The 59,078-nt window shown below is 38.4% G+C and overlaps 2 protein-coding genes across 4 annotated transcripts; both read left to right on the forward strand.

Annotated features, from left to right (window-relative positions):
* Nucleotides 1-2,991: 2,991 nt before the first annotated feature.
* Nucleotides 2,992-15,421, forward strand: myl2.L (myosin light chain 2 L homeolog). The gene is made up of 7 exons (XM_018226778.2): nt 2,992-3,089; nt 6,999-7,088; nt 9,643-9,718; nt 11,075-11,179; nt 13,738-13,816; nt 13,911-13,959; nt 15,111-15,421. The coding sequence occupies exons 1-7, from the start codon at nt 3,087-3,089 to the stop codon at nt 15,210-15,212; spliced, it is 504 nt and encodes a 167-aa protein (XP_018082267.1). The 5' UTR covers nt 2,992-3,086; the 3' UTR covers nt 15,213-15,421.
* Nucleotides 15,422-22,882: 7,461 nt separating this feature from the next.
* mapkapk5.L (mitogen-activated protein kinase-activated protein kinase 5 L homeolog) lies at nt 22,883-49,662 on the forward strand. Of its 3 annotated transcripts, XM_041567777.1 has the most exons (16): nt 22,884-23,095; nt 25,754-25,806; nt 27,221-27,294; nt 31,531-31,606; nt 33,931-34,028; nt 34,319-34,354; nt 36,622-36,730; nt 37,462-37,551; nt 37,740-37,835; nt 39,538-39,618; nt 40,113-40,300; nt 41,607-41,727; nt 42,442-42,572; nt 44,414-44,529; nt 46,067-46,171; nt 47,056-49,662. In XM_041567777.1, exons 5-16 carry the CDS (start codon nt 33,943-33,945, stop codon nt 47,151-47,153), a joined length of 1,257 nt encoding a protein of 418 aa, XP_041423711.1. In that variant the 5' UTR covers nt 22,884-23,095; nt 25,754-25,806; nt 27,221-27,294; nt 31,531-31,606; nt 33,931-33,942; the 3' UTR covers nt 47,154-49,662. The 3 variants fall into 3 exon arrangements, with proteins under 3 accessions (XP_018118989.1, XP_041423711.1, XP_018118997.1); XM_018263500.2 differs by lacking the exon at nt 25,754-25,806 and having other exon boundaries at nt 22,883-23,095; XM_018263508.2 differs by lacking the exons at nt 25,754-25,806; nt 34,319-34,354 and having other exon boundaries at nt 22,885-23,095.
* The last annotated feature ends 9,416 nt before the right edge of the window (nt 49,663-59,078 follow it).

Consider the following 59,078-nt stretch of genomic DNA (forward strand, 5'->3'; position numbering starts at 1 on the left):
ACCCCATCAAACATGAAAAAATTGTGGGTAAGTAAATATTCAATACTTAATAAAATAAATTCCCTATATAAATTCCCTGAAATTTGATATGTGAAAAATCACCCCATGTCTGCACATGATATGTTTACCAATAGCAGATGTGCGTTTATTTGAAAAAAATTTCTTCTATTTTGTCCAAATCAATGGGTATTAAATGTTCCCTTGCCCTCTCTTTCAGTGACCTGTACGTTCTGCCCACATATTGAGCACCACAACTACAGGTCGCTAGGTAAATAAGACCCCTTGAATGGCTTTCTCGCCCGCTAAACCACCTACAGGCAGATTTCTACCCCAAAAATTAATTTAATCATCTTTCAGATTACATTTATGGATGCACCGAATCCAGGATTCTGCCTTTTTCAGCAGGATTTGGATTCAGCCGAATCCTTCTGCCCGACTGAACGGAATTCGAATCCTAATTTGCATATACAAATTAGGGGCGGGGAGTGAAATCACGTGACTTTTTGTCACAAAACAAGGAAGTAAAAAATGTTTTCCCCTTCCCACCCCTAATTGGCATATGCAATTAGGATTCGGTTTGGTGTTTGGCCAAATCTTTCGCAAAGGATACAGTTGAATCCAAAATAGTGGATTTGGTGCATCTATAATTACATTCAAGTGGTTTAGGTGGGTTTCGGCTTTTTTTTGTACTAGAACAAAATTACTGCACTACAGGAACCTAGGACAAAAAAAGCAAACAGGGAAATTGTTATCTTGCATTAATATAATCTCATCAAGTATTTATAACAATGGGGGGAAGAAACCACTATATGGGACATCAGCCTAGCCTGGTCTTCCAATCTGAGCTATCAGCCATAAAGAGAATAAAACAACAGTGTAATTATAATAAATGGTCATTAGTGGGCACATGGGAGTGTTATCTAAGCTCAAATGAAAATAATGACCTGTGTGTTCAGACTTCAATTAGAAAGCAACTATGCAGGGAATATACAATTAATATTAGTACAGGTGTAGCATACGTTATTCAGAAATTACTGAAGGCCGTCTCACATAGACTCAATTTAAATCAAATAATTCTAATTTTTAAAAAGTATTTCCTTTTTCCAGTATTAAAACAGTACCTTGTACAGGTATGGGATCCATTATCCAGAAACACGTTATCCAGAAAGATCCAAATTATGAAAAGGCTGTCTCCCATAGACTCCATTTTATCCAACTAATCCAAATGTTTAAAAATGATTTCCTTTTTCTCTGTAATAATAAAACAGTAACTTGTAGTTGATCCAAACTAAGATATACAGTAATTAATTCTTATTGGAAGCAAAACCAGCCTATTGGGTTTATTTAATGTTTACATGATTTTCTAGTAGACTTAATGTATGAAGATTCAAATTACGGAAAGATCCCTTATCCGGAAAACCCCAGGTCCTGTGGATTCTGTATAATAGGTCCCATACCTGTACTTGATCATAGTTAAGATATAATGAATCCCTATTGGAAGCAAAACTAGCCTATTGGGATTAATTAAAGTCTAAATGATTTTCTAGTAGACTCAAGGTATGATGAGCAAAATTATGGAAAGATACGTTATCTATAAAACCCCAGCCCCAGAGCATTCTGGATAACAGGTCCCTTACCTGTATTTTGGATCTAAACAAAACATTGTTATAAATACTGGATGAGATTATATTAATGCAAATAAACAATTTCCTGTTTGCTGTTTTTGGTCCTAGGCTCATGCCTACCTCCTGTTGTTCCCATTAATGTGCTTTTGCCTGGAAATCGCTTGCACCTGCAATTTCTTATTATAGAATTTGTCATACTATACAATTAAAATGGCTGTCTATGGCTGTTAAAGATTCAGATAAGTTACCCTAGGTATCTGTTTGTATCACTGGAAGGCTCAGCTTTTTTTGGTTCATGCAGAGCTGGCAAGGATTGTTTGCACACAGATCAGCTACAATTCATTGCTATATTATGTATCCTGCTCGATGAAATACTGTATTGCGACACCCATATCTGTCTCAAATGAAATATACGTTACAGATGCTTTGGAGTTATATATCATTGATGTGTGACACCCCGGTTAATGTAAGAATGTCATTGTGTGGATTCTTCCCTGTAGGTATGTCATTGTGTAGCTGCTTTTCGTTCCAGAGTCATGGTTCCATATGCTAATATCTGTGCCTTCCTCTTTATGAATGAAACAAAGAATATATATATATATATATATATGTATATGTATATATAATGTGTAAAGTTATGGCACTCACAGGATTTAAACAACAGACAAAAAGTGTCAAAAAAAGAAAAAAGTTTTATTTTTTATTAGTGTGGGACTGAAACATCGAACTAATAAACCTTTTTTCTTTTTTTGACACTTTGACAAATACAAGAGGTCCTCTGCACTCAGCCCTTTATCAATATATTTAAGACAGAGACATTTTGTTCATACTGCTACTGAAAAATGCCTTACCCTTTGAACAAAACAGGGATTGTTTGTCCATATATTGCAATATATTTAAGCTGGCCAACTACGTCAAAGTCATCCCATATCTGGCCAGTCCTATGCTCAATTTTCATCTGATTCATTAAGAATTCAATTGCTTCATTATACATTTTACAAAGGGACTAAGTTTTACCTGCAACTTACTTGCTGCTTACAAAGTAAAACTCCCAAACTTGGGATCACTTGATGCACAATATGATATATTTGAATATACTGTATACTCCTGTGTGTCACAAAGGGTTAATGTCAGAAGCAATTGTCCTCCGCAAGCTTTCCAGCCATCTGCTCTGATATTGTTACTTTAAATAAAATCACAAATGGGATGGGGCAGCCCGTGAGCATAGGGTTTCTGTAACCTTCAGAACTTCTTTTGTCTCACATACCAGCAGACTGCGCAACAATGTGTCACGATCAGAGACAAGCGAAAAGCTTATTAGAGAATGGGGCTAACTTACCTTACACTGCCAAAAGTGGTCATGAGTTTATTTATAACTAGTTTAAGAGGGTATTTATTGTGTGGCTGATCAGAGTGGTCTCAGAGTTCCTCTGCCAGAACATCTCATACCACAGCGCAACAATGGTAAGTGAAGGCCAGGGTGGATCAGTAATGTCTGTTTTAGGGAGGCTAGTACTCCTGAATATATGGCCTTTCTTCTTCATTCATACAGGTCAATGGTTTAATTTCTAGGCAATTATTAAAACTCAATTCTCATTGGGCTTTACCCTAAGTTCAGGGATATATAATGAGCAATAGCCGGCTGATAAAATTCCCATATACTTAAATAATTTTCCAGAACATGCTTGTAAGTAAAAAAGTTTACTTTATTACATCAATATTATAAAAAACATTAAAGAATCCCCTTATAGCGCCTAATGCGTTTTCATGCTTACCTAGCACTTAGTCATAGGCTATGTCAGGCTAAGACCAAGTACTAGGTAAGCATGAAACACGTTAGGCGCTATAAGGGAATTCTTTAATGTTTTTTATAATATTGATGTAATAAACAAAACTTTTTTACTTTATGTTCTGGAAAATTATTTACGTATATATGGTTGTACCTCTGTTTGGCCACTGAAGGATTCCAGCATGCTACTATAATATTTACTAGACTCTACTCCAAAGTTGATTAATATAGTTGATATAATTGCTAGTCTTAATATTACCCCTTTCTCAGGGGAATGCTGGATGGTGTGCTTCTGTAACAGCTGGGGTACAACTGGAAGCCTATACTTAGCAAAGATGCTGCCTTTGTGTTCATGGCATCTTAAATTATTCACCTTTGAGATGACTTTTAGTATGATGTAGAGAGTGATATTCTGAGACAATTTGCAATTTGTTTTCATTTTTTATTATTTGTGGTTTTTGAGTTATTTAGCTTTTTATTCAGCAGCTCTTCAATTTGCATCTTAAGAAATCTTGTAACTAGGGTCCAATAAGAATAAGAGACTGGAATTTGTATAGGAGAGGCCTGAATAGAAGGATCGGTAATAAAAAGAAGCAATAACAACACATTTGTAGCCTTACAAAGCATTTGTTTTTTTAGAAGGGGGTCAGCGATGCCCATTTGAAAGCTGCAAAGAGTCAGAAGAAAAAGGCAAATAACTATATAAAAAGAAATAATGAAAATGAATTGGCCGTTCTATAACATAATAAAAGTTACCTTAAAGGTGAACCACCCCTTTAAGGGAAAGTACTGGACACACAAAATTCACAAGGCGTTTCTGATTAGTAATTCATCTAATATTTCATGCATCGAGGGCTAAAACATGCATCTAAATTACCTACTAATAAGACAAGCAGGATGTGGATTCACATGGGAAGTTCCATTTATGTCAGTAATCTAATCAGTGTAAAGGGGAGCTATTGCAAAAATTTAAATTTAATATAAGCTTTAGCTTACTGAAATACAATGTTTTCTAAATATAATAAATTAGAAATTCTGTAGCGTTTCTGAAATAATCAAGTTTTTCTTCACTATCCCTCTCTCAGCATCTGTTTCTCTTCATTCTCTCTTCATGCAGCAGTTGGGTGTCAGATATACATTGCCAGTTAGAGCCAATATAACTAATATGGGGCTCCTTTTGCCTAGAAGATGTATTAGAGCTTGCTATATTAAAATCACCAGAAATCCTGTCTCTCTACATGCAGGATTTGCGTAAAAGGCAGTCATTTTTTTAGATTTTGTATGTACTGGAGTCAGTTATTTGAGTGAGCTCTAATACATCTGCTAGGAAAGGAAGCCCCCCTATAAGATATATTGGATCTAATCTGACACCCAACTGCTGCAAGAAGACAAAATGGAGAGGAACAGATGCTGAGACAGGGATAGTGAACATAAACTTGATTATTTCAGGAAACGATGCAGAATATTTAATTGATTATGCTAAGCAAGTTTCTTATTTCAGTATGATAAAGCTTATATTAAATTGTCATTGTTGCAATAGTTCCTCTTTAAATTAGATTTTTTCTTGTAAACTGTTTTCCAATTTTGCATTTGGAAAATATGAATTCTAAGTTTATCTATAGTGATAAGTCAAATCAACTGGATTTGCTGTATTTTTTAACAGCAATTCCAGCTGATGACTTATTACTACAGATATATCATGAACTGAATGAATGAGAAACTCACAGACAAATTCTAGGTGTGTATATATGTTATGTACTTTTAACTGGTGTTGCAGCTGAGACATGCATAGCACCAGTCAGATTTGTTCAGAACACTCAAGCAAGCATTTGTGAGTGGTGGTCTATCTGTCACCTATATGTGTGCTTCAGGTTTTGTGTTTCCTGGTGGCATTTTGACTGCCACTGTTTGCCAAATGAGGACTGTGTGAGGAAAATGACCAGTGTGACTAGTTAGCCCAAAGAGAAGTAGACAAGGGCATAATAGCTATGGCTCAGCACTGACAGCATCAGTTGTTCTGCTAAAGGGCAATTGCAGCAAGTGATGCCTTATACAGTCTTGCTGGCTTTGAAATTGTTTAGGTTGATCCAGACCAGGGGGCAAATTCACGAAAGCGTGAAGCACCTAACGTTAGCGCAAATTGGCCAGCGTCATGTCATTTCGTTACTTAGCTGATTTACTTACGGGCGCTGGCGTAAATTCGCTAGCGAAGTGGACCTATTCTAGCGCTACTTCACACCTTTACGCCAGGCGAAGTTGCGCTTTGGTGAAGGGTCAATGTAACTACGCTAATTCACTAACTTGTGCATTTTACTGAACGTTACCTCTTGCGCCAGACTTGCCTTCGCCACCTCAGACCAGGCGAAATGCAATAGAGTAGATAGGGATTGCTTCAAAAATAGTTGAAATTTTTTCTAAGTCCCAAAACAACGCTGGCGTTTTTTCCTTTTTTAAAGGTGATAGGCTAAAAAAGATTGTAAATTTTTTGGGGGTACCCTCCTTCCCCCCTACATTTCCTAACATATGGCACCTAAACTATACAGTGGGCACATGTGTAGGGCAAAATAACAACTCTATTTTATTTCATGAAGCTTTCCCAGGCTTGTGTAGTGTAATGTATTTGCTGCTACATATACGTCCATTCAAATTTAACTTGGCACTGTATGCAAATTAGGCATCGCTAGCGTAACTTTGCTTTGCTTAACGAATTAACGCTTGCGCAATTTCGCTACCGTTCGCCTCCCTGAGCGCAACTTCGTATTTTAGTGAATTAGTGGCGCCCTGGCGAAAATTCGTCTGGCGAAGTGCGGCAAAGGCGTCGCTAAAGCATTTTCGCTGCTTAGTGAATATATGTAGTAAACCTACATAAAGATAATAGACCGAGGTGCTGTTCTGAGATTTGTTTCCATTAAAATACATTTATTTGATTGTATTAAGAATTGATACGGTAAAAGAAAATCGTAGACACTAGTAGGCTATGATAAATATCCAAAATCAGTGACCCTAACTACATAAAAGGAGACTGACTGTAATCAGGGTTTGGAAATCCACTTTCCCCCTCTGAAGTCCAGTACACATGCAACACGGAGCTTCCGTGACATACTGTATTCCAAAAGTGCAGGGATGTATCATCCAGCTTTAGAGCAATTTGCTTACAGTCTGATGCTCTCTGTAACATTCTTTCAGCACTTTAGGAATCTAAATCAGTATTTCAGGAGCACAGAATTATCGCAGGATTAGAGACAAATATGCTACTGGCATTCCCTGGGCTCATGTAAGGATGCACTAAAAGTCTCTGCTTCGGATTGTGAGAAATCAAAGGGAAACTACCCACTTTATATACTCATATTCTAAGTGTAGCTGTCCTACCTGGTACCTCCAATATATGTCTCTCTGCATGGTACTTTTATGGACTGGCTTCAGATAGTATTATTAAAATTCTCTTGGTTCAAGAGTGTTAATGAAAAAACAAGCATGGTTAAAGTATGGAACAAAGAGAAACTTCCACCCATATCAGGTAGTAGATATCATTATTTTGAGTAGATATCACTTGAAATGTAACAAATTACATTTTATTTCTAAAGTCACCCAAGAAAGCAAAGAAGAGGTCCGAGGGGGCCAACTCTAATGTGTTCTCCATGTTTGAGCAAACACAGATCCAGGAATTTAAAGAGGTGAGAATATGAGTTTTGTTTATAAATGAGCCAGAAAATAAAATCAAATAGTAAGTCATTGGTGTATAAATCTATGTCATATGTGATTTAACAGTTAATTTAAAAAAGAGCATGCAATGTAATATATTGTCAATCAATTAAATAATTCACAGCCTGTTATTACTATCCCCTACATCTAAAGGGGACAATACAACTTGTGATAATACACATTGCTTTCAAGACCCCCTTCCTAGTAATGAAATACAATTGCTCCATTGCAGAACCACAACAGACTGATCTACTTATATGACATACCGTATATACTCGAGTATAAGCCGACCCGAGTATAAGCCGAGGTACCTAATTTTACCTACGAAAACTGGGAAAACTTATTGACTCTAGTATAAGCCTAGACACAACTACAGCCCTGTCTCCCAGCAGCGCACATTCTGCCAAAGCGACCCCCCCAGCGATCAACCGGACTTCTTTGCAAAGTTGATGGTGACAGAAAATTGCCAAACGGATTACTGTGTGCATTGTCCCACTGTCCCACTACCATGTGCAGAGGGTGCTGTTTGATATTGCCATCACTGTTAATCTTTCGTATAACCAACAGAGGGCGCTGCGTGATATTGCAGTCACTGTTATTCTTTCTTATAACCAACAGAGGGAGCTGTGTGATATTGCAGTCACTGTTATTCTTCCATATAACCAACAGATGGCGCTGTGTGATATTGCAGTGACTGTTATTCTTTCATATAACCAACAGATGGCGCTGTGTGATATTGCAGTCACTGTTATTCTTTCTTATAACCAACAGAGGGCACTGTGTGATATTGCAGTCGCTGTTATTCTTCCATATAACCAACAGATGGCGCTGTGTGATATTGCAGTGACTGTTATTCTTTCATATAACCAACAGATGGCGCTGTGTGATATTGCAGTCACTGTTATTCTTTCATATAACCAGCAGAGGGTGCTGTGTGATATTGCAGTCACTGTTATTCTTTAATATAACCAACAGAGGGCGCTGTGTGATATTGCAGTCACTGTTAATCTTTCATATAACCAACAGAGGGCGCACTGTTATTCTTTCATACAACCAACAGATGGCGCTGTGTGATTTTGCAGTCACTGTTATTCTTTCATATAACCAACAGAGGGCGCACTGTTATTCTTTCATATAACCAACAGAGGGTGCTGTGTGATATTGCAGTCACTGTTATTCTTTCATATAACCAACAGATGGCGTTGTGTGATATTGCAATCACTGTTATTCTTTCATATAACCAACAGATGGCGCTGTGTGATATTGCAGTCACTGTTATTCTTTCATATAACCAACAGATGGCGCTGTGTGATATTGCAGTCACTGTTATTCTTTCATATAACCAACAGAGGGCGCACTGTTATTCTTTACAACAGAGGGCATTGTGGGATATTGCAGTCTCTCCCCAAGTGAACTGTTGGTATAGGAATGATTAAAAGTGACTGCAATCTCAGCTACTCGGGTCGGGTACAGCTGACCCGAGTATAAGCCGAGGTAGACTTTTTCAGCACATTTTGGATGCTGAAAAACTCGGCTTATACTCGGGTATATAATATTGCAGAATCTGCTCACTTTGTTGGGTGGTGCTCTATCTTGGATCCTTGCTGCAATCCTTGGTATCCTTAGTCCATATATTCATAGAAAATCAGATGGGACACACAAAAGCATTCGTGCTAAATAGGTTGTAGTTTTATTGAGATCCCCACAACGTTTCGGAGGCACAGCCTCCTTTCTCAAGTGCTCTCTGAGAAAGGAGGCTGTGCCTCCGAAACGTTGTGGGGAGCTCAATAAAACTACAACCTATTTAGCACGAATGCTTTTGTGTGTGCCATCTGATTTTCTATGAATATATCTACTTATATGACACCATATTCTACATATTCCTAAATGACACCCCACTGTGTTCACTTGCCAGTACCACTGGAATAAACGAATGCAATATAAACTCGAAAATATATCCAGTGTTAGGCAAATAAATGGAGCATATGAGGCATTTCCTGGATTGTAGCACTAGGTATAACAGGCTCCTAATTGGTCCAGGATCCAAAGGAATTACAACTAGAACTAGGAATGCTGTCATTTATCATCTTAATTTCAGTCCCTTTTAAGATTATTCTCCTGACAGGTACATGTTTTAGGAAATGTATATTTGTATTTTTATTGGTTGACACTTTTTTCTAGAGACCCACGAAGATTCTTTTTGAAAATCTTCTCTCTCTTCTGCATAAATCCATTCTTTGTATGATATTCCAGTACCCCCTGTACAATAGAATAGGCCGAATGGTTTCGAGTGAAACACATTAAAAAACTCCTGATTCCTGGGCTGGAAATATAACGTTTTACTGATATTCATTTGCGTATAATGGTCCTGGCACATATTACAACTGATTTTGTTTCTTTATTTTTATGAACATGAACTCTCTCTTTTTTGCCCAGTTTCACTATTCATATAATATTTAAATTCATCAAGTATGAAATGCTAAACAAACTGTCAGTATAACTAATGAACTATTGTGTTTTGTTAAGGCTTTTACTATTATGGACCAGAACCGAGATGGATTCCTTGACAAAGAAGATCTGAGAGATACTTTTGCTGCATTAGGTAATACTAATAAGTTGCTTTGTTATGTGCATCGTATTAATCCCCAACATGTTCCAGTGTGCAGAAATGAGTAATGGCAAACCCACGGGGCATAGGGCAGGCAGAGTATGACACACAGGGAGCATATGGCAGGCATAGTATGGCACACACAGGGACCATTGGGCAAGCAGAGTTTGGCACATACAGGGAACAAAGGGCAGGCATAGTATGGCACACACAGGGAGCATAGGGCAGGCAAAGTATGGCACACACAGGGAACATTGGGCTAGCAGAGTATGTCACACACAGGGAGCATAGGGAAGGCAGAGTATGGCACACGCAGGGAGTATAGAGCAAGTAGAGTATGACACACATAGAAGCATAGGGCAGGCAGAGTATTGCACACACAGTGAGCATAGGGCAGGCAGATTATGGAACACAGAGGGAAGGCAGAAAGGAGCAGGAGACAGGGAAACCTATCAGGACCACTCATACACAGGCAGATGAAAGCTGCCAATATCGGTTGTTCCCACTGGTCTCCCCAATCGATATTAGGCAAAAACATCGGCCTGATATCGATTGGGCAGGTTTGATTTTTTCCTGTGATCGAGAACTGCATTAGCGATCAAATGGTCGAATAATCAAACGATTTTTAGTTTGAAACGTTCGAATCGAAGTCGAAGGTCGTAGTAGCCTATTCGATGGTCGAAGTACCCAAAAAAATACTTCGAAATTCAAAGTTTTTTTTCATTCGAATCCTTCACTCGAGCTTAGTAAATGTGCCCCATGGTAAAAGAAATAATCAGACCACAAGACGTGCAAAGTTGCACAACACTGGCATGGAATTATGTCCATGTTTATCCGTTTCAATAACTGTGTTTGGTGCAAAAATTACCATGATCTTAAAATCACAATTCCTTGGATTTAACAGATTTGGAAAATTTAGTAAAATCAGGGCTGCTTTAAGGTACCAAGTGCACCCAGAGAAAAGATCTCATTAGTGGGCAACAACAGCTGTCCAAAGAAATGTGTAATAGGACTACTCCCAAACAGGAGCACTTTAATATAATAAGGCAGGATATAAAGATGTGTCCTGTCTATGTCCTTACTGAAATAAACGGATGGAAGTACATAAACTGTAATCGATAGAAGGTTACATTAAACAAAAAACCTGAATGCTTTAAAAAATTAAGGATCTACAATTGTAATGCTTCAGTCAAAAGTGATAGCAAATGGAAGGTCTGATGGTGGGCCCTCAGTTCTAGGGCCCTGGGCAATTGCCCCTTTGGCCTGTATATTATATTAGTCTTGTGAATTTTAAAATGTATATGGATTTATCACAGGCCAGTTGTCTGAAACATTTTGACTTCTTTAAAGGTCGACTGAATGTGAAAAATGAAGAACTGGATGAGATGCTAAAAGAAGCTCCAGGACCAATCAACTTTACAGTGTTTCTGACCATGTTTGGAGAGAAGTTAAAGGGTTTGTACTCTGAAATAATACATGGACCATATATGAAATTACATAAAATTGTCTGACTACTTTAGTTTGCAGCCCTTTCATCCTGTTTTATACAACTGGCAAATTTCCAGGTTAAAATTTGTTCACTAAGCCTTTCCATTTGTATATCACATCTGAGGCATCAAATGAAAAGCACACTAAACAAAATAAACCCAGAAATGCACACAATACAATTGTTAAAATTACATGATTTACAGTTGCAGCAGACAATCCAAAAGCACGTAATTAAAAACATTTATAATAATTTTGTATTGAGTTGGGCAGGGTTTCTGCAATAGATCTAGGATATCTGAGCTCACAGAGCAAAGGTGCTCCTCATATTTAGGTTTCTGTTTCATTAATTCATTTAGATATAGTATGTGGTGTTGAAACATTAGGTCAGTGCTTATTTACTATACAAATACGCAGACAGTTGTATCAGGTGACGATAATAGTGAGTCCTTTGGCAAAACACACCTAGACACACTTAAAAAACAGGGGGCTCATTGAACATACATGATTGGATTTCCCTGCAGTCTGCTCAAGTGATGAGTCACGAATGTTCACTTGATTATTATGACTTATGTTTTCTTGGAGCCACATACATAGAGTTCTGACTGGGTTATAAGCATGCAATTAGTCAATGTAGCTTAAAATAACCAAACTGGCACACCAAATCCTTTGCTAAAAACTGCACCGGCCCAGGGTATTTCTGTAGAAGCTCATTGTCACCATTTCTTTGTCTGATTTCCATCTTCTCTTCATTTCAATCTGGGCAGTCACAAGCACAGTAGAGTGAACGCCGAACTTTTTCACTTACTGTGCATGCACCTGTCTAGGCTCGGAGAAGTGGAAGAAGATTGTGAGACTGAGCTCCTTTAGAAATACCCCACAGTATAAGGTAAGTGATTATATATATATATATATATATATATATATATATATATATATATATATATATATATATATATATATATATATATATAACTGGGGGTGCCTACGATTTGCCCTCCTCCCAGGGAAGACAAGCCAGTGAAAAGGGCCTAGTGCTAGTTAAATCTTAACAAATGTCAAAGGGGTTGTTCACCTTAAAATTATTTTTTAGTTTTAGTATGATGTAGAGAGTGATATTCTGAAAGAATTTGCAACTGGTTTTCATTTTTTTTTATTTGTGGTTTTTGAGTTATTTTGCTTTTTAGTAAGGATGCACCGAATCCACTATTTTGTATTCGGCCGAACCCCCAAATACTTCACAAAGGATTCGGCCGAATACCGAACCAAATCCTAATTTGCATATGCAAAATAGGGGAGGGAAGTGGAAAACATTTTTTACTTCCTTGTTTTGTGACAAAAAGTCACACAATTTCCCTCTCCGTCCCTAATTTGCATATGCAAATTAGGTTTCAGATTCGGTTCGGCTGGGCAGAAGGATTCAGCCGAATCCAAATCCTGCTGAAAAAGGCCGAATCCTGGCCGAATCCTGAACTGAATTCTGGATTCGGTGCATCAATACTTTTTAGTCAGCAGCTCTCTAGTTTGCAATTTCATCTGGTTGCTAGGGTTCAAATTACCCTTGCAGCCATGCATTGATTTGGATAAGATACTGGAATATAAATAGGAGAGGCCTGAATAAAAACATGAGTAATAAAATGTAGCAATAACAATACATTTGTTGCATTACAGACATTTGATTTTAGTCAGTGACCCCCATTTGAAAGCTGGAAAGAGGCAGGAATTGGGTGTTCTATAACATACTACAAGTTACCTTGTAGGTGCAAGTTTTGACCTTGATATCCCTTGTATACCATGATCTGTTAAAGATGTCAATTTTCGAAAGCTATACAACCCTCTTTAACTGCTACAGGAAAACTGTCAATGTAACTATGCCCAAACCTTATAAACCTTAACAAAACAATATTGTTTGCCTATTGTTCAGCTTGATGGGCCATCTTCCTGTCCATACTTGCTCATATTGAGAATAATGAAATGGGTGCCCAGGGCAATATAACAAATGTTCCTGGTACTGAAGGAAAATACAGATCATGCCTCCGTCTCAGTGCACATTGGAAGCTCTAGATCAGTGATCCCCAACCAGTAGCTCGCGAGCAACATGTTGCTCCCCAACCCCCTGGATGTTGCTCCCAGTGGCCTCAAAGCAGGTTCTTATTTTTGAATTCCTGGCTTGGAGTCAACTTTTGGTTGCATAAAAACCAGGTGTTCTGCCAAACAGAGCCTCTGCAGTCTGCCAGTCCACATAGGGGTCACCAAATAGCCAATCACAGCCCTTATTGGGCACCTCAGGAACATTTTGCATGCCTGTGTTGCTCTCCAACTCTTTTTATTTTTGAATGTGGCTCACGGGTAAAAAAGGTTGGGGACCACTGCTCTAGATCAATAACAGCTTGACAGGCACATGTTTGTATACATACAAAAATAAAATCTAACTTTATTACAAAGTGGTCACTATGTTATTTTTTATCAAGGATGATTTCCGGCCTATGTTGACGTAAATAATTTATTGCCTTTACTCTGTTATCCAGGAGCTGATCCAGAAGAAACAATTTTAAATGCGTTCAAAGTATTTGACCCCGAGGGTACTGGACTTCTTAAATCAGAATAGTAAGTACATTTATCTGCAGTAGAACTTAATTCTCCAGTTCTTTGGCTTTATATTAACGCATATTTTAATGGCCTTGTTTTTCTTTCCCCCAAGCATTCGAGAAATGCTCATGACTCAGGCAGAAAGATTTACAAGCGAAGAGGTAGGACTTCATCTACTTTGTTCTTGTTTTATTGCTATTACGCAATACAGCATACAATACAATGCTAATGTATTCTGCAATGCCCTTAGTGCATGTTAACAAACAATGGGTTGAGCCATATAAAAGGGTTATAGTTATTGCAAAATTACATAAGTACCTGAATGCTGGCTCTGACTGGAAAAAAAATCCTTGTAACTCAAGGATTATCAAGTGCAAATTCATGGACGAGATTCAATTCGAATCGTTTCTCCAAATTCATTTCCATTTTTTTCCCATAGACTTCAAAAGAGTTTTTACTTGCTAAACAATAAGATGTTTTTACATGATAAACCTTTTTCTCACTGAATTGAAACATGATCAAGGGGGAAGCCTTCTTTAAAGCGTTTAAGAAATACAAATAAAAACCATATCATGTTCAGTTTCTGCTGCTTAATTAAAATATACAAAAAAATATATTTTCATGAGAAATAACGAGCAGAATCTCCCCAGCCATCGTCGGAGACTTGTGAGCATATCCAGCAGCTAAGCAGTGGGGGGGGGGGGGGGGTAAGGGGGTATGAGTGCACGTCTCAGTGAAAAAATATGTTGTGCATGTGACGTCACAAGCACAACCTCACTTGTGCAACAGGGGGAGCGTTGAGGTTCAATTTCTAGGGCGGCAATGGACCTAAATACATTGCTGGTTAAACATAAGTCGGAATTGAATTTTAGATAACCTATTCCCCCCTACTTCCAAAATCTTTTGTAAGCTCTCTTCTTTACATTGTTTGGACATATCTGATGTATAGGGCCTAGTAATTGAACAGAAGACAACTCTCTGGCCTCTCCATGTTGTTCAGTTAACATGAAAGTAGAGGCAGCCAGACATGGGCCAGAACAATTTGGCATCATATTGGCCCATGCAAAATCCAGTCAGACAAGTATTGCTCTGTGTATTAATTCAGTCCTCTCTTAATGGATAGCTAAATGTAGTATGATCTGATCAATGTGATTTGGCCTAGTGTACAGGAGGCCAAATCTGGTAAAAGCTGCATGCTTGGAAGCCTAACTAAACGAACAGATCTTCTTATGCGTGCCCAGCTTAAGTGTAATGCATCATTTGTGTATTTTCAAAATCAATAAACAATGATCTGCAATGATTTTTCTTACAGGTGGATCAGATGTTCACAGCTTTCCCCCCTGACGTGACTGGAAATTTAAACTACAAAAACCTTGTGCATATTATCACTCACGGTGAAGAGAAGGAGGAATAACATTGTTGCGTAATGGTCTTGCTCTTCTTTTACCAACCCCATGGCCCTTTCAAGAGTTTTGTTTCCCATCTACTGTATGTCTTCTTGCTGCATTCACTCTACACTTTGCCCTCCACAATCTCTTATGTTTACTGTGATCATCTGTAAAATAATAAATATTATATATTGTTGGCGATAACATTTTACAATAAAAAATTCTTTAGCAACAACATATGAATGTAAGTTTGCATACATACATTTCTGGGCAGTCCAAAAAATATAAATAGGCAGCAGACTAAAAACTTCGGGTGTTTCCACTAGCACTTCAGGCCCCACTGAGCACAGAGGGGCCAACACTTGTTGGACATGTCTCGTATAGAGGACCATATAACAAGATGGAGTGTTGTACATAGCTAAATTGAACTTTTGCTGGATAAAAAAAGAAACGTCTGAGAATTTTGAAAAACAAATAATGAGGGGACACCCCCCCCCTTGATCACCCTGGGGGCATATTAAATCACCACTCCCTCAGACGACCAGGGAAATTATAGAAAGCTGAACTAGTGGTGGTCAGGTAGAAGAGGTATATGTCTAGTCCCCCCCCCCAGTTGCACCCCTAGACAAGTGCCTCTCTAGTAGAACCAATGAAGAAATAAAGCAATATGAATCTATCTTTCAGACGCAGGGTTCAGTATGTTACCAACATCGTTTCGGATGACTCGAAGCAGAAAGAGGCTGCTTTAAAGCGCAAGTTAACCTCAAACCTCAGTGATTTTACTGCTATTTGTAAAAAAAACAAACAAAAAAACAATTGCTATTGAAAGTAGCATTCGCTTTACTCTTGGTTGTTACTTTTTAAATAATGTTGCAAAAGTCTTAGACAGGTCTGTTAATCAGCTGCCTTGTCTTACATTGTATCAACAGTCTGAGCAGTCAGGGCAGAGAATAGAGAGTAATAGCGATACATATACAAAACTTAAAAACAATAGAAAATTTGTAATGAATATATACTAGAAAATTGCTTAGAATTGTGTTTTCTTTTATTAGGCAAAACATTTTTTTTTTGGGTTGATATTCCCTTTAAGGTGCCAGTGACACAGGCAAATATCTCATTTGGCTCCCCCAAGAAATTTGTGGCAGATGAACCTGACTATAAAAAGGGAAGCAAATAATAACCAGAGATATGCAAATTTTCAGCTTTTCACAGCGCTTCTCTAGATGAGAAACCACAATCAAAACATCTCCACTAAAGTTACAACTTTTTATTAATAGGAAGGTCCTTTAGGAACATTTTTTCCATTACAAATGTAGACATGCTTATGTCATACAAATCTTAGCTGATAAAAATGACCGGTCTGCCATTTCTGGGGGATGTTTCATGCAAATATTATAACAGATGAAATGTCTGCTAGGTCCTAGTGGCCCCTGGGCAAATGCCATTTTGGGTAATTTATTAATATGGCAATGTAGTTTGTGCAGGAATTAGTTATATGGATGATAATGGAAAACAAACCAAGTAGGGCAGTGGTCTCCAACCAGTGGCTCGTGAGTAACATGTTGCTCCCAGTGGCCACAAAGCAGCTGCTTATTTTTGAATTCCTGGCTTTAATTTGCAATATATGGACAAACAATCCCTATTTTGTTTTAAGGGCAGGGCATTTTTTAGTAGCTCAATGCAAAAAATGTCTTTAATATATTGATATTGGGTGAATGCAGAGGACCTTTTGAATGTATGAAGTTGTGTTCATAGGCTTATTGCACCCCCTCCTAATGGTTTAATAATAATTTAGTGGTGAGCACAACTTTCCCTTTTTTTTGCTAAAGACAGAAATTGGATGCATTTGGGAATTTGTCTATTGTCAAAACAAAGCACTCTTCCAGCAAAACTGCACAAGCTCAATCTGGCTCATAACTTAGCCCCTTTATGATCAACTGTCAGATATAAGATCCATATTACAGAAAGATCTGTTATCCGGAAAAACCCCAGGTCCTGAGCATTCTGGATAACAGGTCCCATACCCAGGGCTGCCATTCGAAATTGCGGGGCCCCGCACAACAACTTTTTTTGGGCACCCCTCACCCCCCCTTCCCCACCCATCAGTACAAAGGCTACACAGGCACTAGTGCTAAAACATTTAAGGCCCACCTACATGTTATTAAAACATTAGTGGCTAGGACCCCTCTACAAGTTATAAAAAAACATAAGTGCCTGGGCCCCTACAAATTATTAAAAAAAAATAAAAACATAGTATAATAAAGTTATATAAATGAAATTCCTGGGCAAGCCCCCTACAAGTTATATTAGAAAAAAAGGTGGCGAGGGCCTATAAGTTATATTTAAAAAAAAATGATTGTCAGGGCCCCTACAGGTTACATAAAATTTGGTTTCCAGAACCCCTATATGTTATATAAAAAAAATTGGTGGCCAAGGCTCCAACAAGTTATATTAAAAAATTGGTGGCCAGGGCCCCTGTAAGTTATTAAAAAAATAAAAGTGTACTTACCTCATCTGCAGTGTTAAGGGAAGCTCAGGTGTCTGTGTCTTTAGCTTTCCTGTGCTCTGATTTTGCTACAATTGGTCTGTGACATGTTTAAATAAAGGCCTTTTATTTCATTACCAAGGCGCTGTTCTTTTCTACATTGAATCTTCTACAGTGTTGGGTGGCCACTACTGAACGTGCACCAGAACAGTGGAGGAGTTGTGTGCTAACGCAGAATTACAATCTGATTTGCCAGTGAAATGTAAGTCCCGGTAATGTTGTATGGTGATTGGATAAACTGGAAATTTCACCCATCCAATCACCATGCGGCTTAACCAGGACTTACAATTCACTGACAAATCAGAGCAGTTAGAGGATGCAGACTCCCGCCCACTCTCCCTTCTGAAGTTTCCAGCTCAGTGACAGCGAGCCAGCTATCTAAGCAGCACGGCCGGGCCCCCCTTAACTCCTAAAATGCTCCCCCCCCTGTCCCCTGCTGATGGCAGCCCTGCCCATACCGGTACTAATTCTGAGTAATTGACAGTAGACTTCTGAAAAAACAAAATGCTGTTCTTCGACTTTAGCTTATTCTTCTGCTTCTTCTTATTCTTAGCGACCCCATTTTCTAAACAATTCAAACTGCTGCCAATCTTACAACTTTGAAGCTACACTCACAAACTTGAATAAAATAATCGAGGGGTCATCCTGAATGACAAATGTCAAATGATGACCCGAAGTGGGAGTAGCCAACAACAGCCAATCAAATTTCACCCATTGATTTTCTGTGGGTAAATTGAAATTGCTGCCACTCTTTGAGGCTACACTCGCCAAACTTGAATCACATAATCATGTGGTCAACCTGAATGAAAATATATTTGTTAGAAAGTGGACAGAGCAACGAACAGCCAGATTTCACCCCTTGACTTTCAAAGGGGAATTGAACCTGCTGCCATTCTCGCAGTATTAACGCCATGGTCCCCAAACTCTTCACAGTTGCTCACTGGTGGACTGCAGGTCAAGGTTAGTTAAAGTAGATGGAGCCATCAACAGCTAATCAGATTTCACCCATTGAATTTCATTCTCTGATTATTTATCCCAGGGTTCCCAAACTTTGCACACTTCGTCACTAGTTTACTATGTATTTAAGGTTAGAAAAAAGTGAACAGAGCCGCCAACAGCAATCACATGTCTTTAGTTAGTCACTGGTGGATTGCAGTTCAAAGTTAGCAAAAGTGGGCGGGCCACCAGCCATCTATCCTATGTCACTCAATGACTTTCAGTGGGGAAATTGGAATTGCTGCCATTTTGACACTATTAAAACCAGGGTCCCCAAAATATGACAATACTATATGACTTTACTATATGACTGTGGTCCAAGGTTAGAAAAACTGGATGGAGTCAGCAACATCAAATTTCATTCAGTGACTTAACATGTTCTCAAACTTCCCTTTATTATTATTACTACTACTACTACATAATACACAAATACAAACAAACTGTACTGTACATTCTGGGCATGTAAATCAGTTAAATGTGTATCCTTGCAAATATGGTGGAAAACTATGTTTGCAATAACTACACACTGACACAAGTGCTGAAGCATCTCTAATGGCAGGCCAATGGAATGGTCACTTTTGCAGGGACCACAAGGAAAGTACCACACTGGCTATTACCCTTTAACTCAAGTTAATAGTAAAATGTATATATTTTTAACTACTAGCCTCTAAATATATACTGAAAGGTAAGATATAGACAGTTTTGGCATGTACTTACAGGAAAAATAGATTTTGCTGAAAAGTGCGAACTGTATTATTCTGCAAACATGCCATTTACCCTAAGGTTTGCACTGGCAACTCCAACCCATGTTGCTTTAATCCTGCCATTAGAAGAACAAGAGAAGAGGGAGAGGTTCTAGCAGCAGCTCCACTGCACTCAAAAAATAGAGTTGTTTGAGGATGAAATTGTAAGCATAAAAGAAATAAATAAAACATAATGTGATTAATCTTCTTTATCCGCACAGGAAGATTCCTGATGTTTTGCCATCTGCTAGGAAATTTTGCCAGTAGCTCCTTTATACCACTGCACTTAAGCTGACAAGTTCCTTGCATTTAAGGTAACAGTTTTTTTTGGAACTTATTGTTAATTTTGTTGACATAATCAAGTCTGCAATATAGAATCTTGCTTTTTGTCAAAAACATCTATTTAGTCATTAAATTCTACCAAATTAGAGTTAGATGTTAATTGTGTGACTTGGAATATGGTAATCATTTACAAGATTATAGATTTTGTTCAAGTTTTTATTACAAAATGCATTCTAAGTAATGTTAAACATCACTGGTTCTGTTTATTATATTTTGGGTAGCTGAGGATGAGTAGAGTATAACGATAATGCTTTATTAGCAGGCTCATGCAGGCATTACACAACAGTAACTTTCACTTTTTAAGCTGTCAGGAAGTATGCACAGTATAAGTCTGGGCACAGTGACATCTACAGGCCATTTGTATAAACACCACACTGTTAAATGTATTGTAAACATTTTCGAGATAAAGAGAAAATGTATTTCTACATTTACATAATGTAGTTTGTGATATCTCTTTTTGTGAAAACTTGATTGTTTTATACATGTTTTTCTCATATATATTTTTTATGTGTATGAAACCACAATTACATATGTACCCTGAGAGAATTTTTTTTTTTTGTTCAAAACTATATTGAAGATGTTGTTGCATATAGAATTTATTTTTTATAAACAATATGCAATTGGGACAAACTGCACCCCATAAAGATTATGCTCTGTAAACTCAAAATAAAAAGGAAATATTTCAGAATATATCACCAGAATAAACCATTTGTAACACTCTCTGAGTTTCCAAGTATGTATATTGGAGGTTGGTGGTAAGTCTGCACTATTACATCTTCAAACACTTTTCAATTTCCATTAAGGGTCTAGAGGTCCTGCACACAATCAACTCTGCCCTGCCATGACACCAGGGCTCAACTCAGTCTCGGGTATACTCAAGGCAAAGCACTCTCAAAACCCTGAAGGCGAGGGAGGATTGCCATGAGCAAGTGATGCCAGAATCCTCTCCAGGAGCAAAAAACTAGGGAATAGGGTTGCCACCTGGCCGGTATTTTACCGGTGGGCTGGTAAAAATGATGGCTGATCCCAATGTTATTAATAGGGAAAAAAGATAAATATATACAAAGGCAGGTATATTTTTCCAGAAAAGGTGGCAACCCTACTAGGGGAAGCCAGACAGAAGAGGTAAGTGCCTGGCGCCCCCCCCTCTTGCACCCTAGGCACTTGCCTTTTTGCCTACCACTGGTTTTGGCCCTACATTACAACACTCAGCCAAAGTAAAAAATGTTTGTTTATTTATGGAATCTCTGTACATAGAGGAGGCAGTGGGAAGGCATGAATAAACAGATGGAAGCACATAAACTCTTCTTAGTGAGCTAAACTGTTTATTAGATAAAAGTAGGAAAACCCACACAAGGTTTCTGGCAGGACTCTTTTGTCAGGTCTACATAGTGAGAAAAACAAACACCGAAAGCTAAGTGTTATACTTTACATAGCAATTGTGTGGCATAGAACAGCTAGCATGTTAGCCATTCCTGTACTTCCATGCAACATTGTCATGTGACCTGGGGGGCAGAGGGGTGCATTGAGGTTTTCTGCAGGTGAGTTAAACTCTATGGTAATGCTGGACTCAATATTTGACACTTCCCTTAATGAGCTTTATTAAACAGATTTCATGATATCGAGACTGTACCATTATAGCACAGAGAGCACAATACTACCTCTAAAACACCGTTTAAATGCTGAGACACGATTTCTTTCATAAAAATACTTTTGTACAGTTGGTCACTATTAAAACCCATGAACCAGGGGCAAATATATTTCCAGGAGCAGAGAGTCAAAATGAAGGATTGTTCGTTGAAATGAGGTATGAATGCATATTAAATTGGTGGTTTGCCTTTAAGATAACTTTTAGTATGTTATAGAATGGCCCATTCTAAGCTACTTTTCAGTTGGTCTTCATTTTTCCTTTTTTAATAGTTTTTTTTAAATTATTTGCCTTCTTCTTCTGACTCCAGATTTCCTATGGGGGTCACTGACGCCAACTAGAAAATAAATGCTCTGTAAGGCTACACATATTGTTATTGCTTCTTTTTATTACACATCTTTCTATCCTGGTCCTCTCCTATTCATATCTCATCTCTTATGGAAATCAGTTCATGATTGCAAAGGAAATTTGGACCCTATCATCCAGACTGCTGAAATTGCAAACTGGAGAGCTGCTGAATAAAAATCTAAATAACTCAAAACCCACAAATAATAAAAAATGAAAACCAATTGCAAATATCACTCTCTCCATCTAGGGTTGCCACCAGGCCGGTATTTTACAAACCCGGCTGGTAAAATTGATGGTTGATCCCAATGTTATTAATATGGAAAAAAGATAAATATATAGGAAGGCCGGTATTTTTTTCTGGAAAAGGTGGCAACCCTATCTCCATCATACTAACAGGAGGTGAACAACCCCTTTAAGTAATGTCCCAAAACAGCAGAAGTGTATGTGGCAATTAGGCATACTTCATAACCATATCAGTATAGTGACAATAATATACAAACTGGTTTGGATAATATAGCAAAATTTTAAAAATGATTTCAGTTTAAAAATGCACACAATGCATGTACTACAAGACCATTGACAATTGTACTAGTAACTGGACAAGAAAATCCAGGAAATGTATAACATGCTACAAAATTAAAACAATCAATTTTCAAAAAATTACCTATGACCCATAATGCTAAACTAGACAAAGTAATAACATTCTTTTTCAATTAATCTAATTTATAGTCAAAAAACAGGCAAAATAATTATACCTTGCCCACAACAAATATGTCTACCTCGATATCACTATATGCGACCTAAACAGAACGCGACGCAATCTTAAAAAGCCCCTATTCACTGGCACGCATAGAGGTCCTATATTAGCAATGCCGCGCTTCATATCGTGCCCTGGGTGCAGCCTGTTAGTTTCTCTAATAAGTTTAAGAGCAAAAAATAAACATGACACTATACTTTGTTTTAAGTATTTATTTTAGGTTCCCTAATAATCTGAATACAATAAATGCGAACCCACAGGAGGTAAGACTTAATCGTGGTTGTCCGACTGTAACAGGCGTGGACTAGGCAGCTATAGGAGGGGGTACGGTGTTGTAATTGGATGAGGCCGCTTCACATCTCGGTCTTGTCTCTTATCTCCAGTCTTTCTTCCTTGTCTCTGTGCTAGAGCTGGGGCTCGTCCGTCGGTACCTTCATGTGTCCTCCTTTCCTCTGACCCTATCGGTGACCAGTCCCAGAGCTGTCCAGAGGGGGATGTCCCAGAATAACGATATGGACAGAACAATCAAGGTAATATAATGAGATCATGTCTGTCTCTGCTGTGGTGTCTATAAGTGAGGCAGAGTTGTGTTTAGGGCAATTCAGACTATGGCAGCTGCCCTGCACCTCCCCATGTGTCCCCCGCATTGCAGCACTTTTGGAATGAATTTACAAGAGATCAATAATGTGCCTGCAATGTACATCTTGTTCGTCTATAGAAGCCTGAATAATTATGAGTAGTTACTGTGCCAGTGAGATTGTAGGGAGAGATGGTGTCTATAGTAGCAGTGGATAATAGTCTCTGGGAATGGACTGTGGATAGCAGGTATAGTAGGGAGAGATGGTGCCTATAGTAGCAGTGGGGATAATAGTCTGTGGGAAGGGAGTGTGACTGTGGGATAGCAGGTATAGTAGGGAGAGATGGTGCCTATAGTAGCAGTGGATAATAGTCTCTGGGAATGGACTGTGGATAGCAGGTATAGTAGGGAGAGATGGTGCCTATAGTAGCAGTGGGGATAATAGTCTGTGGGAAGGGAGTGTGACTGTGGGATAGCAGGTATAGTAGGGAGAGATGGTGCCTATAGTAGCAGTGGATAATAGTCTCTGGGAAGGAACTGTGAGATAGCAGGTATAGTAGGGATAGATAGTGCCTATAGTAGCAGTGGGATAATATCCTCTGGGAAGGGACTGTGTTTGTGGCACAGCAGGTAAAGTAGGCATAGATGGTACCTGTAGTAGTAGTGGAGATAATAACCTTAGGGTAGTGAGAGATGCTGCCTGTAATAGCTTTTAATATGAGTTTGTGGGTGTGGGGTCACAGGTACTGGCCCGGACTGGCAATCTGTGGGTTCTGGCAAATGGCAGAGGGCTGTTATAATGTGCCATAGAAAGTCTGTATTTATTGGACTGTTTGGGCCTCTGTGTACCTAAATGCCAGGGCCTATTTTAATTCGCAGTCCACACCTGAGCAGGTACAGCAAGGAGAAATGGTCTGTAACAATGTAATAGATTTTGAGTGGGGACAGTGGGAAAACCGGTATAGTGGTGAGGTAATATGGTGCCAGTTGTGGTGAGCTAAAGGATTGTTGTCACTTCTGTTAGTACTTGTAGAACTAACCGGTAGGGTAAAGTTGGTCAGAATGATCCCTGTAACATCCTCTGAGAAGGGTAGTGGCTGTGAAATAGCAAGTTAAATACGGAAAGACAAGCAATGTAATGTTGTGGGTAATAGCCTCTGGGAAGGGATTTTGCTTATGATATAGTGGGTGAAGCAAGTGTGAGATTACATGATGCCTCCTAGCTGTTTAATGGATTGACCAGATAAACTCTGTTTGTTATTAATAAAAGAGACAAGGGCTGGTTATTTTTGAGAACCAATGGCATTATTTAATGACATAGCTCCTGAATCAGACGGATTACATTTTTTGTTCTTCTGGCTTTGTAGTTGAAAATGTTATCCAGTTGCAAGGGTCCTACTTATCCTAGCAATGATTACATGTTAACATGACAGACTGGATGATTATTAGGATAGGGCTGGAAGTAAGAAATATGGAATAACTATAGAAATGTGCCCTCGGGGTTATAGCAGCAACTAGTACCTGTACTTGAATTTTAGATTATCAAGAGGGAATAGTAATAGTTAAATTTTCGGCACGCCATACGGCTCTTGGCCTGAGGAAAAACACACCTGGAAACATTACCTCAGCTCGAGTGCAGGCAGATGTGGAGGATTTTGGTCCTGAAACACAAGATTTTGCACCGAAATCTGCTGAGTCTGCCTGCACTAAAGCGGAGGTAATGTGGCACCCAGGGCAGCAGAAGAGGAGCAGTGGGGGATTTCTCCTAGCACACAAAAAAAGTGTATTTCCAGTTTCTTAGGTAATTGTGACACAGTGCATTTACTTTGCCATTATATTTTTGCCAGTATAGAAACTGCAATGACTGCCTCTGGGGACTCCCAATTAGTAGAGCATGAGAGTGCAGATAAAGGGTACTTTTCTGCCCCAAAAAAACTTACCACAGAGCATACCCACCCTTTTGTTCAGTTTCCTGTTGACGTCAGTGGAGGTGATCACTATGTATCAGGGTGCATTTTTGCTTTGTATGCTAATTCTGAGGCAATACATGGGAGACAGAGCCTGATTAAATGGTGTAGAATACAGCAGGAAATTGTTAGTCGTCTGAATAGAGTAGCCTGTGCCCATTTAATCCATTGCATATAGCACATTGACTTCACTTCTTTGAGGTCCCACTTTTGTTTAGGCTAATACTTTTGTTTAAGATAATTACTAGTTGCATTTTCAGTGTAAGCTGAGTTACAGTAACAGACTTAGACAGTTTGCCTATGCTCCCCTACCATTTACTCTTCAAACATGTCTTTATTTCTTTTTAATATACCACTTAATTGCACTTAGTTGGACAGTGTCATATTTTATATAGGGCAGTAACACCACTTTAAGGGGACAGTCACGCTAATTTCTAAGTTGCTGTCTAATAAAGGAACCTTTTGGAACAGTATAAACAAATGCGCGAGGAGAGATAAATCGACTTATATAAGCGTTTTAGACGAGACTGGGCAGTAATTTTGCAGCATTTATTTTCACTAGTCGTTTATAATGAGCTAGAATGTAGGAGATGACAAGAGAATATTTAGGCTAGAAGATGCTCTTTAATTCTTTGCATTCCAAGGTCTGCCACAAACCATCCCACATCTCCATGGTGGTGTCCTCCCTTAAAGCCAGGTAAAATATTTTTTGCGAAGTCTATTCATTTAGATTAAAGGGCTTGTTCACCTTTAAATTAATTTTTAGTATGATGTAGAGAGTGATATTCTGAGACAATTTTCATTTGGTTTTCATTTTTGGGTGTTTGTGTTTTTTTAGTTATTTATCTTTTTCTCCAGTTTGCGGTTTTAGCAATCTGGTTGCTAGGGGTCAAATTACCCTAGCAACCATGCATTGATTTGAATAAGAGACTGGCATATAAATAGGAGAGGCGCTGAATGGAAAGATTAGTCATAAAAAGTAGCAATAGCAATAAATGTATAGTTTTACAGTGCATTTGATTTTTAGTGACCCCATTTGAAACCTGAAAAGAATCAGAAGAAGAAGAAGGCAAATAATTTAAAAACTCAAATCTAAAAAAAAAAGTCCAATTGAATAATTACTTGAGATTAGCCATTTTATAGCATATTTAAAGTTACCTGAAAGGTGAACCACCCCTTTAATTCATATTACTAAGTAAATTCCAGACGTTTCTAACAAGATGGGAAGGGCACTTTTGTTACACTTGTGACTTTCTATAAATGCAGTAATGAAACCTCCTGGCTGACCCTGGCCTGAGAGATAAGAGGTTTGTTTGTACATCTAAAGTCATTGTGTGGGCACACAGGTGCACTGACTCAATTCGTGTGGCTTTCTCTTTGTTTCTTGCAAGGCAGACGTCCATTTATTGACTTTTAATTGCACTATTGTGTCTGATTTCCAGTTTCTTTCAGTTACTGTAACAAATCAGTAAATTCAGTCGCAGAGTGTCTGGATATATCCAACCTTGATATGTTGTGCAGTTAATTTATCATACGTATTACCCAGTTAAATATTTAACCTGTCTTGGCAGGGATCATTAAACAGACTGTTCACAGACGCAAAGATCCGATCGTACGAATCAACGTACGATTGGACTCCCCCCCCCCCCCCCATCTCCCGACCTGCCACTAACCATTCCGATCAAATAAAGTACAAAAAAACAGATCAACCGATGTTCTGCCCCTGACAGCAATCGTACAAAAGTTATGTCCGACCAAACCTAGTGACAGTCTCCCACTGAAAACCGTACGATCGGCAATACACGCAGAGATATTATCGGCAGCCGACAGAAATCTTTTAACCTATCCAATCGACCAAACGACCGATCTCCATGGATGAAAAATGTTGGGAATCTCCACACACCGTCCTAAAATGTACGATCAGGTCTTTGCGTCTATGGCCAGTTTTAGACCCCTGAATAAGGGATGTTTGTCTGTCACAGCTTTCAGGCATACAACTGCCCTCTGCTACTTCACTGATCCATGTGCATTTTATGGTAAATTGCTGCAGGTAAAATACTTAAATCACTTTAATCATGTTAAAACATATTTTTGCACTTAAATGTATGCAGGACACATCAATCTTAGAAGAGTACAACATTAACTGGACCCAGAAGCTTGGTGCTGGAATTAGTGGCCCTGTCAGGTGAGTTTTGGTAATGAGTTCGTAATAATCACTCTTAATTTCCGTGAAACGGTACCCCTGAATATTGCCTTTAGATTAAAAATATATTTCCTAACACAGTTCAAATATAGAGCAGTTTTTGCATATAAATGTGAGCTTTTTATAATATATATCTAATAATATACACCTTTGGATTATCCAAAATAAAACAACGGCATTTGAAGTAATATAGTCCATTTCTCTGGATTGTATGATCTAATGTGTTCTCACGCAAACCAAGGGCACATGAGCCAATGAATGGACACCGGCAGGTCATTTTACACCCACATTTCTCCCTGTTGCAATTTGTACCACCAATTTTTTGTAGTTGTTTCTCATTTCAGTATCCTGAAGTTTATGTAAAATCTTCATTTTTGCGATAGTTCCTCTTTAAGGATAGGTTTCAACTTTTAAATAGAAAAAAAGGAAAACAAGTAGTTTTAGCATGTCTGTCTGTTAAAGGGCAAGTAAAGACCACCTCAAAAGTGTTTCCTTTAAATTTTTTAACTTTGCACATCCAATAACCAGCAGCTCTGTCCCTGTTAGAACAACCACCCAACAATATCTTTTGGTTTCCTCCACTCCCAAGAAGCCCTGAAGATAATTTCAACTTGCATGGCACTGCTAAATGAACATCTTTACATCAGTCCTTTAGTGAATTAGTCACTGCTGTATCGACAAGGCTTACTTGTATGTATGGGGTCTATTTTCTGGAATGCTTGGGTCCCAGAGTTTTCTAAATAAAGGCTCTTACTGTAATCTTATACCCCATGCCTAAAATCAAAAGCACGTGCAGTTCCTTAAACAGATTGTACCTAGGGTTCTGGATTCTTATATGGCTCCAGTGCAGGTTCAAATAGCAAAGCAAATGAATGAAACCTGCTACAGCTCAGCAGTGGTATTAAACGACAAATTCTGTTTTTTTTGGGATGTGCCACACACCATCTTAAGTTTAGGGCTCACCATTGACATGTAAATGACAGTAGAAACTCCCTTATTGTACTATAAACACTTCTCCCTGTACAACCTGGTATATAATTTGCTTTGCTGCTTTAGAATTTTCTCTTCTGTTGCCACTGACAGTCTATTTGCTCTATATGTTTAGATTTTAAGTTTAAAATGCCAACCCCTAGCCGTTTCCATAAATAATTTTGTATCTCACTTCCCCCTCCCAGCGTATCGGCTCTTCTGCAGATCGTTTAATCATGATAAAAAACAACTTGTACATCCTTTACGATGTAATTAATTCTTATGGGAAGCAAAACCAGCCTATTGGGTTTATTTAATGTTTACATTATTTTCTAGTAGACTTAAGGTATGATGATCCAAATTTTGGAAAGATCCGTTATCTGGGAAACCCCAGGTCCTAAGCGTTCTGGATAACAGGTCCCATACCTGTACCTTGCACTGGATCACAACTATGATATAATTAAACCCTATTGGAGGCAAAACCAGCCTACTGGGTTTAATTAATATTTAAATTATTTTAAGTATGAAGATCCAATTTACAAATAAATCCCTTATCTGGAAAACCCCAGGTCTCGAGCATTCTAGATAGCAGGGCACATACCGTTACTGCTTATTTTGTGAAGCATTTTTAATTTCTTCTGAAATTCTCTTCTCTCTCTGTCACTGTTTCATGTTAAAACCCCTGCCTATGAACCAACACGTTTGATTTATTTGATGGTCCATTGTTCTTAAATGCAGCATGCAGTCCTAACGGCTAGTGTATATGAGGTGCGGGATGGAGTGGGGTCAGGCATTCAAAAAAAAAAAAAAAAAAAAAAGAACCACCTGAGATGAACACTGGAATCCTTTCTGAAATGCCAACGCTTTTGTTTCCTAGCTGCCCAGCTGGTTTCATTTTCTAGAGATTAAATAATTAATGGTAGTAGGTTCTGTAGGTGATTCGACCCTCTGCCTGGCCACTTTATCTTGCAGTTAACATATCAGTTCACACATACTTTGTATAGCTGCTGCTTTATTCTGTTTTCTATTAATACAATTGAGGGCAAGCTGTTGCCTTTTCAGGCAGGTTACTTACTGTTGTGTAGCAAGATGCCAGCTTATGTTGGCCAAGCCGACAATAGCCCTGCTGCTGCATAGTGACCATGCCTACTCGGCGTTCCTACCTTCAAGCTTAGGAGCTGACAAGCCATTCTTGGTCTACTGTGGAACAACACAATATAGCAAACGTTACTTGATGCCACTGACATTTGCATTGCATAACTTCAGCTAGCAGCCACAGTCATAGAAGATTACTTACCACAACATGTAGTCAGGGAAGGATTTTATAGGCATGCAGGGATTATGATAACATGGATGCACAGTATATTTTCTTTGTCTTTATGTGAGCATATTTTCCTGAATCTGTTTTGATGTAAGTGCCAGGGATAATAAATTCTATGGTGCCCGTATAAACATTTTTATGGTTTTGGTTTGCACTTTGTGGCACTTGCATAGGAGGACAAAGCCGTTGTAAAAGTGCAAGTCTCTGCAACTTTGTTATGTAAAGGGCAGTAATATGATGCATGATCCTCTAAAAATATAAGGTGACATAATGTTAAGTCAGTAAGATACATTTTTAGCAAGGTGGAGAAGAAATCCTTTACTTGGCGGCTTGTGGCTGCATAAATGTGCAAATTCATACAATTGGAATCAGAGAGCTATTTTACTTAACGTTGGGAGGCTTTATCTCCAGGGAAAGTCTACAGGCTCCCGTCTGGTGCACCATTTATACATATGAAATTAACTCCCGTCGCAAGTGTGTGCGTGATATCTTCTTCGTTTATATCATTTCAAATATTATGAAAAAAATATGTAAATCGGCTGCTTCTGTAAGGCCCTAGATCCATTAACTAGTGTGGAAATGTTTGCAGAAAACCACTTATGCAGAATCCTGTAAAAACTGGCAGTACCATTCCCCACACATTTCTGCTTAAAGAAACAATTCTTCATTCTTTCTTCATTCACTGGTCTTCTGTACTGTCACAGTACTTTGTTAACTCATTCAGCATTTAGATACATGTAAATGATTGAGGGGGTTATCTGTTAACATTTCAGGTTTTTTTGTATAAAATACAAATTTTTAGTGGAATATAACCCTAGAATTTTTCGAAATGTATTATACCCCGAGGAGAATCCGAAAATACTCCATCTCAGACCTGCCAAGGTTGTATATAAGTCAATGGGAAAAGGTCCCTATCCTATTTGGAAGCTTCTGTGGTCTTCGCTGCAATTAGCCCAAAAATCTGGCTATTTCGAACTTTTTTTTGGGCAAAAATACTAGAAATTTGGGCTTTTCAAGGAAAAGGCCAAAAAAAACGAGCGATTTGGTGAAAACTCCAAACCCCCCCCCCCCGTACAATTCGGATTTTAGCTTGATTTTTTAGTGTTTGTCCCGATCCGATTGTATTGTGCTTTTTAAATAATAAATAAGCTCCAATCGGGGATTCTAGTTTGGTCGGACTTTTTTTTTATTTAAATAGTCCAATAAATTCAGATTTTGATTAACCCCTTTGATAAACAAACCCTAAGAGGTTTGTTTCTCGGACATCTTTTAACAGTTCTTAGGTGTTTGTCTCCAAATGATAGAAAGACTTATATCTATGATGGTTTTCATTCATCCATACAGTATACAGTATAATTTTTTTTAAAAACTGGACTTTGAAAATTCTGACTATAGGGAACTTGGTTAATCTTGCAGGATCACACAGAAGGACTAGCATTCATGGCTGTTCTTTGAAGTCACAAGCTCTTGATTAAATTAAGAACATGTACCTTTATTTGTAGAGACTACAATGTAAATAAAAGTGGAATAATCTAGGACCAGGTGTTTAAGCCGACAGGGACAGAGGTTTAATACCCTTTCATCTTCACTATTTATATGGCCACAACTGCTGTTCATGTTATTAGGTGCTGCATGTAACACTTCATCATTTCAGCACCACTTCTGTGTTTCATTGCAGCTCATTGGTAAATACATTGTTCAGTTTCTTCAATAGCGGTTGTGTATATGGAGAACAGCATCATATTCGTTTCCATCTTGGCCATTTGCTAATTCTGGAATTTTTCACAATATGAATAATAATGAATAATTAATTTTATCAAAATCAGATAAACCTAGTTTAGATCCATGAAAGACACTGTTTCCCGTTGTATTCGATTCTCATGGTAGTCAGGAGTATAAATAAATAATTCTAATGATTCTTCATGCAGAGTTTGTGTGAAAAAGACCACACAAGAACGTTTTGCACTGAAAATCCTTGTTGATCGACCTAAAGCCAGAAATGAGGTGAGTTAACCCTTTATTACAATTCTAACAGCCATGGTAATGAAGTTTTATATTATGTTTAAACTTGCCACACAAGAGACCTATTGGTCTCTGCCATTTTAATTGCGTGGCTATGAAGACAGCAATACACGTGGCATGAGTGACTAACTTCCATTTCCTTTTACAGTTTTAATGCATTTTTAGCCAGAAGGAAAATGCCTACAATTCATGTATATTTTATGTATGTTTTTAAGGTAGTACGGCTAATCAAAAATAATAGTGCAATTGGGAAGGATTAATGTATCTAATTTAGCCTCCCCCCCAATAATGCTTTCCTGTGGGTCTCCAAAAGTTTTAAATCAGTTTGACAAATTCACTAACCTGTGGAAATTCTCCAGCGCCGGCTTCACTCACATCGCAACAATTCGCCATGCGTAGATTCGCCAGGACAACGCTAATTCACTAAAATCCGAAGTTGTGTCCAGGGCGCCGAACTCTGGCGAAGTAGCGGTACTGTGCCAAGAAAAGTTGCGCTACCGTTGGCTAATTTCCATATGGCGGGAAGTTAAAGTTGAATGGACGTATATGTTGCAGCAAATACATTACACAAGCTCAGGAAACCTTAATAAAATAAAATTGTTATATTGCCCTACACATGTGCCTAGTGTATAGTTTATGGAAATGTATGGGGGAGCTCGGGTACTCCAAAAAAAATTTACGGACTTTTGCAGCCTAAAAAAAGTAAGAGACACCAGAGCTTTTTGGGACTTAAAAATTGAAGTCCTTTACATTCCATTACACTTCGCTTGGTCTGAGCTGGCGAAGGCAAGTCTGGCGGAACAGCTAATGTTGAGTAAAAGGCACATCTTGGTGAATTTGCAAAGTAACGCTTTTTCGCCAGAGTGAAACTTCGCCTGGCGTAAGAGTACGAAGTAGTGCTAGAGTCTATCTCCTTCGCTAGTGAAGTTATGCCTGCGCCCGTTAGTAAATCAGCGTAGTTCAGAAATTACGTCACGCTGGTGAATTTTCGCTAACGTTAGTTGATTCGCCCTTTAGTGAATTTCCCCCTTAGTATGATGTATAGAGTGATATGTGCAATTGGTTTTAATTTTTTGTTTTATGTGGATTTTGAGTTATTTAGCTTTTTATTCAGCAGCTCTCCAGGTAGCCTTTTCTGCTGTCTGGTTGCTAAGGTCCTAATTATCCTAGCAACCATGCATCGATTTGGATAGAAGAATGGAATATGAATAGGAGAGGGCCTGAATAGATGAGAAATAACAATACATTTGTAGCTTTACAGAGCATTTGTTTTTAGATGGGGTCAGTAACCCCCGTTTGAAAGCTGGAGAAAGATGAAGGGAAATAATTAAAAACTATAATAAAAAAAATATGAAGACTAATTTTAAAAGTTGCAAAGAAATGCCAATTCTATAACTTATTAAAAGTTAACTTAAAGGTGAACCAGGACTGTAGTAATGTGTAGGTTGAGAAAACTTCGACCCTCACTGGACCCGCACCAGCCTTCTTCCCTCCATTTATAGACCTGCGAGTCTATAAAACAGGAAGCCGGCACTCTTATGTTGTGGCGGGGAGAGCAGGCAGAAGAGTTCAACTCGAACCCACCCACAGGTCCTGTGAATATCGGGCCGGCCCGATCATCCCTACAGGACTGCATTTGTTTAGAGAAGTTTTATATAAATACAGTAAAATCTGCTCCTCCATTTGTTGAAAGTATTGGACAGTTGGCATAAATTGCTCCTCCGTAGTTATAATAAGCAATTGCAGACTTTACTGGAGGGTGACTTGCCATGTAGTATTTTGAATTGAATTCAACTGCCTCTTAAATGAGAGCTAAAGTTTAATAGAAATGCTACGCATTACATTTTAGGCTTTTGTGCAGCCTTTAGCAGTGAAGATCTGTGACTTTTTCATGTTGATTATTTCCAATGGCCCTTAAGCTTAGCTTATCAATAGCTGCCCAGTGCATATGTTCCAGTGGCAAGCACCAATGGCTAGCACCTGTGTATAACTTTGAAGGCCTGGATCATTACTGTAATAGAGCTTCAGAACCTCTCTGGTGGTGCAGTAAATTCACTATAGAACATACAGCGTTTCTAGACATATTCATTTTAAGCTTTTATAGAGATCTTCTGTTACTCTGGCAGGCCAGCCTGACCCTTCACAGACTGACAATACTGACTAATGTGTGTAAAAGTGATAGGGACTTGGATTATCAGATGTGAATTATTACTTGTATTTTGGGGTTAGTTTTTGTTAATACTGTAGGTGTGCCTAGCCTCCTGCGCAGTTAATTGTCTTGTAAATGACGCAAGTTCTTTCTGCAGGTACGATTACACATGCTGTGTGCAGCACATCCTAACATTGTACAGATCATTGACGTGTATGCAAACAGTGTGCAGTTCCCCCATGAGTCTAGTCCAAGGTAAGGCCAAGCAATTTGTTGATCTTTTTTTTTCTCCCCCATTATTCTGGTCTAAAATTACTATTCTTCATTTTTAGTCTTTTGCAGAGATAAAACTCCTAGCAGCTCATACAGATAAGAAAATCAATAATAAATGACCAGTAATTACTATAAAATTGGTTGCTGTTTGCCATTATGTAGGGGTATCGTTATATAACCAGTGTTAATACAAGCATGTGAGATTGTTACAGCCACAAAGACACCCACCTGTTCTTTTTAACTGTTTTTGTTTCCTTCTTTTCTCAAACAAGGTCTCTTGTTTGGATCCCCATTTGTTTTTCCTTAAGGTACATTTTTAACCTTTCAGGGGATAGAAGGTGTTGACTTTTTGCACCCCATTTCTCTTGCTGCACCTCTTTTTCTGTGTGCTGGGAAAGAATGTGTGCTCCTGGTGATGCGGTTTCTGTGGCTGCTCACATAATTAGAACTTTTTCATACCATGACTCTGACATTGGTATGATTCTGGTGGATGACACTTGTGGAGTTAGTACCTTCCTGGCACCGTTTGCTAGTTTAGAAAACATATTAAAGGAAAACTATACCCCCCCCCCAAACAGTGTAGGTCTCTATATAAAGATGTTGCATAAAACAGCTCATATGTAAAACCCTACTTCATGTCAATAATCAATTTTTATAATAATTTAGTAGTATGCGCTATAGGGTAATCATAAATAGAAAATTTCCATTTTAAAAAAAATAAGGGCTAAACAAACCAAACATGTTAGGTCAGAAAAAGGAATTTACGGCTCAAATAATCTTATTTAAAGTCAATGACCACAGGAGAAACTATTTTTAAATGAACATTGCAAAGGGTGAGAAAAACTTGACTCATTGAGCTCACCCCTAAATTCTCATGACCCGGTTGTATGAGAACCTGCACATATGTTCAATCCCGCAGGTTTACTCAATCACAGCTTATTAGGAAAAGGCACTCACCAAACTCGGAGGGTGGCCCGGGTGCATCGCCCCGAACCCGTAGCTGGGGTGAATGAAGAAATATGAAGAAAACGGCAAGCACTCCTGGGTAACTATCAATCGATGTTTCCAAATTTTATCTTTCTCTCTCAAAGATATGTTGCCATTGAAATTTCTAAGGCAACTGATTAAAGTTACTATGTGCTGAAAATAGCTACATTCTCTTCTCAAATGGAAACATAATATTGAAAGTTAATACTAAAACTTTCATAAAGGATTGAAGTCAAAACGATGTTCCCTAGATATGATGAAAAGTGCATAACATGAGCAAAGTAAATTCTCTAACTCTATTAATTTATACTTTATTCAATTTTCAATGGCAACATATCTTTGAGAGAGAAAGATACAATTTGGAAACATCGATTGATATTTAATGTAGGTTTAGGTTATGTGGCTAAATAAAGTTAGATATGCCACATTCTTTTTCCAGTTTTGTTTTTCAGTCAGTTTGGAACTTTTTGTGAAAATTGTATTTTATATTTAATGTTTTAAGAAGGTGTACGCTAAAGAGTTAAAGAAATCTAGGGAGAATTAGATATAGTGTCATCTGACATGTCATTTCCGGTTTAGTAACTTAAAAAGCCGTTATGTTACTTTGTTCATTATGCCTATGACTACGTATCGGTGAGATACGAAACGCGTCAGGACTGCATGTTTTTAACCGACTGAAATAAAAAGCTGTTTTTACCTACGAGTGGCTCCAGGAGTGCTTGCCGTTTTCTTCAAACATGTTAGGTCACATGAGCCAATTAACAGACAGAGTTCTGTATTTTGCTTCCATACTTCTTCCTGTTACAGTTAGAGCTGCATTATTTCTGGTCAGGTGATCTCTGAGGCAACACACAGACCATCACAAAATGGTGGTTCAAGGCAAGAGATTTAAAAGGGCAATATTTACTTAAATATATATACCTGTTTGGATAGATTCTTTAATATGCCACTTAAAATCTGTTGCTTAAGTATTTATTTTGGGGTTATAGTTTTCCTTTAATGGGTATGTTTGTAGCTTACCCTGATGCCCCAATATTTCCTAAGCAGCGCCCCAGAAAAATGTCTTCTATATTAATGAAGATACCATATTCCTATTACAGTCTGACATACTCTTATGTCCTTATTGAATAGGAAGTAATATCTGCAAACTGCTGTTACTTTGCTGGTGGGCCTTATCCTATACACTTGAGTGTAGCAAATAAATGTACAGCTGTCCGTATATGTGTGTATTGTAGAGAAACGGCTGCCATTTCCCATCTGTTGCAAAGCTTGTTGGTTTACTATGGTGTCATTTCTCTACTTACCTTTACTATGTAAAGGGGGGAACAATCAGTTCTGCCCAGGTATGTGACCTATCTTGACTCAAATCATCTTGTGAAGGCAGTGTGGTGGGTGGCGGAGAAGTGCCAGTGCTGTCAATCTGGGGCGCGTCCGTGATTAAATAAATTTAATTCCAAAACACGTCCCACTATAAATGGTCAAAACCAGTACAAGGAGAATGAGGTCGCACTTACTGTTGACCAGCATCAGCAAGAACTGCATATTCATTGATATTTGACCCACTCTTTAAATTAACACTTTTGAACAGGGCACGGCTCCTAATTGTTATGGAGATGATGGAGGGGGGCGAGCTGTTTCACAGAATCAGCCAGCACCGGCACTTCACTGAGAAGCAAGCCAGCCAAGTAACAAAGCAGGCAAGTTACAGAAGCTTCCTCCAGCAGTCTTGCAATGAAGAGCTAAGGGCTAAAAGTGTATTCAAGGGACTGAGGCTCTCACACGATCCTATTGCCTGCTTTGTTATAATCTGATTATTTTATGCACACTGTCACTTGTATAACTGTTTTGTTGCAGCCACACTGTTGTATTAGATGTGTGTGCAATTTTGTCCAATGCTTCATGGGCCTGCAGTACATTGCAAGCCCCTGGTATGTATGTATTAATGAATCATGCAATCTATTGAAAAAATGCTATTGATATCCTACCTTTTTTCTCTTCTCTAGCTTTGGTTTGTGGTTGCTTATTTTCTTACCTTTCTGCTTATAGGATGGTAATCATTTCTTCCTCTGAACTTTATTAAATTCTCTGCTTCCCCATAATTTTTCTGACTTTTTCATAACAATTCTACAAGAAAGCTTACATATACATTTCTCAGAAAAGTCAGTATCATTGGATATATGTCATTTAGAGTCACAGGGTGCTTTAACCTACTCCTACCTGCCTTCCCGATAACCCCTCCCTTTGGCACTGAAAGGTTAAGTATATTCAGGAACGTACAACTTGAACATTTAAAAGCATATTGCTTTGTGGCAAGTGCAAGATAAGCCACTTTGTTGCTAGAAGAATTAGCAAGTTTTTAGATATCCTGCCTGTTTAGCTTTCATGAAAGACCTAGCTTTTGGGCTGACTTACATTTTCATTTTTACAGATTGCTTTGGCGGTAAAGCATTGTCACTCACTCAACATTGCACATAGAGACCTCAAACCAGAGAACTTACTCTTCAAGGACAACTCACTGGTAAGACTGTTTGACATTTGCCTTATAATAACAACTGTCTTATAATGTTACAGAATTAATGTCTATAAAATACAGAGACTGCTCGACTGGAAATTATAGATGACACCTCAATGACAGTTGCATCATCTTTAGACGTTGATAACCATTCCTTTTGTAGCTTTATTCAAATATTTTTTGTTTTGCTACAGGATGCTCCAGTTAAATTATGTGACTTTGGTTTTGCCAAAATAGACCAGGGAGATCTAATGACACCACAATTTACCCCATACTACGTAGCTCCACAGGTAATGCAAACACGAAATCTGACCGTTGCCTGTTGTGACTTTTTACTTATGTGCTTTCGATTTCCAGGTACCATAATGAGCCATTGGCTTTGGATTCTCACTTAATTAGAAACCCTTGGAGACAAAAAAAACACCAAGAGCCCCAATAGTGTAATATGTTTTTACAGGGAGTAATGGTAGAGTAAACAAGTTAATACTCACAAACCAGGGTTACCGATAGGCAACCACTGTATAGGCAGGTAGGGAGATTATCCTGACCCCACTCAGGAATAAAACGTCGCTCTCTGTAGAAGAAGAAAAAGGGGATGATACCCCTCCACTCGGGGTGGACTCAATATAGTAGTAAGACAAAACAGAGGCGCCAAAAGGATAAAAAATAGCTAAAAGCACTTAAAAACCCAATGGGTAATTCAGAGGAGGTAGTAATGAACTTACCTCCTCCACAATAGTTTTGTGAATAAACTATTATTGAAAATTACCACTTTCGTTGGTGTCTGCTTGGAGGAGGTAAGTTCATTACTACCTCCTCTGAATTACCCATTGGGTTTTTAAGTGCTTTTAGCTATTTTTTATCCTTTTGGCGCCTCTGTTTTGTCTTACTACTAATTAGAAACCCTTGTTTGGCATTATACCCCATGTGGAATAGTTCTGGCTCAATCCAGTGTAAGCACATAAGGAAAGTGCAGAAAGGAATTTTGTTAATTTAGCATTTTATGTGCTTCATCTGATGCACTTAAAGGAGAAATTTTGTGTAAAAAAAAAAATAAGAACATAACATATCTGTTATACTATTTAGATATAGAAGAATTGTGTTTTCAAAAGCCATGTTTCAGGCTGATTTATTGAATATTTCTGGAAAAACCCTAATAATCCCTCCCTTTTCTTCCACTTCCTGCTCTCTGAATTTCCATGCTGTGCAGGAGAACCGGTGGCACTCAGCTCACTGCACTGTAGAACAGGAGCTAATCAGCAGCTAGCAGGACCTGATAGGGAACTGTAGCCTGTCTTTGCTAATGTGACTGCAGGAAGCTCTAATAAAGGGGCTACTTTTAAGGATGATGATACACCATGTAAAAGCAACACCGTATACAGTATTACTCATAATTACCAACAAAATTAGGGTTTATTTATTTTATATGTTTCGTTGGGGTCCTCCCTTTGCTGCTAAAACAGCCATCACTCTTTCCCATAGATTCTGGAACGTTGCTGGTTAAATATGCTTCCATATAGTAACTAGAGCATTAGTGAGGTTGGACACTGATCTTGGGGATCAGGCCTAGTTGACAGTCAATGCACTCCACAAGTTTTTATTCAGGATCCTCAAAGCAGTCACTTGCTTTCAAAGAAACCAAAAGCCCTTGTCTGACCATGGAAAATAAACCCAGACCAGTCTTCCTCCACCAAATATTTGCAGTTGGTTTTCTGCACGGACAGGTTTCCAGCCATCTGCCAAACCCATTCTTTTCCATCATACTGACAGATAGTGAAGTGGAATTTATCACTCCAGAGAACATTTCCACTTCTTTAGAACCCAATAGTTGCCCATGATCAAGTGTAAACTAAAAGATTGCTAAATTTTTAACATTATGTCTGTTTATGTGTATACATGTGGTTAGAAGGCTGGGGGTTTATTTTGAGATGCATTCAACTGCAACGAGTGAAAAATCCTTCAAATTGTCTGGGGTGATTCTAATTCCCACAGGTTTTGGAAGCACAGAGAAGACACCAGAAGGAAAAGTTTGGGATCATTCCTACCTCACCAACACCTTACACATACAACAAGGTAAATCCATAAACCATTGCCACCCCAGACTTATAAATGTTCAGTCCAAATTAAATCTTCTAGTGACAATAAATTTGGTTACCGGATCTAGCCAGATCCTGCATTTTTTTCCTCATCATTTGCAGGAGAGAGAAATAACATTTACAGCTGAACTATATTTTTAATAAGATTTTTTTTTTATTTGGAAGCCTAATTAAGAAGTAATCCAGTTAAAAATAATAACGCTGGCCTGTTTTTGTCCAGGGTAGCCATTACTGTTTCAGAGATTTGTAACAGGAGCTTTTTCACTCAATCAAAACCTTTAAGCCTCAAAAACTATAATTCTCCCAGCTGCTCTAGCATTGTTGAAATCACTTGCTTACATGGCGCAGGCATAACATAGGTCTCAGTCTTTCTGATCGTTCTGCAGTGACTCCTGGAATATTTAATGGTTTAATGGTAAACGGTAGAGTTCATCACTGCAACATTAAACTGACATTTTCTGTTTCTCCCAGAACTGTGACTTGTGGTCCTTAGGTGTTATAATTTATGTGATGCTCTGTGGCTACCCTCCTTTTTACTCCAAACACCACAGTCGAACCATCCCAAAGGACATGAGAAAAAAGATCATGACTGGAAGTTTTGAGTTCCCAGAAGAAGAATGGAGCCAGATCTCTGAAATGGCAAAGGATATTGTGAGAAAGTGAGTTGTTTCCCTTGCTTCTACTTAAGTGCATTTATGTTTCCCAACTGTTTTCATGGGTCTATATTGTTCAATTGCTTGGAGTCCTGTAGTTATCCCTAGTGTTGACATTTGTGTTAAAGGAACAGTTCAGTGTAAAAATAGAAACATTTTATTTTGCACAGCCTATTTACCCAGTTTTTAATATAGTTAGTTAGGCAAAAATGTAATGTAAAAAGGCTGGAGTGACTGGATGTCTAACATAACAGAACAGAACACTACTTCCTACTTTTCAGCTCTCTAAATGAGTTAGTTAGTCAGCGACTATAAGGGGGGCCACATGGGACATAACTGTTCAGTGAGTTTGCAAATGATCCTCGGCATTCAGTTTAGATTCAAAAGCAACAGTTATGACTATGTGCCCCCCTCAAGTCACTGGTTACTGCCTGGTAACCAATCAGCGGAAACCAAGAGAGCTGCAAAGTAGGAAGTAGTGTTCTGTTATGTTGGACATCCAGTCACTCCAGCCTTTATACATTACATTTTTGGCTAACTATATTGAAATTTTTTTTTATTTTGCACAGTCTATCTATTTACCTTGTTTTTATTTTTATACTGAAGAATTCCTTTAAAGACTGAGATAGGACCAGGATTATATAGATGTGAGGTTCTTTGTGTAATGTCATAAGATGTAATGTCAGGTATGAATTACGTAGTACTTACTGGAATACCTTCCTCATGGCTAATTGCATTTTCACAGTAAAAACATCCTTATTTGGTTTGTATATTTTTATCAAAAATCTAATAATGTAATTAAACTGTGGTTTGTGTGTCTATTAGAGGCATTGTTTACAGCATGCTCTATCTGGGTATCTTTTGGCCATCTATCTATTTATATATGTAGCTGATAATTAATTTTGTTAGTAATATTGTAAAAAATCATTTTCAATTTTGCAAGTTTCTAATTAAATGTGTAGCTGTGTTTTAAAGTAAGTTGGTTATTGATACCAAAATTGTAAAGTTTTCCCTTGTGTAAGGTACACGGACTTGAATTGTTGAGTGACTCAAACCTTTATTAAATACAAAATAATACTCTTCATGCTGCATAGTATGGGTACACCTTATTTCTTAAAACCACACAGTTAAAAAGTATTTTCCTGGTAGAATTCAGAGTTTACTTATGTCTCTTCATATACAGAATCAACAGAAAAAAATCCTTTTATATACAGAATAGTTTTGCATTCCTTACTAACTCATGATACTATTTCTAAGCCAGTTTGCTATATTGTTATCTCTAAATGACTCCCGGGTCTTGTTTTATTTCCAGGCTGCTGAAGGTTAAGCCAGAGGAGCGGCTCACTATTGAAGGCGTTCTAGACCACCCTTGGCTGAACTCAACTGAAGCGCTGGATAACATTCTACCATCTGCGCAGATGATGATGGACAAGGTTTCAGTGCTCAAAACATATTGTACTTTCTGATAGACTGCATTTTTTCCTTCAAGTAGACTTGGTTCAGTGAGGATTTACTATGCAGTCCTTACAAATTGAAACTGCACTTTTAATATCTTCCTATAGATTGCCCTTTAGTCACATACAAACATTTCGGCCTTGGCGTATGTAGTTTCCATATTCAGTTAACTTGTCGCTGGTGCACAGCTATAGATTCAGACTGCCTGCTGAACCATAGCAGGAGCTTTTGTAATATAGTTAAACACAATTCTCGGCTGCTTTGGGCACTATTGCCCCATTCGATGTAGTCTAATAGATTCTGATGGACTGACAAAAGTATCAACTATGATAATAATTCGGACAGTTCCTGTCTTTACTATTCGGAAGAATTCCAAGAGCTGTCTAAATTTACACTTTCAGAAATCCTTCCCTTAGTGGAGGTCATTTTTTAATTAGAAGGGTCCCTTATGCAGAATGCCATGACCTTGTCAGCTGGCAGTGGATAGGGTGGTTATGCAGCCCTGTACTTGTCCAGCAAGAAATTTACAGTCTTAATCATCACTTTATATAACAGAGTTCAACAGACTATTCACACTGCCTCAGCATTTCTTACAGAAATAAGCTTTCTCTTTTTTTTTAACTAAACATATTCTTGGCCTTTTTTTCTACACAAGGGAACTAATTAAAGATGTGTGGTGTCTCCCATTGCAGGCAGTGGTTGCTGGGATACAGCAAGCTCACGCCGAACAGCTTGCCAACATGAGAATACAAGACTTGAAAGTCAACTTGAAACCGTTAAATATTGTCAACAATCCAATACTGCGAAAGAGAAAGCTGCTAGGGTAAATATTCATGTGTATTTAGTCTTATTCCTGTAGCGTTGGTTTTCTCTGGTTTCTGATATGTATGTTGACAAAGGTATGTAACTCCTCAAGTGCAGCAATAATTTGTTGTGACTCTGTTCAAAATAGATCATATTTAAGGGGATTAACTATCTTTTAGTTAGCTTTAGTGGTTGGGGTGAGTTCAAAAACATAGATGTGGGCAAAAGGGTAAGGGTAAAGCATGGGGAAATATGTGCAGGGAACTGAAATAGGGGGAAGCAAAATTAAAGTGGACCCGTCACCTAGACATAAAAATCTGTATAATAAAAGTCCTTCTTAAATTAAATATGAAATCCAATTTCTTTTTTTTATTAAAGCATTCATAGCTGTTGTAAACTCATTTAAAAATATCAGCTGTCAATCAAGTATTGCCTACCCCGCCTCTATGCCTAGGCATAGAGGCGGGGCAAGCAATTACTTTCACTTTCCATTCAGCACTTCCTAGATGTCACCGCTCTCCCTACATTCCCCCAGCTCTCTTAACGATTTAATTGTGTAACCAGGGCATGGGGATGGACATTGGATCCCTGTCCCCTGGTGCACAAACAAGACGCTGAGATGATATAAGACTTGCCTTAATAACAGTGTCCACAAAATGGCTCCTTCTTGGTTGCTATAATTATGAATTCCCAGACTGATGGAAACAATATTCAAATAATTTATACAGTGTAATTAAAGTTCATTTTGCTTGACTAACATGATAAAATAGGATTTGGAATAATTTTGTTTGGGTGACGGGTCCCCTTTAAGGCTGAGGTTATCGGAAAAAAGCAGGTGTGAGAAAAGTGGAGAGCTGTCAGTCGTGCTTAAAATGATAAGATTTTGTATAAAACTGTTATACAGCACTTGTAAAAACCTGTGTATTATGTATGCGTTAGAATTGTTACTGTAATTTACACATATAAACTGCTGTTTAGCCATAGTGCTATAATGTGACACATTTACACAGCATACACTGTAACACATCATTTCTGTAGAGTACAGTGGTTTTTACAGCTCAAATGGAATCCATGGCACTTTACAGAATTATGAAATAAAAATCTATCCAATATACAATAGGACATGCTGCCATGAAATTCTGGGTTGTAGGTCCTGAATGAATTGATACAAATTTAAAGGGGAACTAAAGTCTAAAATAGAAAAATGCTAGAAATGTTGTATTTTGTATACTAAACATAAACATGAACTTACTGCACCAGGAGCCTAATTAAACAAATGATTTGTGTTTTCAAAGTTGCCGCAGGGGACTGTCATCTTGTAACTATGTTATACATCTATGCAAGACTACGCACATGCTCAGTGTGGTCTGGGCTTCAGTTGGGAGGTTAAGCTTAGGGATCGTCATAAATTATCAAAACAGCAGAAGTCAAATAATATCTGCCAGAAGCCGATACAGCAAGACTGATTAATAATCAGAATATACAGACTGCACTGGGTCTGCAGATACAAATCTCTACACAGTCGCCGGCTGCTTTACAGGGAAACAAACAAAACTGTTTGAGGTCATGGAAGTAAGGTAGGGGGGCCATTTGAAAGTATGATTGTTTTCCTGCGGAGCAGTTAGGGACCGTCTGAAGTTTCCTATCTGTAGCAGTCAGAGCAAGTAAATGAAGGGGGAATTTCACTACATACAGTCAGATTTCTTATAAAAACAGTACACATTTTTTTAATTACATTTTAATTGGAGAAAGATTTCTTTTTTTTATTAAAGAAAGTAAAAATGACATTTTATTTTTTGTCTTTACATCCCATTTCAAATAATGAAATAACACCATTAGTGCATTGTCTCCTTTGAACAGAACGAAACCAAAAGATAATGTTTACATCCAGGATCCTGAAAATGAAACCGAAGACTCAAACATTGCACTGGAAAAACTTCGAGATGTGATTGCACAGTGCATACTACCACAAGAAGGTAACTCTATTTATAGGTATATGATGGTGCCATAGGCTAAGGTGAGTGAAAATACTGTATTTTTATACTTTTAAGTGCTTGCAGCTATGTTTCTGGCTACTTGCTGTGAAAGCAAAGAGCTGTTTCATTGTCAAGTTTCTGGGAAATGATTCTTAAAGGCAAGTAACCCTGCTAACCAGGGGTTGTTTTTAAAAATCCAAATAATAAATAAAAAGTAGAGAAAAGTAAGCAATACAAATGTAACAATTCATTGAAACTTTGCAATGGTGTGCTTTTCCCAGAGTAAGATGGAATTTAGTCAGGTAATCTCTGGTATTCAGAAGGGTGGCGCACTGCATTACTACTTCAGTCGGGTGCATGGTTAAATGGTATACACTGCACAAAAGGCAGCTATACCCACACCCAATCAAGTATAAATTAGCCATAGTGAGAGGGCATACCACATCAAACAGACTAACTTGTGCCTCTTGTACTTTAGTATATATAAATAAACACCCATGGACTTGTATATTGTGGCAAAGCAACTAGGAATTTGAGGCATTGGTTGCAGGCTAAACATCCTGCATAAGATTCAAGTTGGGGGGTTTTTTTCACAAAAAATTCTAGCTTTCAAAGTTATTTTGGATTTTGATTTTTAGTGTTTAAAAAAAAACATCTCGAATTTTTCGAGATTTATTTTACTCTGATCCTGGAAATAACTAGAATCAGAAAAAACACTACATCTAAAACCTTTTGATGTCATGTAGGAGTCAACGGCAGATGTCCCTTGAACCATTTGAAGATGGTAAAAGCCATGATATTCAAGTTGTTTTCTGTGGGGTTTGCCCGAAAACTAGATTGATTCAAGTTTTTTCCCCGCTAGAAACTTGATCAATTGAAGTTAACCCCGAACTTGCTGATTTGAGTTTTTTTCCATTTTTTATTTTTTTTTTGGATGCTATTTTATGATGATGTATACGTTCTTTCTTTACACAGTAATTTTATGGAACATTGATTTTTTAGTCCTTATGAGAAACTCAAGCACTTTTCAACGTTTCGGGGGTACACCCACCCTTCTTCAGGTGAAGGGTGGGTGTTCCCCCCCCGAAACGTTGAATGTTTGGTGGCTGAATAAAAGGGGATACTCCCCGACTGCATTAACCAGTGTCTGAGCTCAGATTACAGCAGGGATGGGAGGAGGGAGGGAGAGAGGAGCAAACTGAGCATGCTCAAGCCCTGCCCTGGAGGTTTATGCTGAAAACCGGAAGTCTGATACAGAAGCCCATGTGTACACAATAGAAGGAAAGAAATGTGGTGTTTCTTTTGACAGAGGACTCAGAGCAGCATTACTCTAAGGGTTTACTGGTGTATTTAGATAGACCTTTCTGATAAAGCTTACTTCATTTTAGCCTTTCCTTCTACTTTAAAGCTGCACAGGAAGCTTGTTGTGTTATTATAGTTTTCTAGTCCTAGATCTGTCATTACAGCATGTTTTTTTTCTAGGCAGTATCATTTTTTGCAACTTCTAACCTGAATTTACATTTTCTCTTATGAATAGGAGAAAATGAAGATGAGAAGTTAAATGAAGTAGTGCAAGAAGCATGGCAGTATAATAGAGACTGTAAGCTATTGCGAGACACCCTGCAGAGTTTCAGCTGGAATGGTAAGAGATGGGCTTTCACTTTGCCAGCCAACAATCCCAATATGTCCCTTTTTTATTTTTGGGGTATAAAGCTTAGAATCTGCATCTGCACATTTGCTCAGCCGGTAAGAAAAAAAAAAACATAAAAAAACAGACTGACCCATTGCCATATGTGTCTCTACCCAAACAATAAATGTAAGGCTGGTGGCACACGGTAAGATTCGAGGGGAGATTAGTCACCCAGCAACAAACCTCCTCTTCTTCGGGCGACTAATCTTCCCGCAATGCCTTAACACAGGCAAGAATGTGAATTGCCGGCGGGATGGCATACGTAGAGCTTTATTTTCCGAAGTCAAAGTAACTTCGATAAACCGAGGCATTGGGTATGCCATACCACTGGCGATTTACATTCTTGCCGCTGTTAAGGCATTGCGTTGAGATTAGCCGCCCAGTGACAAATATCTTCTTCTTAGGGCAACTAATCTACCCCGAATCTTCTTAGGGCGACTAATCTACCTGATCCCCTGGTAGCTCCGCTGGGAATATCTGTGCCTTTGATTTTTCCAGTGCTTGGGGCGGCTTCAGCATTTCCTACCTGTATAGCACCTGCTCTTGGAAGAGCGTTCTTGTGTTATAATAAATGTGGATGTCATATAGCTAAGATACAAGCACAGCTGTCTCCGGATCACTGTAGAACATACTGTATCCTTCATAAAAGCGATGATTGTTCTGCTAGTAATAATGGAGCAGAGGAAATTACATAGTACCAATCACGCTCTTTCAGAGGGAGAGGAAATTGCGATTTGGGTTAAAGGGAAACAAGGCTTTCCTTCTCTCTTTATTTGCCGTTCTACATTTCCGTTGATACTGCCATATAGCGTATGTGGGCTCTTTGTCATTTCCAGGTCGAGGATTCTCAGACAAAGTCGACCGGCTGAAATTAGCAGAAATAGTGAAGCAAGTTATTGAAGAGCAAACAAACTCTCAAGAGGATTCACAGTAACTGAAATTAATTTTTTTTTTTTTTTAATTTAATTTTTTTTTTTACTTAAAGAAGAAAAATCTTGCTGCGTCTTAATTGTAAATTAATTTTATGTAAATTATATCACTGAATTTCCACACTGCTTGAACATACAGTATACATGTAGATAGAGGTTAAACAAACATGGAGACTACTGTACTGATATTTACACATCTGGCAGACTGCTCACTGCCATTAATCATTTTGTAGTACTCTATAGGCCTGCTCTTTTGCCATTTACTAGCCTGTTGGCTGCTACTGACATAACCACAGGTGCTGGCAGGTTGTTTAACTCTATCTGTGCCAGAGAGCACTTTTATAGAGTGACCGCATTTCCTACTAGATATACTTGTGGAGCGCAGTTATATCTGGCAGGGAAATAACTCGCATACTTGAATACAGACTTATTGGAATAAAACCAGTTTGGTTACACTGGCTACCAGTTTCCTCAGGAATAATTGGAAACGGCACAAGCCTTTGGATCTAGTTCACCAGCTGCTTTGTAAATGTGCCAGTATATATCAAAGTATGTGAAAATATTTCACTTATATATAAAGAATAAGTAACCTTAAAAACATTTAATGTGAAATTGCTCAGGGCGTTTTTCTAAGCACTTTTGCAATTTACTTTATTTATTTATGTGTTGCAGTTTCAGAGCTAATTAACTCTTTAGTTCCTGCCAATATAGTGAATTTCATAATAACTGCCACATGCTGGTTAGTTGTTGTAACAGAGAAGGGTTCTGATTTTGCTTTGCTCAGAAAGGTTCCCTTTCCCATCTCCTTCCTCAGCTGAGCAACATCAGAACACATCTCTGTTTTCCTTCTGAAATTACCTCTTTGACGGTACATTTGCAGGAACTGACCAGCAGGTGACACTGCTTCAAAATTGAAAATGAAACTGAACAAATAATAATGGAAATTGCAAAAGTGCTTAGAAGAGCAACCTGAGCAATTTTATATTTGGTTTTTAAGGTTTACTTATCCTGTAAACCATGTTTTACTGGCTGCCCTATAGATTTTCTTTGCTGAAAAAAAAGTCACAGAGACTGGTTGCTATTTGAACCCACAAGATGGCACTGTTGTGTATTTTTCTGTGAATGACAAAGGGACAGCATGGGCCTGCCTGTAATGCACAAAGTTTCAATTGATCAATTCCAGATTTTAGTTCCCTTTTGCTGCAGAACTAAGCTTTAAACCTTGTGCTGCTAGAAATGGCTGTATTCATTATGGCTCTTGCAGTTTATTGCAAGCTTTCCTGACAACAATAGGGGTTTCTAGTATTTTATTTTTCTTTCCTTTTTTTTTTTTTAAGAATACATTTTAGTTTTCTATTTTAAAGTATTTTTTATTTAATATAAAATATGCATTTGTCTTGGTGTGCCTAACTATGCAGTGATGAACTGCAGACTAAAGTGCCAATTTCAGAGTTTTTTAGCAGCACAATGCTACTCTGTATTGTCAGTTTGTTTCTGGTGTTGTGCCCATGTCATGCTGCCCCTAGATATACTCATTTTCATGCAACTCCTGGAAGGTGCACCATTGGTCTGATCTTTATATCTGACTGCTGTCTTGAGTTCATATATAAGCCCCATTACATTACACAGTAATCATCGGGCAAAGAGAAGCAAGGCAATATCTGCAATGTCGTCACTATGGGGGATTCTGACAACTACTACCTGCAAATAGGGAGGTACACAATTCTGTTTGTGCACTGGCGGTAGTTATTTTTTTTCTCTCCACATGTAACGTGTTTGTTGGTTTATAACTGGCAGATCAATTTAAATTGTCTGATGGGATCTAAACGCAAAATGTGGGGTATCCATGTAACATCTTAAAATATTTTTTTTACAAAAAAAACCCATCATTTTTCTTTTATGGAGAATATCTAAAGTATATGTTTTAATAAATGATCCCACAATGGAGGATTGTTTTCATCAAATAAACCACACATCTTAGGTGCTCATTTATCAGCCTCGATGTTTGTAAGTCCGCTGAAGGTAAAAGAAAGAAAGCAAAAATTGGTTTGCCATGGGTTACCGCCCTGGTGCTAATTTGCCCAGTGTTGATAAATATCATTATTATCTGCAGTTGCTGATGGATATGCAGTGCTACCAAACATATTTCACTAAAGCCTTAGCGCAGGAAGGTGCTACTGAGAATAGTGTTCCCTTTTTCATGTTTCAGTTTGCTACTGAGATGGATCGTTCCAAAAATGAAGATTGCACTCTATTCGTTTCGACCGTAAGAGGTCTTCATCAGGGGAAAAAAATCATATAAAAGCAAACAAAGCAAAAGGGTGAGATAAGAGTCCGGTGTTTTCACTCGCCCTATTGTTTATAAATGAGCATACCCATCTGCATACTTGGCCATTATGAAACTGGAGAAGGCCCTGCGGTGTGAAACACATCTGAATATAAGTGTAGTAGCAATATGCTTCATTATTTTAATATGCACTAATGGTCTTTATCATATCTTTGTGAAGTAGAAAAGCACATTTCCTTTGCAAAAAGAAATACAATGGTGTAAAATACAATCAGTGGTGGATCCTGTAGCAAGAGCGATGCGCTCCCGTTGTGTTAAATCGGACACGGCCAGTTTGTCATACAGCTAGATGCTGTCAGGGCATCTGTATCGTCTCTCATTATCTAGTATCATCTAGTGAAGCCATAACTAAAATACATGGTTCATTAAAATCAAGTTATAGTAGCAGGAGCTTGCGTAGGGTTGTTGTTACTTCTGCTAAAGGTGTAGATGGAGGCCCAGAAGGTGCCCTAGGCAGAGCTTAATTGTAATGGGGATTTACACAGAAATTAGATCAGTATATGATGTTTAAGACCACGATGTGTCAGGTGACAAGCATAAGCTTGTGTTTTAGCTGTAGTAACCTTCTAAAGCCTGGGAGATCATGCACATGTTGCTGTGAATTTGCCAGGATAAATATTGCCGTTCCATCTAACAATTATTCAGGGCATGTAGCCATGAGCAGTGTGCTGAGTTTCAATGTATTTATTGGTGTCGGACATACTTGCACAAACAGAGACCAATGCTGAGCGCTGAGAACAATTAACAGAGATTAGTTTTTCTGTAGTACGTGTTGGTCTCTGTTTAAGTGGTACAACTGACCCAATAACTAAACCGATTTTCATGCAATGCTGTAGGGGATGCACTACTCTGCAACCATATGAGCCAACACATGCCCATGTAATTATAATTTATAATTATTATTTATAATTATTTATAGCCTTTTTTTCTAATCAAGTCCCATGGTACTAATGATTTCTTCCCTATGGCTGCCCAGTGCTGACAATGGTCCATTTGTACCCCTAATCTATTCATGTACTGAACATATCTATCCAGTGTTTCATATCCATGCTGGGTGAGTGTTTGCTGCTGTTGGTTCTACAGTAACATATGTCCTTGCACATACAATGCTCGCCTTGATTCTAACCTGTCTGCAGGGGGCACAGCCGAGACCCATATCCCCTGTATAACGTGCTCTTGGTTTAAAGGGCATGTAAAGTCTAAAATAGAATACGGCTAGAAATGCTGTATTTTGTATACTAAATATAAACATGAACTTACTGCATCACAAGCCTAATCAAACAAATAATTTATGCTTTCAAAGTTGGCTACAGGGGGTCACCATCTTGTAACTTTGTTAAACATCTTTGCAAGACTAAGACTGTGCACATGCTCAGTGTGGTCTGGGCTGCTTAGGAATCGTCATAAACAAAGCTGCTTGAGTTCTGCATGGCTGGGAAGTAACGTGGGGGCTCCCCCTGCTGTTCATAAGTATGATTGTTTCCCTGCTCAGCAGTTAGGGACCATCTGACAATTCCTATCCACAGCAGTAAATGAAGGGAGAATTTCACTGCATACAGTCAGGTTTCTAATAAAAATGGTTTTTTAATTAAAGTATATTGGAGATAGGTTTCTTTTTCATTAAAGAAAGTAAAAATGGGATTTTATTTCTTTGCCTTTACATGCCCTTTAAGCTTATTATAGAACCAGTTGCCTTCACAGTGAAGGATGGAGAAGAGTTTGCAGGAAGATCCAGCATAAGTCATTTCCAGCATAAGTATTGGTTCTGAAGTGTTTAGAGTAGAAAGTAAGTTTCTAAATTGTCGTAAAGCCGACACTGTGTGCACTGTGATTGTCTTAGTGCTAGCTGAGTTCTATGTGTTCTATAGCAGTCCCTAAAGGTCAAATGGTTCCATCTAGAGAAGCCGCTCATCATTCTATTCATTATTTATTGTTCTGTCTGTTTGCCGTAATGTCCGTATGTAATGTAATGTTCTCTATTATTTTCTTCTCTGGGGGGGGGGGTCCTAATAAAGTATTCATCTGTTCAAAGGCCATTGTACAGTATATGAATCCAATGGTTACAGGAGAATGTGGAAATACACTGCACAATCCTCTGTTCACATTGTTGTCTTGAGAGAGAGTATTTCCGCCATGAAAACTACACAAAGAGAAATGGGGTGACATGTACATAGTGGTTTCCAGTGGGATATCCCAGTATTTTCTTGCTCTCTTGTGGAGAGGGTACATGCTTAAAGGGGAACTATCACAAAAATGAAAATGTAATATAAGCTTCATCATACTGAAATAAGAAACTTTCTAAATACAATTAGTAAAAAATTCTGAAATAATGGAGTTTATGTTCACTATTCCTCTCTCTGCATCTGTTTCTCTTTGTTCTGTCTTCGTGCAGCAGTTGGGTGTCAGATGAATGATCCAATATATCTTATAGGGGTCTTCTTTCCTAAAAAATGTATGAGCTCACTCAAATAACTAATTCCAGCACAAACAAAATCTAACAAAATAACTGCCTTTTGCGCAAATCCTGCATGTAGAGACACATGATGTCTGGTGATTTTAATAGAGTGAACTCTAATACATCTTCTAGGCAAAAGGAGCCCCCCTATAAGATATATTGGATCTAACTGTCAATAAATATCTGACACCCAACTCCTGCATGAAGACAGAATGAAGAGAAACAGATGCTGAGAGAGGGATAGTAAAGATAAACTTGATTATTTCAGAAACGGTACAGAATATTTAATTGATTCTATTTTGAAAGTTTCTTATTTCAATATGATGAAGCTTATGTTAAATTTTCATTTTCGCAATAGTTCCCCTTTAAATGCACTGATAGGTGGCATGTGCAGCCAGGCGTTACAGCTGAGAAACTGTTATATAGTAATGAGATGATATATTCTCTATTGCTTTAATATGTAGCTGTCACAAACTACATATAATTCAGTTCTGTCTCTTGGTGCTCTCCCACCTCTAATGTTTATTCATTTGGGGATGTACACTACATACATATACGTACACGCATGTTATATGTTCAAGCGCACATATTTATATGACAGTATACTCTTACTGGCACTAAAGCTGTAGCCCAACGAATTTGCTGTGCAATCACATCATATGCATAATTAAAATCATTTAACACTCTCTGCTTCTCATTTGACCTTTAAGGCTCTTACAGACGAGCGTTTTTACCTGCGCTCCCCTGCGTTCCGTTTTTCTGCGTTCAGCCGCAGGGGAGCGCAGGAATAGACGCATTACATTTTTTCCAAACAGGCTGTACTCACACAGGCGCGTGTAGGCTCCGAACGCAGGTATAATGCAGCATGTTGCGTCTCAACCTGCGTTCGGCGCCTACACGCGTCTGTGTGAGTACAGCCTGTTTGGAAAAAATGTAATGCGTCTATTCCTGCGCTCCCCTACGGCTAAACGCAGAAAAACGGAACGCAGGGGAGCGCAGGTAAAAACGCTCGTCTGTAAGAGCCCTTAGAGGACGTTGGGCCCTAATTCTGTGCTGTTTCTTGTTTTTAGTAGCAAGGAGTTAGGCTGGACACCTAGCGTGCTGGAGGCCGAAACTTGTCTACCACATCTAATACTGTGCCCAGCTTCTCATGTCCATATTTAATGTACTAAATCTCATTTTATTTATCTTGAAATGTTTTCTGTATGATGTCATGTTTTCAGACCAGTATTATAATGTAAATAAGCATCATTGTATATAAAATGATTTTCCTTACATCTCTGGTTGGGTGTTGTGTTTATTTGGCAATACTGAATGGAAGGATTTAGTGAAACTATAGATCACTATTCATCTTTATATTGTGTGTGTGTGTGCTCTGGGGCAGAACCCTTATAAAGAGCATTGGAGGTAAAGTGCTGGATTAAAGGAGAAGTAAAGCTACCAAGGCAGTTTATTATTGCCAATAGATTAGCCACTACAGTGCAAGCTAGAACGCCATTTTTATTCTATAGAATTCTTTTCCATACCTGAGTAAACCGCTCTAGACACTGTCTCTGTTATTTTTAGGACAGCAGCTGCCATATTAGATTGCTGCCTGAGTCTCGCCCTGCTCACTCATAACTCTGAGCTCAGATTACAGCAGGGAGGGGGGAAAGGTAGAGAGGAGCAAACTGAGCATGCCCAAGCCCTGGAGGTTTAAGCTGAAAACAGGAAGTCTTATACAGAAGCCCATGTGTAAACAGTAGAAGGAAAGAAATGTGGTGTTTCTTTTTACAGAGGACGCAGAGCAGCATTACTTTGTATTATACTGTTGTATTTATATAGACCTTTCTGATAAAGCTTGCTTAGTTTTAAGCCTTTCTTCTCCTTTAAGAGTGCTATACACAAAAAGATCCACTTGTTTTTCATGAAGTGAGCAAACACTTTCTGGACACGAATGCTATTGCTGAAGCCCTCTGTGTTTCTCCCTCTGGCTGTCCCTCTGCTCCCCTATTCTTTTAATTAAAGCTAATTAAAAGTCCTGGAGGAGGCCTCACTCCTGTTTATCCCTTTCCGATCACTGTGTCTGACTTTAAAAACAAACACTGCTTTTAACAACTACCTATATACATATATATCCCCTGTAACATATAGAACACTGTAGACAACCGTATTCTATGACCGTTTGCAATCGGGCTTTCTTTTTTGTGGTTTTTGCAATATTTACTTTTTTCTGCAACTCTCAGGTTTGGAATTTCAATTGCGATGTTGATAGTAGGACTTTATTTCCTTAGCAACAGCAGGAGGTCTGTTTTATTCTGGTGTGGAGGAATTACAGGATGTTCAGTTTGAGACTGGAATAAGATGAATAGAAATAACAATTAAAATACAGGTATGGGAGCCGTTATCCGGAAACCTGGTATCCAGAATGCTCCGAATTAAGGAATATCTCCCATAGACTCTATTTTATCCAGATTATTAAAAACAGTACCTTGTACTTGATCCCAACTAAGATATAATTAATCTTTATAGGAAGCAAAACCAGCCTATTGGGTTTATTTAATGTTTACATGATTTTCTAGCAGACTTAAGGTATGAAGATCCAACTTAAGGAAAGACCCGTTCTCTGGAAAACCCCAGGTCCCAAGCATTCTGGATAACCGGTCCCATGCCTGTATAATGTACAAAATAAATAACGATGACCAATTGAAACTTTTCTTAGAATTGGCTCATTAGATACTTAATTGTTAATTTACAGAGGAACTACCCATTTAAGCTGCATTGAATCAGTTGGTAAAAAGTGTCTAACTTACCAACAGCAGTCGTGTGACTACCAGAGGGAAAAAAAAAAGGAAATCATTTTTAAATATTTTTTTAAAATGGAGTCTATGGGAGACGGCCTTCCCATAATCCGTAGCTTTATGGATAACGGGTCTCTGGATTATGGATCCCATACCTGTATAATGTATATGCACTTTAGCTCTATGGGACAGGCACCATATATTAATATATGAATCTGAGCTGCATTTGGATGTTTCCTGCCTGCTGGGAACTCTCATAATATTCCATCAGAGTATGAGGCCTTCTCTATGTTATAAGAAATGTTTCCGGAAGAGAGTGCTTTACCCAATGCGTTCTTGATGTGCCGTGTGTTGGAATGCAAGTTATCTGTGACGCAGAATCGGCTGTGTCTCACCATTTCCTAGATCAAACTGCAAACACTTAAGACGTGAAAGCAAATGGACAATGCATCATAGTTATGTGGAGAACTCCTTATGCCCTTTATTATTAGTGTTTCCCAAGCAAGGCCATTCAGCTTGGGTGGTGTCACAAGAGAGTGGATTCAGCTTTGAGTATCTTGCAGGTAAAAATGAGTAAATGGTAAAAGTGAGCAAACAGACTGTAGCAATCAAATCTCCTTGCGGAGTTCCAGTAACATTCCAGAACCTGAACTGCTTGTATCATTATTTTGTATGTAGCAAAACTCAATAAATTGCCTGTGTTCTTTATTCCCCCAGAAAACCAAGCATCTAATTTCTAGTAACTATAAAATTCAATTGATAAAAAGGCCAATTCTCGAACACTGCTGATACAGTGCTGAAACATTGTTGGTGTACAGAGCTCCCCTCGACTGGTGCCAGTATCTTGAGCATCTCTCTTTGGGAGTTGGGGTTGACAATCTTGCACAGAGAGCTGCTGATCCACCAAAAATACTAATTAAAAATACTAATCCCCCATCTCCAACCTGCCCATCAATCCATCACTGATCTGAAGCAAAGAGGGATCCATCATTTCTGCATATCCATTCTAGGGCTCTCACTCCAATCAAGAGATTCCACCCTTTCCCTGTTCTCTCATGGTGCAGCTCTGTGTCAATCAGGGAGCAGGACCGCCCCCCACTTGCATTTTCTGAAGATTTAAACTTCAATCTGGTTGTTAGGGCTTTATTACCCTAGCAATGAGTCAGAGTTTGGAAGTCAGAATGTAAGATGAATAGGAGGATATGAACTGAAGGATATGCAATGCATTTCAGGCTTTACAATCTGTTTGCTGGGGTCAGTGACCCAACCATTTCTAGTTGCTGGATGCAGAATCGGAAAATTAATCATTTCTAACCCATAAAAAAAAAAAAGACCAGATGAAAATGACTATGAAGATTTTCATTCGTCCAGGTCATGGTATATCTAGTATAGGTAAATCTTAGATTTACCTATACTAGATAGACCAGATGAAAAGATGGCTCTTGTCAGTTGATTGCATCTATGGGTAAATTTGTTGATGGCATCACTTTGGTGATCGTTATCTAAATATAATTTTGTGTTTGATTTACCTTTTCTTACCTCAATGGGCACTGCGTGTATATACAGAATACAAATAGAGAGAGAGCCAAGAATTGGGCAGCTTGCAGACACACCCAGCAGCAACCCTTTAACTCGTGACATTAGTGTTATCTCTCTGTATGTAGAAAACATGGATTGCCCTAAATTTTGCATCTGCCGCCTATTAGTAAAACAAACTCATGAGATTACAAAAAAAAGATATGGGGTGTAAACACAGTCAGGCAAAGAATTTCAGAATTAATGTCATTTTATTGTACTAAATTTCAATATTACTGAAATAAAATAAGGAAGTGAGCAGAATTGCAGTTCTTCCTCCTGTCGTAGCTGCTCATTCAGGTATTCTGATTACAGACTCTCTTAATACTTGTCCATTCAACCTAACAAATGATCATTTTACTGGCTGATGGTCAGTGTATGGTCACCGTAACTTACACCTCAAGATATCATTATCTAGCCTCCATGCCTCCCATTCTTCACTCCAGCTATATGTCTGTTGCTATTTGTGGTACACAGGCCATGGTAAGCAACAGTGGTGTTGAGCCGGACCAAGATCCATGGAGTTTTTCCACACGTCAGACAAGTACTGGCTGAAAAATCTTTCCCTGTAACTGTGTCAGGAGCTCTGGGAGCGCTCTGATCCCCGTCCAAGATGGCAGCACCCAGTGCCGTGGAACGGCGTGAAATTTGAAGATAAAAGACCTTCCAGGTCACAGGTTTAATGCCCGATTATAGGAATGGCTACCTTTATTCCTGGATGTTCCTAAATTGTTCCTAATTGTATTTCTGGACTTCTGAACCTGTTTCAACGATCCGTTGCTGCCTGCCAATTGAACTACTGCCTGAAATCTGACAACTACTCTTGATCCCTGTTGGTTACTGTGAACTTTTTCCTTAAAGCTTCCTCCTTGGTCCTGACTTCTCTGCTAGGAGCCAAGAGGTCCCTGACAAACTGATTGTAAGTGGGTGGTGGTCCTTCGCTTTTCTCACTGGTGATTTTATTACTGTGTCCCAGCCGCTCGGTCACATGGCTGCAATGCCATGCCCATTCTTTCTTTTCAAATTATTTCTATTGAAATGAACATTTAATCCTGTGGACTTTTTGACAGTAATTTTAGACCACAAAGTCTACTAAAAGAAAGGCAAAATACACGAATCATCTTTATGCTCGACAAAACAAATGAGAGATCACTCAGCCAGTTTTATCAATATTTATCTGTATAAAATGTGAATGGGATACAGTCAATCAATACATTTAAGATAGAATTGCCCTGAATTCATGTAATAGTTCCCATAAATGTATGGATTAATTATTTTTTATTGCCATCCAATGTTCCCAGATAAATAGACCTTTTATGTCTAAAATGCATTCTAATAGATTGATCACCTATGTTATATTTCATAGCATCTTGTAGACATAAAGATCATGAAGATATGGAAGAAAGTCTTTTAGAGTAAGGGCAGATTCTTTATCCAGTATAAATAAATAAATAGCTTTTCGCGTTGCTGGCATTACTAAAAAACAGAAGTTAAATATGTCCTCAGAAAAAGCTGGAGGGGAGTTTTTATTTTTCACTTAAAGATAATCTCTAAGATCCAATAAAGAAAACTGTGGGAGTTATCTAATATTTGAATGGATAATATCCCTAATGTATGGCTGAATACTTTTCCATAGTACAGTATTCTAATCACCAACATAACCAAATGTAAAGAACAAAAAGTAGATATTTTTCTTTACATTTTGGACAAAAAGATACTTTAGGAGACTCTGATGGTTTCTGAAAAGTTGTGCTATATGGTAGAGAGGTTTTTAGGAGTAATTTTTATTTCTAGAAAAGATGACCATTTTACTCCTTAACTTTCTAAAGGGCAAAAATCTTTACTAGATTGGAAAAGTTGAGAGATTGCCAGTATTTTATTCTTATTAGGGTCAGTGGCGTAACTAGAGTGTGCCTGGCCCTGTTGCAAAAAAACCTTCAGAGGGGCCGGCGCACTCCGATCCACATCCTCCCGCCTCTGCCCACGTCCCGACTCCGCCTGCATCCCGCCCCCCCATCCTCACCAGTAAGAGAGCAGCTGGGAAGGCGGAGGTTTTCTTATTAGCTATAGAGGAAGCAGACTGCACAGTCTGGGCCCCCTGTTCCCCAGGTCCCCCTGCAACTTTGGGGTCTGCTTCCTCTATGGTTACGCCACTGATTAGGGTCTAGGGATTTAAGAAAGAATCATAAAATTGATGATTATCAATAGACGGTTAACATTTCTTCCCCAGTAAAATAATTCCATGTATTAACTGTGAATGGCTCAATCTATATATGTCTGTTAAATTGTAAATCTCTTTAACTCACAGGAATAAGGTTCACGTTATTCGGGGTCAACTATATTTTAGATTTGAGAAATATCTATTTTTCTCCATTTAAAAGACAAATGATCCCTCTCTTTCTTAGGCAAACTTCCCAAGTAAAAAGGAGAAGAAAAAAGGTGAAATATACTCTATTCCGTTTTGCAAGAACCTTCCACACGCTCCTTCTTGACATCACTGAAAGGGGTGGAATTCAAAAACACACTGGCAGAGCATCAGGGTGAGTTATGGTCAGTTTGGGTCTAGCTGCACATCACTAGCACATGGATAATTATTCTCAAATGTGCATTTTATTGACCAAACCTGCAGGTCACCACTTGTTTTAGGTGGATTCCAGTCCAGACAGTTGGCCACATTTGGGTGCTTCCCTGCCTGCTGCAAAACAACTCCAGAAAATACCCCTTGTGTGCCATGAGCCATAATCATTGTGTTAAGCTGGCCATAGACGTAGCC

Source organism: Xenopus laevis, chromosome 1L, assembly GCF_017654675.1.
Source record: "Xenopus laevis strain J_2021 chromosome 1L, Xenopus_laevis_v10.1, whole genome shotgun sequence".
In the NCBI taxonomy this organism is placed as follows: Eukaryota; Metazoa; Chordata; class Amphibia; order Anura; family Pipidae; genus Xenopus; species Xenopus laevis.

What these genes read in the sequence shown, in the direction of transcription:
- myl2.L (XM_018226778.2), top strand. An exon ending in GTTTGGAGAGAAGTTAAAGG is followed by an intron (nt 11,180 to 13,737) that starts GTTTGTACTCTG and finishes TCTGTTATCCAG; the next exon opens with GAGCTGATCCAGAAGAAACA. An exon ending in GGACTTCTTAAATCAGAATA is followed by an intron (nt 13,817 to 13,910) that starts GTAAGTACATTT and finishes CTTTCCCCCAAG; the next exon opens with CATTCGAGAAATGCTCATGA.
- mapkapk5.L (XM_018263500.2), top strand. Translation starts at nt 23,060, where the DNA reads ATGTCCCAGAATAACGATATGGACAGAACAATCAAG. An exon ending in GGAATTAGTGGCCCTGTCAG is followed by an intron (nt 27,295 to 31,530) that starts GTGAGTTTTGGT and finishes TTCTTCATGCAG; the next exon opens with AGTTTGTGTGAAAAAGACCA. An exon ending in CCAGCCAAGTAACAAAGCAG is followed by an intron (nt 36,731 to 37,461) that starts GCAAGTTACAGA and finishes TCATTTTTACAG; the next exon opens with ATTGCTTTGGCGGTAAAGCA.